This window comes from Denticeps clupeoides, chromosome 2, assembly GCF_900700375.1.
Source record: "Denticeps clupeoides chromosome 2, fDenClu1.1, whole genome shotgun sequence".
In the NCBI taxonomy this organism is placed as follows: Eukaryota; Metazoa; Chordata; class Actinopteri; order Clupeiformes; family Denticipitidae; genus Denticeps; species Denticeps clupeoides.
The window spans coordinates 7037650-7098597 of NC_041708.1; the positions used below are offsets into that span (position 1 = coordinate 7037650).

A 60948-nucleotide genomic window follows, 5' to 3' on the forward strand; every position below is an offset into this window, starting at 1 on the left:
ACTCTTCATGATAAGCCCTGTAGCATTACCACAAAAAGCATATATACAAAAGCCCGGACATTTATAAATTCAAGAGATTCAAGATTAAAGAGAGGTTCATTGTCAGTACAACAGTATACACAGTACACAATTTACTGAAATTGTCATGTGACCGGGAGCACCATAGAAACCATAGAAACCATGTAACTCCCATAAATTGGCAAGATGGCCACTGCCAGCTACTCAGTCATTGATTGCCCTGAACAGCAAACTGACTAGGTCGACTTATTGTCAACCAGCCATTGTCTACGTTGAAAATAAGACCTTGTCCCTCATCTCCTCCTCTCATCATATATACAATATATAAATGTATATACACACTAAACTAAACTACACTAAACTACTAACTTAAATACTGATTTACAGACTATAAACGAAATGCAAAGCTTTTCTGTACAACGAACAAGGACAACATCATCTAGGATCCTTGTAAGTGAATATTAGTGCTGCACGATTAATCTAATCGCGATGTCAGTCTGTGCGATTACATGAACGCAAAAAGCTGCGATTTAAATCATTAGTACATGGATGGGATCGGCAACATATCCGATCCATTCTCTCATTCTCTAAAAGTTTGCGAGCTGACTAAAGTCTCACTTCAGTCGGATGTGACGTGTTTGGTCACATGACTTTCGATTCGGAGACATATGGGTCGACGCTGCATGACGAGCTGCATCGTACGTCAACGTCGTCGCCATATTGTCGTTCGACAGTAATGTAAAAGAGTTTTTTGTGATTTATTGTAGAATATTGTATTTTGAAAGCACTTGGCATTTCAGGTTGTTATAAGTAGTTTGTATGTTTCACTTTGAAATTAAACATTTAACTATTAGTATGCGACTTTTCATTGATATACAAGCAAGTGTCCTTTATCATATCATATTGCTGTTAAATTAACCAATAGAAATTAAAGAGACTGGAAGTTCCGCCTTATGCTTTTCTGAACATAACTGGCAGTAGCCGTTTTTCTGTCTTTTCTGTGGCACTGCGTACTTGCTTGCAGTTCTCAAAAATAGATCTGCATCCCTTGTTGATAGCTCCATAAATGAGCTAAACGTACGTGCACCCGATCTCACTTCCGTTTGTTGAGTGTTTTTTCATGTTTTCAAAGTAGCACTAATAGCGTTAGCTATTAGAATAGAATAGAAAAGAGAGTCCAGACGTTCTGCCATGCTTGTATTTACTAAACACTGAACAGCGGTATGCACTCACATCAGATCACAGTACAACCCACTTCTAAACACCCCCTATCCAGAACATGAACTCACTAATCCCACTAGCATTCACCCAGACCGTGTGTCAACCTCTCCCGGAACGCCTTGGAGGCTGGCAAATGCAAATGAACCCAGCGCTATTAGCTGTCAACGCTACATTACCCCCCCTCATAACAGAACACAGCGCCCTCGCTGTCACCAGTCCCCCACACTACCCTGTCACCTGTCCACATACTACCCTGGTGCCCGCCGTCTTCTCATCGAATGCTGGCCAGTAGTCACTTTTGGGGTCGCCTCGGCCAGACGCCCTGCTCCCGGCTCTCCTTCTTCTGCCGTCACAGCCCCCTTGTCTAGTCCACTGTCCCTTGGACTTGACCGATGAACCACATCCTCCAGGTATGGTGCCAGCCGGTCGCAGTGAAGCACCATCTGTTTGTTTGCCATTGTCTTCACACGATACAGTAGTAATAATGGCACATGCTCATCCCAATCCTGTTGGTGCTGGCTGGTGAGCATGGCCAACTGAGTAGCCAGGGTCCTGTTGAACCTCTTGACCAACCCGTCGCTCTGAGGGTGGAGTGGAGTTGTCCTTGTTTTGGAAATCCCCAAGTGGCCACACAGCTCTGACACCAGGCTGGACTTGAAGTTACGTCCTTGGTCACTGTGTAGCTCCTGTGGGATGCCGAATTGACAAAACATCCCCTCCATCAGGCAATCAATCACTGTGGCCGCTTCCTGATTGGGATGGCGTAACCAACATGTATCTATTTCCTCGCCTAGTTGTCGGAAAGGGCCCCAGCACGGGCCACACTCTCCATTGGTGCCCCCCGCCTGCATGTCTGTGTAGACCTGCAGGCCCCACTACATGTCCCAGGAATTCTGTTTCCCGGCAGAGCAGTTTACACTTCTTGAGGTTTAGCAAGAGTTGTGCCTGCTGGAACACCAACTTCAAGTTCGCCAGTGCCATCCCATAGTCTGTCGCATGCCCCAAGAGGTCATCCAGGTGCACAATGCAGGTGAAGGCCGTCTTCTGGTGCGCCTCCAGGGCCAATGGCACCTGCCAGTAGCCAGACCTTAGGTCAAGCGAGCTGAACCAGGTGGAAGGCTGTCCAGGGCCTCATCAATGCGGGGAAGCGGGTATCAGTCCTTCATCGTCACCGCATTCAGCCGCCTGTAGTCTACACAGAAGCGCACTGCCCAATCTTTTTTCTTTACTAGTACCACCGGTGAAGCCCAAGGGCTCTGGGATGGCTGAGTGATGCCCGCAGCCAACATCTCCTTAATCTTGTTGTCTACCTCATCCCTCAGTGACAGTGGGAGGTGCCGCACTCTCTGCCGGATGGGTACGGCATCCCCCGTATTGATCCCATGCTCCGCCAAGCTTGTACGGCTGCAGCCTCTTATTGTTTACCGCAAACAGATGACCCAACCTGTGTTCTTGTGGTCCTGTTAGCTGGACAGGCCTCTTCATGCCCCAGTGTGGAGTCAGGGCCAATGTACCCCCCCCCCCCCCCCCCCCCCCCCACACACACACACACACACACACGTAACTAGGGCACGGCCGGGCACACTTCCATCCCCAGTCTGGCCAAAGCATTAAACCCCAGGATACAGTCATCAGTAATGTCAGCCCCAAAGAAACACTGTTCACATGTGGCAGTCCCCACTCGAAGCTCTACCACCTGCTGGCCTTGCATGTCCACCACCTGACCCGTCACCGTCTCCAGCCGGGTGGAGGTGGACCGCTACTGATTCCTGTGCAGTATAAGATTTGGTTTGACTAGACTGATGGTAGAGCCAGTGTCAACCAAGGCCACCACTTCAGAAACGCATCAAGTTCTAAGCTGGCCCTGGCCACCTCTTGGAGCTCTTTATAAGCTGTACTTACCAGCCACTCAACATCCGCCACCAAGGGTCCTAGCTTCTCTCCAGGCTGTCTATCCCGATGATGCAGCTACTCCTTGACCCGCATTGGCCACTCCCACTCATCAAAGCACCATTTCAACGAGGCCACCAGTCTTGCCCAGGTCACCTCACCCTTGGCCAGGTCTACTAGTACCTGGAGGGCAGATCCCTCTAGTACCGTGGTGAGCTGCACTGTTTTACGCTCTCGCTCCAGCCCGTAAACTCAAACTGCCGCTTGTATGCTATCCAGGAGCTCTTTCCATCGCATCGCTGCACCTTTGGCAGTGTCAATATTCCAGCGGAGGTGCCCCACGATGAGGAGTCTGCTCTTGGCTAACAACGTGGGAAGGCGGAGACAAATCCAAAGGCTCGCGTAACAGGCTATCTATCCTGCGAACCAGGCGGGGGTGCCGCTCCCCCTCACTTCGGGAGAGTGACTTCTTCCCCAGGGCCATGAGCCGGACAGCTCCCATGGACACACGTTCTTTGTGGTGAATAGCAAACCTGTGAAGGGATCTTCGGGAGAGAAAACTCTTCCGGTCTGTAGGTCTCCATGACCACCTGAGCACCCGTGCTGCACAGCTCCTTCTCGCCCTTGGTTGCCTCCGCCGTTCCTGGTCGTAGCTTTGTCCTGTCGCGTCTTAGCTGCATTTCTTCTGCCAGCATCGGAAATGTCGGATGCGCCTTGTGATGGCTGGAAAATCGTTTTTTGGAAGCAAGCTCACGTCTTATCCACTCTTTATTTAATTCTCCCCATCCCACTTCTGACACCATCGTAGCGAGGGGTGTGGATGGGGAGTAAAGAGAGTCGAGACGCTCTGCCATGCTTGTATTTATTAAACACTGAACAGCGGTATGCACTCACATCAGATGTTGTGGTTTCCAAGCATTGGATTCGTACAGTTTCCTCTCTCTTTACTTGGATATTAAATACCTCTGAACTTGAACCCGGAACTGAAGAAACAGAACAAGATCAATAAGACTTAACTTTCACCTTTATTTTACAAGTATTGTGGAAATTGTTTATTGCTTAATGTTATGTACTGTGTGTTGAGATTGAAATTCTTTATCGGTTAGCTAAATTCTCAGAGTGCACTCAGTAGTTAGAGAAACGTGAATTCATATATCTGTTTTTATTTCAGAATGTGATAGGTGCTTTTCACATAGCTCAAGTCGTAAAAAACACAAGTTAGTGCACACAGGTGAGGTGCCATATCAGTGCCATGAATGTGACAGGTGTTTTTCACGAAGAGCAAATCTCAGAAAACATTAGTTGAGGCCAAAATGTCATAAGTGTTTGCTAGTGCACACTGGTGAAAAGTCATATCAGTTCCCAAAAAATGAGGCTCCAGCAAACATGCCAATGGAGGTTATACGACAAAAACAACAGTAACTTCTCTACCACAAAGACTCCGTAGAGCAGTGCAAGCAGCAGCTGCACACACTGCCCACAGTCCCAATAGATGTGCCGGAAGAGAATATCACATCAACAACAAATGCTGCACTAGAGCAAAGAGTCCTTACAGCGAGACATGCAGCAGGACCATGCCACAGTAACCACCGCTCTGCACAATGGGCATAACTCAGGTGAATTTGTCATAGATCCAGTGAATATGCCAAGAGACATCATATCCCAATAACCACTGCTGTTCTACCACAATTCTGTCTCATAGTTCTGTTTTCCTGAACATGACATGAACCTTGGCTGGAGGACAGCGCTGCCATTGGCTTTGATCGTTTAATTATATGGAAAACATTCCAGAATGTTGTCAATTAAATGAATTAAAAACTATGTAAAAATTTATAATGAACTTAATTTGGACAGAATTGATTTCTCATGTGTGATTAACATCATTTGTTGATTAACCTTTGGAAGCACAGACTTCCGACTGTGTTCCTTGAAACATTGACTCCTGAAGAGGCCAGGTCAACAACAATTATCGTGGCAGAGGTTCGGGGGTCCTCTGACTATTTTCCTCTCCAAAGTTCTTGAAATCCTGCGCTTACAGCCAGGTTTGTTTCTTACAGAATATTTCTCCATGTCTCTTGCTGTACTTTGCATAATTGCCAAGTACAAACTTCTATATAGATACGGGGAATCAATTGGAGATGGCAGTGTAGCATGAGCCTCTAATATCTTCTTTCTGAGGTCCAGACTGATTTCCTTATGTCTTTGACATGGGGAGTGTTGGATATAAAATATTGTTTTAAAGTTGATTTCATGCCTTATGATGATGAAATCAACTTTAAAATCATATTTTTTTTATCCATCATAGTAGAAAAGGAATTATAATTAAGCCTCAGATCAGTAAGATTCTACTTTCTTAAAAATAATGAAGAATTTAAAAACTTCTATATTCAATTTCACTATTCTTGATTCTTTTCTTTTTTTTCATTTTCTAATAATCTTATTTAAGAACAAAAAAAACAGACAATTCATTAGCAAGATTATTATTACTAGGGAATGTATGCATTTACAGATAATGTTATAAAGCCACCACCATACACAAACCATACACAGGTTGCCACACAGAAGATAAATAGTTTAAAAGAAGACATCCCCACACTCTTCTCAGAACCTGAAAAACTATAGCCATGTCCCGAGTGTGGTAAGCTATTCAGTCAACGATCTTCGCTTAAAATCCATTTGAGAGTTCACACTGGTGAAAAGCCATTTCATTGTCCAGAATGTAATAAGTATTTTTCACAAAGGCCAAATCTTATAAGACACCAGTTAGTGCACACTGGTGAAAAGCCATTTAAGTGTGAAAATTGTGATAAAGTTTTTTCACAAAGCTCAAATCTCAAGACCCACCAGAAGATTCACACAGGAGAGAAGTCCTACCAATGCAAAATGTGTGATAAGAGTTTTGCCCATAAAGCCACTCTGATATTTCATGAGAGGAAGCATACTGGTGAACGGCCATACCAGTGTGCTGAATGCGGGAAGACCTTTGTTCACGCATCCACCCTGAAAGAGCATGAGAGAAATCACAATAAGAAGCTGCTCATAAACAAAAAGAAAGGAGGCGTGCTCAAAAAAGCAAAACAGCCAATGAGTTGCAACACGGCAGAGACCCTACAGCAGCAGGAGTCGCAGGGTCATACACAGGCTCCATTAAACATGCCAATGGAGGATACACCACAAAAACAACAATCGCTGCTTATCAACAAAGACACTGTACAGCACCACAAGCAGCAGCTGCACAGACTGCCCAGTGGATGTCGTTGCAGTGGATGCGGCGGAAAAAAATACATCATACCAACTCCAATCGTACCGGTATTTTGGGACGAGGCAGATCTCCTTTTAAATGAATGAATGTCGATCAAGCCCAAAGTTGAATACAAAATTACAGGACCATAAATTGGACAATTTCATATGTCAGACATATATTTACAACCAAGATGCAAATAAATAGATTTTTGAAAATAATCTCAAAAGGTATAAATCTGCATAAAGGTTTTTTTTTTTTAAATATACTAAAACTTCACTCCAACTACATGCAGAACAATGCAAATACAAACCCCACAAAAGCCAGCAATGTTAGCTGAAAGACCCTGGCAGTCTTCATGATAAGCCCTGTAGCATTACCACAAAAAGCATATATACAAAAGCACAGAGTCAAGAGATTCAAGGCCCTAAACGAGAACATTAGTATTAGAGGGGTGCTGTGGCTAAAGCCGGCATTTGTTCGTATAATAAACCAGTGGAAACTTACTTGCGTCCTTGCACTCAGTCATACCGGGTTTCTCGTTCCCACCAACACGCACTCTCTTTCTGTTCCGCGTCAGAACCGTGACAGAAATACTGTTTCATACAGACCCTCAATAGTGCAATCGTAAAAGAAAGAAAAATATAAATGTATATGCTAGTGGTGGGCCGTTAATGGCGTTAACGTGCTGCGTTAACGTGAGACTCTTATCGGGCGATAAAAAAAATATCGCCGTTAATCTATTCACAAAGTTGGGTTGGGAGCTGGGTCTATACTACACAAGCTATTGTGCTGGAGTTAAATGGTTACACTAGATTTATAAGTATATTTCTTCTTCTTGTGTCTTTTAATTTCTTATTTCCTAAAGACTTTTATTTTGTTTTTGAGACCCGGTTCATGTCTCTTGGACACATGGCGTGAGCTGTGAGGTGCGTGGGGTTTGTGTGCAAAAAGTTATTTCTTTCATTTTAATTTATGTACATATTAGGAATATTTTGCATGTGTGTTATTTTGTGAATATTTTTTATGTTCTTTTAATACTGTATATTGTAGAGAGAGGTGCAGAAAGACGCGATGTTCTGACGCGACCTTGCTTTTTGTACAGGAATACAGTATTGTAAATTGTGAATGCTTTATGTTAATGTTCAATTCTCTTGGACACATGGCGTGAGTTGTGAGAGAGAGAGGTGCAGAAAGACGCGATGTTCTGACTGACCTTGCTTTTTGTACAGAATACACTTTGCACAGAAAATCTCTTGGGTGTCAGCTCATCATTTGTGGTTCAAGAAACGAAATCAAAAAGTTACACAACGCAGAAGAAGAACCGCTACACTATGATGACTTTCACCTTGATATTTTAGCGCGGATGTATACCTAGCCGAATTGCACTGTAGGGGGCGAGAACGAGTCTTCAAACTGTGAAATTACCACATCAAACGTGACGTGGTAACATGGATGCTGCTATTTAACTGAATAAACAGTTGGTAAAAACAAGTACATCTTATTGAACATAATTTATTTTCATCACCAATTATCATAGTAGAACAGCTTTCTCAAGCAGTTTGTGATGCATTTTGGAAACAGGAGATGAGCCCCTGGTCTAATGCACCACCTGGTTTGAGAAACCAGTTCTCAAAGACTTACTTTTAGTCATTATTTGGGTAGCACACATATTCTGAATGGCTTCGGCAGAATTCAAATGAGCCATTTTAATCTAGATTAATCTATATTAATGTAGATTGATCTAGAATCTAGATTATTCTAGATTAATTGTGCTTACTTTAGATTAATCTAGATTAATTTTGTTTACTCTAGATTAGTCTAGATTAATTCCAAAATTACAGTGAGATTAATCTAGATTAAGAAAATTAATCTATGCCCACCTCTAGTATATACACACTAAACTAAACTACACTAAACTACTATCTTAAATACTGATTTACAGACTATAAAAGAAATGCAAAACATTTCTGTACAATGAACAAGGACAACATCATGTAGGATTTTTGTAAGTGGATATGTTGGATATTTCAAACAGGACACACAAGGCAAGACAAACATGCAAAATAAGCATAAGAATGTCCGGGAGTCCTTGCTGAAACCTCTGACTATTTTCCTCTCCAAAGTTCTCGAAACCCTGCGCTTACAGCCAGGTTTGTTTCTTACAGAATATTTCTCCATGTCTCCTGCTTTACTTTGCATAATTACCAAGTACAAACTTCTATATAAATACAGGGAGATGACAGTGTAGCATGACCCTCTAATATCTTCTTTCTGAGGTCCAGACTGATTTCCTTATGTCTTTGACATGACAAGTGTTGGATATAAAATATTGTTTTAAAGATGATTTCTTGTCTTATGATGTTGATTAATGATGTTGACTAATCAATATCATAAGACATGAAATCAACTTTAAAATCATATTTTTAGCCAACATAGTAGAAAAGGAATTATGGTGTAGAAAAAGCCTCAGCTCAGTCAGATTCTACTTTCTTAAAAATAATGAAGAATTAAAAAACTTCTCTATTCAATTTCACTATTCTTCATTCTTTTTTTTTTCATTTTCTAATAATCTTATTTAAGAACCAAAAAAATAGACAATTCATTAGCAAGATTATTATTACTAAAGAATGTTTGCATTTACAGATAATGTTATAAAGCCACCACGAGGCCCAAGTCTGGTACTGGCTGAGAGCCATACACAGGTTGCCACACAGGAGATAAATAGTTTAAAAGAAGACATCCCCACACCCTTCTCAGGACATAAAAAACTATAGCCATGTCCCGAGTGTGGTAAGCTATTCAGTCATCGATCTTCACTTAAAATCCATTTGAGAGTTCACACTGGTGAAAAGCCATTTCATTGTCCAGAATGTAATAAGTATTTTTCACAAAGGCCAAATCTTATAAGACACCAGTTAGTGCACACTGGTGAAAAGCCATTTAAGTGTGAAAATTGTGATAAAGTTTTTTCACAAAGCTCAAATCTCAAGACCCACCAGAAGATTCACACAGGAGAGAAGTCCTACCAATGCAAAATGTGTGATAAGAGTTTTGCCCATAAAATCACTCTGATATTTCATGAGAGGAAGCATACTGGTGAACGGCCATACCAGTGTGCTGAATGCGGGAAGACTTTTTTGTACGCATGCACCCTGAAAGAGCATGAGAGAAATCACAATAAGAAGCTGCTCATAAACAAAAAGAAAAGAGGCGTGCTCAAAAAAGCAAAACAGCCAATGAGTTGCAACACGGCAGAGACCCTACAGCAGCAGGAGTCGCAGGGTCATACACAGGCTCCATTAAACATGCCAATGGAGGATACACCACAAAAACAACAATCGCTGCTTATCAACAAAGACACTGTACAGCACCACAAGCAGCAGCTGCACAGACTGCCCAGTGGATGTCGTTGCAGTGGATGCGGCGGAAAAAAATACATCATACCAACTCCAATCGTACCGGTATTTTGGGACGAGGCAGATCTCCTTTTAAATGAATGAACGTCGATCAAGCCCAAAGTGGAATACAAATTTACAGGACCATAAATTGGACAATTTCATATGTCAGACATATACAAACAAGATGCAAATAAATAGATTTTTGAAAATAAACTCAAAATGTATAAATCTGCATAAAGGTATTTTTTTATTTATATAAATTTATTTAAATATACTTAAACATCACTCCAACTACATGCAGAACAATGCAAATACAAACCCCACAAAAGGCCAGCAATGTTAGCTGAAAGACGCTGGCACTCTTCATGATAACCGGGAGCACCATAGAAACCATAGAAACGTGACTCTCATAAATTGGCAAGATGGCCACTGCCAGCTACTCAGTCATTGATTGCCCTGAACAGCAAACCGACTAGGTTGACTTAATGTCAACCAGCCATTGTCTACGTTGAAAGTAAGACCTTCTCCCTCATCTCCTCCTCTCATCATCTCCTGCTCTCGATCCGGCCCTAAACGCGAACGTTAGTTTCACTCCACCAGGCTGGTAGGAGTGTTACGGTTTCCAAGCATTTTCACTGCATAATCTTGCATTGTCTGCTTAATGGCCCATGACAGGTTGGCTCTGGCTGTAGAATAAGCCTCTTTCTCTTTGGACTGTAAGGCAGAGTCCCTGATTTTCACCAGGTTGCTGAGCTTAGTAGAGAACCAGGGTTTGTGGTTTAGTCGGGTGATGACAGTCTTGGAGATGGTGACATCCTCAACACACTTGCTGATGTAGCTGGTGACTGAGGTTGTGTACTCCTCCAAGTCCACAGAGTGGTCATAGGTGGCTGCATCTCTAAACATTTCTCAGTCTGTGCAGTCAAATCAGTCCTGGAGTTCGGAGATGGCCCCCTGAAACCACATTCCTACCTCTCTGATGGCTGGTCTGAACTGCTTGATGGATCTGTAGGCTGGGATGAGAAGTATGGAGATGTGGTCTGATTGTCCGAGGTGGGGGGAGGGGTGTAGCATTGTATGCACACTAGATGAAGCCGTCCGGGTAGACTGTCTGCAGGTTGCTGATGATGTCGTAGAGAACTATAGACAACAAACTGTACACAATACAATACACAGTACACAGACATGGAAAATATATATTTTTTATATTTAATATATGAGGGTGGTAGTAGCCTAGTGGGTAACACACTCGTCTATGAACCAGAAGACCCAGGTTCAAATCCCACTTACTACCATTGTGTCCCTGAGCAAGACACTTGACCCTAAGTTGCTCCAGGGGGGACTGTCCCTGTAACTACTGATTGGAAGTCGCTCTGGATAAGAGCGTCTGATAAATGCTGTAAATGTAAATATATACAGGGGTCCGTACACAGAGGCATTTTTAACAGATTTGTCAAAACTACAAACAACGAATTAACAATACAATTTATACAGGTGTCAGTAAGGAAGCTGTGCATTTACAATGGGGTTGGAGTGGGAAGACAAATGCTCTGGTCTGTAACATGAATAATGATATTTGTCAAACACAAAATTTTGTAAAAATAATATCTTACTTATGAAATGTTATGCCTTGATCCTTCATTATTAATGCCGTACGCGGTACAAATTTCCATGTAACTACAATAGTAATGTAACTGTTAATAAATTAGAAACTGTTTAATGCTCAAAATTTGGTAGCTAAAAAAACAGCAAAATACTGATTATATTATTATATATTATCAACATTGATGGTAATTATTGTGTACACAATTCATGCAGCGGTGAAACTGACTTTTTTTATTTGTTAAAGCCAGAGAGACTCTGGAAGCCCAGCGCGAGAGGATTCATCCAATCCCTGCATTAGTGAAGCTCCTGGCAGCCCTTTCCTTCCTGGCTTCTGGTTCCCTCCAGCTCAGTTTACTTTAAGCTTCTTGAACATCACAGACCAGGGCTTTTTTTTTTTCAGCGAGTTAGTGTGATCATTAGCATATATTATATAACCTTCAAGAATGGCCACATCCACCAATACAGACGTTCTTTAAACGTGTCTGTAATTAATACTTCTCTTGTACTAGAGTGAGTAGTAAAAACACGAAGCGAAGAGTCAGACGTTTGGGGTTTGCGTCTTCACTTTTGCTATTGAACAACTACCGGAAGTTATGCAAGACATTTACAGAGAAGGAAACTAATCAAGTTAACTTTTTGAGGCAGTTCATTAAATACACAGAAAGACATGCTGAAATATTGTTTTAGTTCATTTTCTAATAAATGTATTTAATCAATCTTCAACTGTGACACAATAAATTCATAAGCCTCACATCCCCAACACAATACTTGTAGAAATGTTGATTTTGTTCATTTAAATACATTAAAATCTCTTCAGGCATGTGATCAGATGGTGTCAGTTATATTATAGACATGTTAATGGAACCAGGCGTGGTTTTATGTAGGGCCCTCCATGTAGAATAGGGTGCCTCTTGCTCAGGAAACATAAGCTGCCTTGAAATTGCCCTCTTGTCACGTCTTTTCAGTTCTTCATAAATGCATGATCTTCAAATTAATAGGGCACAAAATATCTTCAAACCACTTTTTTCCGCTGGGTACAGTGGTCAGGCCCATTTCCAGCTTCCCATTCAGCGCAAAGACATCTTCGGGGGTAAAGGTTGAATTAAACCAGCCAATCTCCTCTCTCAGCCAGCTGGAAGTGCTCAGAGATAAGGAAAAGGAATTGGTAGGGTGCCAACGAACATATCACAGGAGGTATGGACTAATCTTTACTTTCCTACCCTGCAAAGGCTAAACTGTCCATGCATAAGGCCCTGGAGTTAATATGGAGAAAGTTTGCCTTAACTCAGCCTCTGCTTGAATTCTGTTATTTCACCTCAAGCCATCAGAGGGGCCACCTTTTTTATATTTAATTCCTGATATTGGCTTTCTGCCAAAATGGAAAGAGTAAATTCGTAGAAGGTAATTTACAACATACATTAAATTTTAAATTCAGGTAGGTGAAGAACATTCATTAATACAAAATTCAGAGCAAGTGTCCCAGCAGGCATTCTCTTTTTTCATTTTTTTCTGACATCAGCTATCTTCTGGGCTAAAAGAGAAGTCAGAAATATTGGACAAGCAAAACTGCCTGAGGGGTCATCATTGAACAGCTGGAGCATGTAGCCGGAACAAATTGTGACCATTTGCAGTAGCAGGACAACTTTAACACATGGCTATGGAAAAGTGGGAAATCATTCTTTTAAATACACATCTTTCAGACGTCACACCAAGCTGGGAAGTGAGGGAGGCACAGAAGGTTGACATCTTGCAAATACATGATTTTTAATAAACCGAAACAAACAAAATGAAACCGAAACACTCAACATAAACACAGGTAAAGGCACGACAGGGATCTGGTGACAGAGGTTGACCAGATAAAAGGGGACCTGATCACCCAGAGCTCAAACTGTGGGTGATGAAGACGCTTCATGTGAAATGGCTACCAAGACATCATATCAGAGCAGCTAAAAATCATAACATTTCTGTAAAGTTTGCCTCTATTTTCATCGAGTCTTCTGAAATTTTATATAATTAAGATTTTTGGTTTGGGACACTTCCATTATGTATCACTTCCATTATGTTCCAGTATGTGGGGACGGTGCTTTACTCATTGGCACCTTGGTGGATCGGGATTCGAACCAGCAACCTTCTGATTACGGGGCCGCTTCCTTAACCACTAGGCCACCAATGCCCTCTATTAGTTGGTCATGATTAGTTGATCATAGTTGGTTATGATTATGATTAGTTGATCATAAATTAGTTGGTAATTCTATTCCATGATAAACTAGTAATAAAAACAAGGGTTCAGAACTGCTTTGGTAAGCCAAACCAAAAAGAGGCATTTCAGAAGATGAGTGATTGCTGTTTGTGTTTGTCTGAGCTCTGTTTGTAGGAGGCTTTCATCATTATCTAAGGCAGCTCAAGCGCTTGCTGGGAGAGGTACAGTGCTAACAGGCAGGTCTTAATTTCACCCCAGGCAAGGGAGAAAAAAAACACACGAATAACATAATATTTGATATATGATTGCTTAACAGTGCACTTTCCTAATGGCAGTGCTGGTGATTCACACTGCATCATCTACCATCATGCCCCCCCAAGAGGATCCCTCTCTGTGCTAATGAGAGCCCCATTTAGAGTTTGGGAGCTGAGAGCAGGACATGCACAGCACATATGCACATGCCCGTTCCTTCCCACAAGGGACCCTCTCTGTGATAATGAGAGTCCCATTTAATTCAGAAGGAACGTCCCCCAGAGCCTCTTTTCCATCCCACTGCTTTTGTGATGACTGTTTCTCTTGCCCCTTTGGCACAGGATGTTCAAGGCGGGAAAGTTGTGTATTTATTTTGCCTCGCTGTACGTTATAAAACACACAGAGACAGAAGAGGGGGGTCATACCTCGAATTCAGCAGTAGCGGCAATCACTTGTACAATGGAGAATTCAAGAGTAGTCGGCCTGGACTTTGGCATTTTTTATGACGTAGTAGGTGTGCATCGTGGCACCAGGGGATTTTTGAAATCTCTGGGGGAAAAAAAAGGTTGTTATTCTGACAACCTAGGCTGGTGGTATAAATGTGCATGGCCATAATAATATAATAAACAAATAAATATTGCAAATATGGACACCTGAACCCAAAGCTATAAATCTTAGCCAAGATCATGTTGCGCTCACACGGTAAATGAAGAGTCAGCAAACATGAACTTCGATTTGCAAATCCCGGCCACTGTTGTCAGGTGATGCATTCTAATTATCCCGAAAGAGATGTGAGGCCAAGGAGGTGAAACAGACGCTAACCTGTGCCAATTATGTTTTGGATAAACCTTGAAGTCTGCTGAGGCTTTTGTTTGCGTTCTGAGATGTAACAATACTAACAGAGGACTTTTTTTTTCTTGTTCCAAATTCCAAGATTAGCTTGTATCTGACTTTTCAGCAAACCTAAATAAAAAATAATAACTACACTTCACTAGGTTAGAGTACCAGGTTCAAGAGACAGTTTTATGTTTTTACACTTCTGATGAAAGTTCAGCCGCCCTCCAGTCAGTCCTCTTAGGGTTAAGTGTCTTGCTAAGGGACACAATGGTAGTAAGTGGGATTTGAACCTGGGTCTTCTGGTTCACAGGCGAGTGTGTTGCCCACTAGGCTACTACTACCCTACATCAATAGTGTTGCTCCCTGAAATAAGTAGACAGAATCAAACAATGCAAATGTTCTTCTAAATTACAATTGAATACAGATGTTACATCCAGATCAATGTACTTTTTTTCTGCTACATTTGTAAAGCCACAGCTGAGCATGAGCATGAGGCCAGCACGTAGCTAGCATTTCAAAACTAATCGCTATCTGGCCAGTGAAAAGCTAGCCTAGCATTTAAATGGCCAACATAACACGTGGATATGTGCAGCTCAAATTATCCATGCTAATTTATTTTCCAGAATAAAGGCTTCTGTTTTAGCATTGTTACCATTTACAATGAACAATTACAAATGTGGTCTGTGGTCCCTTTATTATTTAATTTTACATAAAATGACATAAAAGCAGTAATTTTAGGTCTCCATCTCATGTACGAACGGTTACCGACATTTCCCAGGGGTGGAGGAACTGAGGTACTGTAAGTATGCTAAATAGTGAGTGTAATGGAATCCCCAAAAGTGGCGTAAGATTCTCTTCCTTCCGTCACAGTTCTGACGTGGAACAGAAAGAGAGTGTGTGTTGGTGGGAACAAGAACCCCGGTGCGGCTGAATGCAAAGGAGGTAGGGCAATGGAGGCCTTGGGGCAGTGGTGGCCTAGTGTAATCATAAGGTTGCTGGTTCGAATCCTGAACCGCCAAGGTGCCACTGAGTAAAGCATCGTCCCCACACACTGCTCAATGGGGTGGCATTCATGGCTGTCTACTGCTCACTAAGGGTGATGGGCTGAAAGCAGAGAACACATTTTGTTGTGTGCACCATGTTCTGTGCTACAGTGGTTTACAATGACAATCACTTCACTTTCGACCACATTAATCTGCAAACCCGCGTAACATTCACATGAAGGACAGGATCAGGGAGGGGACAGGACAAAAGGATGTCAACAAATGAGGAGACAAATAAAGACAGTCTTACTTTTGCAGACTTGAGTTCGGTTGGTAGAAAAGACAATCAGTGACTGAGCAGCTGGCAGTGGCCATCTTGCCAGTTTATGGGAGTTGTGATACCTGGTTTCCACGGTGCTCCGAGTCGCGTAAACAGAGTCAGACAGTAACCCCACCCACCCTCCCCCGGCGTCAGTATGCCGCCCCGTACTCATCAATGATTCCAGCCATTGGGTGAAGAGGAAAGGTGATGTAGGGTGACTGATGAGTGGCCCAGTGTACAGAGGGGACAGCTTGTGCGACTCAGTTTTTAGACAAGGATGGCAGGCGTTTCGGCAGCCGCGGATCATCTGGCGGGCCGAGGGGACCGCACCTGCGGGTAACTGGTGGGAAAAGATGGCCGGTTGGTACCCATTACAGGCCTCAAAAGGACTGTATTCGGTGGAGGATGAGACATGCCTACTTTGCCTACAGGTGATGTGGCCATGTGTGTTGTTGGTCTGAAGTGAAACACCGCAGCTGTTGGTTTGTTCTCTTCACCTGGTCGTTGGCTTGTGGGTGCCGACAGAAAGCCTTCTACACACCTGAGATGAACTGGGGTCCCCGATCTGAGATGATGTCCTGGGGGAACCCATGGAGGTGAACCACGTGTTGGAGCACAAGGTCGGCACTTGTGGCAGAGGAAGGAAAGGCGGACAGGGCGACCAAGTGGACCACTTTGCAGAAGCAATCCACTATAGTTGGGATGGTGGTCATACCGTCGGCTTCTGGAAGACTGGTGATTAAGTCCAAGGCAAGGTGGGTCAATGGACGATGAGGAATAGGCAGGGGACTAACAGCCGGAGCGTTGGAGATGTTGCAGGCGTCCACGTAGGCCAGCACGTCCCTTGCCTACGACGGCCACCAGAACACCTGACGTATGAATGAGATGGTCCATTGATGTCCTGGATGGCCAGAATGGGCAGAGGAGTGGCCCCAGTGAAGGACCTAGGAGTGGCAGGTCTCTGGGATATACAGGCACCCTGGTGCTACTTTGGCTGGGCCAGTGTGTGACATCTGGGTGGCCCAGACCTGAGTCTCCAAGGACCACCGAAGAGGGCCTAGAATCCGATGGGACAGAACAATGGGTTTGTGCTCGGCAGAGTCAGGGGCTTGCTGTCGGGATAGGCCATTAGCTTTGATATGCCGGGAGCCTGGACAGTAGGGCAGGTGGAAGTTGAATTGTTCGAAGAACACTGCCCACCTCGCCTGGGGTGGATTGGGCTGTTTGGATGATTTGATTGAGGTGAGATTCGGTCCAGACTAGAAAGGGGGTGTCACAGCTGTGCAGCCAGTGCTGCCACTCTTTGAGCGCCCACTTGACTGCAAGCAACACAGTCCTGCACCCCATAATGCTGCTGCATCGGGGTGAATTTGCATGAGAAGAAGCAGCATGGGTGTAGTTTCTGGTAGCGATGTACGGATACCGGTATCTGGTATCGGCCTCAATACCACATTTTCTAAAGTACTCGTACTCGTTTAAAGTCCCCCGATACCGGGGACCAATACCACGGTCTGAGAAATGTCTATGTTTGAGCGGCGTGTAAGGGGTTAATCACAGGCCAAATCAGGATATTTGGACAAGCAGTGTTAACCCCATGTCGCTAATTAGCCTAACCTTCCTTTTTTAATACGCATGCAATCATTAATTCATGTAACAATTATTTGAAGCTTAATACAATTATACATTTCACATACAGTTTTGAAATTATTTAGCCTTTCATTTGCACGGAAAACTGAATAGAGGTATTCTGTAAGAAAAGATGTGAAAATAATTCAACTCTTATAAATGTAGATCAGATACTCGTTTATTTTCATGATGTTAAACCTTTAAAATTGTCTATTTTTGTTCATGTTATTTCATGTGAACGAAATTCACGTGTGCCGTCATAATGTACCCTGGGAGCATCTCCATAAAACGGATTTTCGATTCATATCATCAGGGTCATTATTCCGTCCTATTCAAATTTAATATTTTATGCGGCGGGGCACGAGGACAGACGAGTCATATGCAATGCTGGATAGATGGTCAACTTTTTGTGTTTGCAACTTTTTGTGTGTGTGTTTAATGCACAGACAGAATGTTTGGCTCGGTGACGTCAGCGGCTGCGCTCCTCTGACCGCGGCGGCGCGCATTTGTCCGCCGGCAGCGCGCAGCGGCGCTTCTCCGGCGCGCGGTCTCTGAAACTTCCCAAGAAAAAAAAAAAAAAAAAAAAACGGAGCACGGAGCTACAACGGGAGAAGCCGCCGGTTTCGCTGGACCCAGCCGGCGCGATGGAGCCCAACGCGTCCGCGCAACTCCGCGCCTCGCCCCGCGCCCGCCTGTCCGGATCCGGGGACGAGCTGATCATCACGTCGACCTTCGGGACTCTGCTGTCCGTGGTGTACGTCGTCGGGGTGTCGGGGAACGTTTACACCCTGGTGGTGATGTGCCACTCCATCCGCCTCGCCACCTCCATGTACATCTCCATCATAAACCTGGCGCTGGCCGACCTGCTCTACCTCTCCACCATCCCGTTCGTGGTGTGCACCTACTTTTTGAAGGACTGGTACTTCGGGGACGTGGGCTGTCGCATCCTTCTGAGTCTGGACCTCCTCACAATGCACGCCAGCATCTTCACCCTGACCGTCATGTGCACCGAGCGCTACCTGGCCGTCACAAAGCCCCTGGACACCGTCCACCGCTCCAAGAGCTACCGCAAGGCTCTGGCGTGGGGAGTTTGGATCCTGTCCGTGGTCCTGACTCTGCCCATGATGATCATGGTGAACCAGACTACCAAACCTGCAGAAGGAGGGGTGAAAAGGATCTGTGCACCCTCCTGGGGACCTCTGGCATATAAGATCTATTTAACTGTGCTTTTTGGGACCAGCATCATGGCTCCAGGACTCATCATAGGCTACCTGTACATGAGACTGGCGCGCACGTACTTGGAGTCGCAGAGGACCCCGGTAATTCGGGGGAGCAAGCGCAGCCCGAAGCAAAAGGTCCTCATCATGATCTTCACCATCGTGCTGGTGTTCTGGGCGTGCTTTCTGCCCTTCTGGATCTGGCAGCTGCTGCCCCTGTACCACAAGCCCTTGACGCTGGCGTCCAACACGCACACGTGCATCAACTACCTGGTGGCCAGCCTGACCTACAGCAACAGCTGCATCAACCCGTTCCTCTACACGCTGCTCACCAAGAACTACCGCGAGTACCTCAAGAACCGGCACAGAAGCTTCTACAGGTACACGTCGTCCTTCAAGAAGCGGCCGCCGAGCCTGTACTCGTGCGGGAAGTCGGCCTCGTCCAGCAACCAGTTCGAGTTCAACTCGGACACCCTGGTGATGGCTCAGCTCAGGGGTCAGTGATGAACAAAGTGCCGGCATCGTTCCAGGTAACCATCGGTTCATCTGGCCCTCCCGTTCTACCTAGGTTTGGCTTTTAAAGTAACTTTACTTTAAATTTTAATGTTTTTTTTGGGTTGAAAAAAAAAAGAATTTTGAAATTAGAAATGTTTATCAAATTTACCAAGACATAAATGTGATGTAATTAATTGTTAAGTGCAATTTAATTATGCAATGCTTGAAATGATTTCATTATGAAGATCCAATGTACATATTTTTCATGTAAATCCATCAGGCTTTTGGGGTGTTAGAGCTGTGTGCATCTGCATATGTTGTGGCTGTGAGGAATGCATGTTGCATGCCGTTTACCCCACCCCTGCCTTCCAACCCCATCCCAGACACATTATTCTGCTATTTATAGCCCAGATACATTATGCAAATGTTGTAAAAAAAAAAAAAATTATATTGAGATAGATAGATAGATAGATAGATAGATAGATAGATAGATAGATAGATAGATAGATAGATAGATAGATAGATAGATAGATAGATAGATAGTGTATTATTTAGTCATTCCCATCATGCACTTTTTCAGATGGTTGGTATGGATATTTTTAGACTACATGTGCGAGGAGATAAAAATAATACAAAGAGTGACAAAGTGTGAAGAAGCTACAGAAATCACATCCAGGCATTGAGAATTGGGATTTTGGTGTCATTCATCACAGCCACTATTCAACTGCGCTTGTCTCTGCCCCTCCCAATCCAGGTAACGTCTCATCGATGCCAAAGCTGCCATTCCCCACAAGGGCCGACTCGCCACCTGTCTCAGCTGGCCAACAATCACACATATCAACACCATGTTCTGTAACTGTGACATTTGTCAGCAGCAGCTCCGGTCGGATTGCACCATTTTTCTTTTTTCTTTTTCTCGCTACATGAAAGTAAGTCGCTGGAATCTACCTCATGCATTAATGCATAGCTCAGAAAGAAAAAAAAAATCGATGAGTCACAATGTCAAAAAGATTCCCAGAGATCATGCCAATGGGTCCAACTGTTGGGTCCCTGGTAACTTTAATAGTTCTGTGATGCAAAAGCCCCTCAGGGCCACCCCTACACCTTCTTACTTCTGGGTAAAATGGGTTTTATGGCAGGTCAGCGTCATGCAGTACATTTAAGTTTCCAGAATTTGTCAGACACCCTTATTCAGAATGATTTACAGTCAGTAGTTACAGGGACAGTCACCCCAGAGCAACTCAGGGTTAAGTGCCTTGCTGAGTGGGGTATTAATTGGGGCTTCAAGTGAGTTGCCCCCTAGGCTATGACCACCCTAGACTCCGTAGTACAATGCAGGTTTAGGCAGTTTTTCCTTGGAACTGCAAACATGCATTATGGCTCTAATTTTACTATTCTTAATGGTGAACTGGTGTAAGTGACATTAGTGGACACTCCTCTTATGTAGCAAAAATATAACCCTTCTGAAAATGAAAACTGCCCTCACCCTACAGTGGGGTGCCATTTTAAACCTGCAAGTCAATGGTTTGCATTTTAATCAGTTCTCTAATCAGTGCTTCAGAAGTCACTAATCATATTCATGTAAAGATTGCATCATCGTGCTTTTGGGAGAAAGTGGAGCATCTGGTCATCAGGTTATGGAACAAATACTTGGACCCATGCAGCTGGGGGGATGGCGCCATTGATTCAAATCTGGATCAAACCACAATAAGGATTCCCTGGACAAAACGGGAGTTTAGAACTAATCAAATGAAGAAAAGAGAAAACAGTTCTCTATTCATAACGTAAAGGAGCTGAAATTCTGTTGCCTCAGACCTGAGAATTCCGCCCGGTAATCCAAGATACAAAGTGCATTTCAGGACGCCCCGTTCTCCATGCCGCGAGACACAGACACTCCCATTTCATTAAGTCGGATTAGGCCGAAAAAAACTGGAAGATTTGATTCAGATCTCTAGAAGGAGTATTGCTTTACCCCGTTGTAAAAAAAAAAAAATAGATATATAAAAAATCAAATAACGTTGCACAACTGAGGGGTAAGGGGGGGGGGGTTGGTCCAGCAAAAACCATTCTCCCCGTCTCCTGTTTATCGGCTTCTTGAATGTCTGTGGAATGGAGTGATTCATACCCCTGGTGTGTGTTTGTTATCGTTGGGCACTGCAAATAGGCAGTTTAAGGAAATTCTAACAAACTCAATGACTTCAGTGTAAACACACTGCTGCTCTTTATCGCCGGCGGGGGAGGCTTGTGTTACGTGAGTTTAGTCCAGACTGGCCGTTTACATATGAGCCCCTGGAATGAAGAGACAGGATGGGGTTCGGAAAGCTGCAAAAAAAAAAAAAAAAACTTTTTCCATTCCTCAGTCATATTAATTACCAGCTCACAGCGACGTTTTTTTTTTTTCTTAAATTGGTTTGGTAAATGAGATTCCCAATTAGCGGATGGTAGCCGTTCCATTAAACAGCAATAGCCTGACATTTATCATACAGAGAATGGTACAGATTACACTACTATGGAGCGACAAAGGTCCTTGCTATTTTGTTCCGCCCTCATTAGGGAACAGTCACTCACATTTTTGGTATCTAGCCGTTTGCCAGTGTTCTCCCGTATCAGCCGTTATAGAGAAAATTAAAGGCGTTTCTGTTGGGCGACATCTTGATTAATCGAAAGCGACGGCATGTTGCAGTCAATGATGAAGATTTATTAGCGCGCCAGCCGTCCAACGTGCCTGTGTTGTGGCTGAAGGTGGTGGCAGACAGCCACGTTTTGTCTTCGCTCCTTAGACATAAACACAGAAGGAGCCCCACTGAGGCCTTGGGTTCAATTTCAAGCCTGTTTTATTGCTCGGTGAAGATCTGTGATCCGTATACACTTGTGATTGTACCTTGGAATAAAGGATTCAGTAGATGTTTCGAATTATTTAATAGGATTTCATAGATGAAAAATGACACCAGAATGTTTAACAGATTTGCTCAATGTTGTTGGTGTTACTTTATTTTTTGTACTGCTTCGTCCTTTTTTTTTACATAAATGTCAAGAGAACATTTCAGCACCATAGACTTTATAATTCATCAACTCTGCTTAATTAATTGTGTAACACACATGAAAAAAATCCTGCGCGTCAGTAAATTAGTACAGTGGAGACTACGATTATCTACTGAATGACCTACACCGAGGACAGTAGACTCAGAAACTAGCTTTCAGTGATCCTGCACTGGAATCTTACTGCTGGATCAGTTCAAAGCTAATTTCACCAGGCACTGCAATGGACGGGTGTCTCAGGCAGCTGGGCCTACATATTCATGAGCACTGGAAATCTTAATCCAGGCATAATGAATGTACGGTTGTCGGTGCTAATTAGTCGCATTAATGTCAACAAAACTGTAGGAAGCAATCAAGGAGAGGCTGCAAATCCCAGTGAAAGTACCATTTTCTCTTTTCTGAAAGCGGGTTGTTAGTGAAGCCATCTCGCTCTTTGGGCTGTGACATGGAAAGATACTTGAAATGCCCATCCTGGGCTTTGTGTAGATCTGTCCCTGTACTGTCCCTGTAACTACTTTTCTAAATCTTTTCAAAAATTCTTTGCCACGGTCACCTGAATATTGCAAAGAGGATTTGTGACAGTGGTCACCGTTAAAATGTAATGTGATGAACTGAACTTGAACAGAATGAAATAAAAGAGAACTCGTCTGTAATTGAATGGAATCCATTTGAAACTGAGCTTAATTGAACTGAACTGAAATACACTCAGCTAAACTGAACTAGATTCAAATGAACTGAATGAATTGATTGGAGTTTAACTGCACTGAATACTTACAATCTCTGTTGTTCGTTTTGTCATTGTTTTTCCTGTGTGATTGTAGCTACCAGATTTCTCAACTGCGGCCTGCAGGTCCCCACATTGAAGGTCAAGTTCAGGCACCACCAAGGTTAAGGACACATGGCATTAGTACATGACAGCCGGTTCCATCTTCACCACACATGGCGAGCTGGCGGACGAGAACGCGACTCACAAGACCAGGGGAGGAAATGGACTATTATGAAGCATCTGAAGCAGCATTTCTTGCCACTATAACATGTCATGTAGAATAAAATAGTGTTCGTTTTTTTTTCAAAATCTCTGGTAATCTTTTGTTACGTAAGAAAACTGTGAATGGGACACGGAGGCTGTCCACGTCAATGAGGCTAATTCAATATTTATGTAAATTACCCGATGCACAGCGGTTCAATTTGCAGACCGTGCTGTACAGGGAAAGTTGTTATGCAGCCTTAAAAAAAAAAAAAAACTCTCTAAGACTGTATGGCTTGAAAACAGCAGTTGATGCGATTATGAATGATGCTGAATGAAAACCTATTTCTGCTGTGCGTTGTGGGAAATCCAGAGAGCTAAGCCCATCCTCCCTACAGAGACTGCGCTGTGGGAAATTAGCATAAGATTGATTTACCATTCAAGTAATGATTCATTTAAAAAATAAGAAAAATACAGAGAAATGTTCTTTTGCAAAAGAAAATAAATAAGAAGGAGCCGTGAATAAATACCTGCCCCAACAACACATAACAGAATTTATAATCAGGGAGGCAGCATGCAGGCAGTACACAATGTGCTTTGTTCAAAAGAAAATGAAAGAGACTCTGGCTGCACACCAGACCACGTCTTCATTAATTCACTTGAATGCTGAGCAGCAGCCCAGTCATGTCCTCAGTTCATTCACATTTCATTTTTTTGTGTAGGATACTATTTAAAAAAAAATTTAATAGGTTAGATTGATAAATTGGAATTTTGAAAGAATGTTAAAAAAAAAAAAAAGCTAAACTATCAAACCTAATGTTGACAGTATAAAAAAATCAAACATTAATTTTGAATCCTTTTTTGATCATATGTAATATTATATAATAATAATCACCTCAGCATAAAGTTTTTTTTTTAATGGAACTCAATTTTAACTTTAACAAGGAAGAGGGCACAGGTAAATTATCTGAAAGGTGTGAGCCCACACCAAACTAATCAAGTGAAAAAGTTCTCTCTGTCTGATTAAAAGTCCAGAGAAGGTAGGAGTTCAGGAGTGGGTGAGAAAAGGCAAGGGGATGATGGCTCAGAAGGCAATAGACAGCTCCTGGCTCTGAAGTGAGAAGGAAGGTCATCCTTCAGGTTCACGGCTGAAGAAGTGATCCCAAAGGGAACCCGGGCGAACACAAAAGATGCTGGTTTTATTCTCTTCGCACATTTTTTTTTCGTGCATTCACTATATCTTCAATTTCCACAACGCTGCCCCTCTGGCTTCTTCGGAGCGTGTGAGCTTTCATTTCAGCCTGATATCCCCTGTTCACCTCTCCCATGCATGCTTTCATACTCACCTCTGCCAAGGCTATGCAGATCAGGCGAATGTGGGATGCTGACTGACAGTCTCATGTGCATTCTAATTACTGTGGTTATCTCCATGAACAGCAATTACCTCTGTGAAAGATCATTTTGCTGTGCATGATGGGTAATCAACACAACAGCACATGCACCTCATTGTGAAGTGCTGCCTGAACCTGCTACATAAAGCATTTCTGAAATAAGTTTCTCAAACATTCTAGTTCTCTCATGAGAGGGAAAAAAACCTGACTTCAGGGGGAAAAATCAAATATTGGGGGTCGGAAGATGAATTATGCATCTGGTAACTCCTGCATGAAATACCACAACCTGTCCTCCCTTTACATATGTCACTAGATGAAAAAATATTTGGATGACATGACTAGAAAGTGGAGAGAAAGGTACCAGTTGGCTCTCAAGGAAGTGGTGCCACACAACAAATCAGGTTCTTTTTTTTCCTTACATGAATCATATCGGGGGCGACTTATTATAAAGCATCGTCTTTTGTTGCAGCAGTCCTTGATATAAATGGAAAAATGGCAGCTATTATCCACTCTGGAGTGGCTTTCCTAAAAGCTGAATAAACTGTTCTCTCTATATATATATATATAGAGAGAGAGAGAGAGATACATATATATATATACATATATATATGTGTGTGTGTGTGTGTGTGTGTGTATGTATGTATATATATATATATATATATATATATATATATATATATATATTTTTTTTTTTTTTTTTTACACACACACATACTATTACGAATAATGGCAGGGGAAAAAAGTTTTATTCAGCATGCTTCAACTGGAGGTCAGCCCACGTGGATTAAATGATGGACTATTTTAGCTCGTCAGAGGAGGCCATTATTGACCTCACAGGGCCTGGGTTATGCGTGCTAATGCATCTGTAGGTATCTAGTGTTCAGCCAGGCGCTTATATGTGATCAGCAGGCCGCTGAACCGACTGATTTGTTGACGTACAGTCTGGAGACGGGAATGCTTTAAGTGCTTTCACACCTAGCGACACCTGCGAACCCAACTATAATGGAATTCTAATGGTGGTCTCAGGATGGTTCCTCGACCTTATAAATAGTGTCTTTATGTACCAGCAGTGCTCTCTGGGTCAAATTGTCCCGGAGGAAACATTACAACATATGGAAGAACGTGCAGACCTCCTGCAGCACTAACCGTTGTACATCAAGCTGATAAACTGAAATGAAGAGCCAGACTGAGACAGAATGAGAGCACGGTCATTTCAGCCATTACTTTCTGATGTGTGGCTTGGCTAAAGCTTTTTTTTTTTTCAGTTTAATTCAGTTTAATTTATTCTGACAGCAACTGCCAACAGAATTGCTTGCTAATGGTGCCCTGGGTCTCTCTCACGGCCAGAGCCAGTGGTGATCCAGCTTGAACTGGGCGTCTGGGCACGCCCTGTTGAAGTACTGTGATCATCTCTCTCTTGTCATCCCTCCACCGATTACTTGACATTGTGCATGTGTTTCCCAGCATATGTAAGCCCGCTTCATGTGTGTGTGTGAGGGAGAGACAGAGACAGAGTGAAAGTGAATGTGTGTCTTGGTCCTTGTGTATTTTTCCTTTGTTTATTGCATGTGGAAGTGAACACCATGCAATTGTGCCTCTTGCATCTGAGGCACGTTACACCATGACAAAATGATCTTGGTTCCCTAAGTTTCTGCAAGTTCCCTCAAGCTACCTGCCTGTATGGTTCCTTACAGGAAATTTGATGTGGTCAACGAAGCTTTTCCTTCTTCAAAACATTCAAAAATGTACCTTGTTCTCATTTACAACACATTGTGCAGTCAGGTGTTCTCCTTAAAAGAGCAATTTTTTTTGGAAATGAGGCAAGAAGGCTGGCGGCTGATGGATGGGGAGACAAGCTGCAAAGGGACACGCTGAACTAACACACACACAGATCACCACACAGTACATGCACACACACATCCTGGTGGGATTTGCCAAGATGAAAACAGTCCAACTGCAAAGAGCAAACAGAAAGTTGTGTTTTATTGATTACACACAAGTTGACGGCGAACTTCCATATCCCACAAGAGCCTTCAGACTGATCACCCCGCGACTTATCCTGTGGCTCAGGTGTGCCTGGGAGCCTCTTGTGACATTTTGTTTCTTCTCCTGTGGCACCTGTTGCCTCTGTTTGCTTCATAGCGCTTCTCCTAGAATGATAGAGGTGCTAACAGGTGTTACTTTCAAGAGGAAAATTGAACATTCGGTTTGATATAATCAGTTGAAAACGATGATTTGCAACAAACTGCAATGCAACTACTAAATTGGCAGGCTTTTACATCCACAATGTGGGAAGGATAAATTCCGAAAGTCCTTGCAGCTGACCACACAAACGCAGGCATCCAATATACCACAGTGTGTTTTCTAATGTGCAATATTTGTGCACATAAGACACTCTCTCTCTCATTCATTGCTGTAAATGATCTGGACTTAAGCTCGCCATACACATAAAAATCCAGTTATTTAGAATATTTGAGTTCAGTTACATTAAAGCCAATCTGGAAAGACAACTCATTTAAATGAAAGCCGCTTCTACAGTTATAGAGTTGATGACCTAGATAAGATAATGATTTAGACCTGGGCGTGACCCTGGGCTTTACAGGGGGTGCTAATTCCACCGGTGTGACCGGGGCCCAATATCACCAGGCTGTGCCATGGATGGGCAGAGATGTAGCCCAAGGGTCCTGTGTATCCTGTTTCCCCATCGGCCGGGAGGATTGTATTGTCTGTCTTTGTGGCATACAGGAGTGTGCATAGTCACAGGGCGACTTGTCTGCCCATGATAAAGGTGGAGGGGATCAATTCTTCCAAAGCGTAGGACTGGGGGCTGGGGGGTTGTCACAAGAGGGCAGCAGGGAGCTGCAGAGGCATGTACCTCAGTACATCGCGTGCATCGCGTGGTGGCTTCTTTGATTTTGATTTAACATTCTGAAAAAAGCTCTTATTGTCAGTAAGTCATTATAAGTTCATCATTCAAACAGCCATGAACACACAACATCTCAAAATGTCATCAGCAGACTTGCATCAAGACACAGAACAACTGGAAGAGTTAATGACAGACCCAGGAGTGGAGCCCCACGAGTGACAGACCACAATGATGACCAGTACCTAGGGACCTAAGGTCCATATAGGTCGTATATTGAAATATATTTACCAATGTATTGCAATACAAATTCTAGTATATAGCAACATACGTTTGTTTCGTAAGAGTCCTGATGAACTGTTCCTTTTCCCTATCCTTGGTATGCATCGTTGCATTCCCCTCTCCGTCCTGACACTGTGCTTTCTGGACTTGTATTTGAGAACCGATACAGGGCAAAATCTGCTATTTGCATTGGTACAGAAATGTATGGAAATATTTCTTGCTGGCTGTGCCAACGCACATGACAAGCGAAACACAGAACAAAGCAAAAACATTCCTCAATTTCGGTCTAGGAAGGTTTCAAGGGACAGAAGTCAGTCCTCTGTGCTTCTGTCAATGGACGTTAACCAAGAGCTTTTCTTGGTTCACATTATAAATTACATTAAGCCTATGTCTTGAGAATGTGCTGGATACAGGGTAATTTATTCATTACTCTTGAAACATTTTCTTTTGCATTAACATTTATGATGTTTGGCACAGAGACGTATGTAAGTGCTTTGAAGCTGTTCCAACATCTAGTGGAATTCCACCATGTCAGAGCCAGAGAGAGGACTCTGGATGTATGTCTTCCTATTTCCACAAGACATGGTGGGAGCTGTCGGTCAGTGTTGGAGGATCAGAGGGATGGCGGTGCAGTGAGGGGCATGATAAGAGTTGAGGTATGTGGCCACTGGTCTGTCTGGTTTTCTAGCTCATGAAAGCTGTGTTTTATAATCTGAAGGCTTCTGCTGAGCCAGCAATCGTCGGGCCCTTTTGAACTTTACTCATTCAGAAACATAGCAGCTTGTTTAACAGTCTCTTTATTTATTTAGTTTAAATAGCCCTGCAATCAATTGAAATCATGGCCAGCTTGGATAATTTGAAGATCTCGGATGTCTAGCCAGACGAACTCCAGAAGCAGCAGAAGGGGCAAAAGTTTAAAAAGTTGGCGTTCTCTTCAAATTTTTTCCAAGTCATTTTAATGACCTCTGACACATTAATAAAAGACTAAATTTGACTGGACGTTTGGGGTCAAAAGACCCTGTCCCCACAGTCGAGGTGCAGACTATGAGAAGCGTGCAAGAGATAATTAACCCAGGCGATTAACCCAGAGCTGACAACAAAGCTGCTGAACTTCATAAACTTTGTTTGAACCCAGAGACATCAACTCACACTTTTTATATTGAGAGGATTACAGAAACCTTTTTTTTAACTATTTTATTTTATCTACAGGGCAGTGGTGGCCTAGCGGTTAAGAGAGTGGCCCCATAATCAGAAGGTTGCCGGTGCCACTGAGCAAAGCACCGACCCAACACACTTCCCCCCCGGGCACCTTTCATGGTCGCCCACTGCTCACTAAGGGTGATGGGTCAAAATCAGAAGACACATTTCGTTGTGTCACCATGTACTTTGCGGTGTATCACTTTCACTTACTTTTATTTAAATCTTTCTCATTAATTAACACTTTAAATCACTGCAGCAGAACGTGGCTATGATTCTGCCAGTCTGATGTTGGGTGGTTTGATCTGGAGAAAATGTCCCGGATTTCCAACCAGCCACGTTGGTCCAACTGAAAACAAGCCACTGTGTAAAAACAGGGCCTATTGGGTTTCATTTTGGATTGTTTTATGTAAGAGTCACGTTTTTATGAGCCTGGTTCTGACTGGGGTCAATACTATCTAAATAATGTCAAAATGAAATTCCTATTTTATTATGATGATCTAATTTGAAGTGATATTTGCATTCAATAAATGTCAATTTTGGTTTTAATCCCTGTCAGCAAACGCTGGACGGCCCTCGGCACATCTGGATACCCGTTGCAGTCTCACATTTCTGCACAAAGATGTTTTGGAGAGTGGATTTTCCGCTACTGCCTTGGTGAGCCGGGCTGGAAGGAGGGGGGACTGAGAAGAAGAGGATGATGTATGCTGTCCTGTCATGACTGACCCTGGAGAAAGAAGGTTCAAATTAGGCCTGTACACTGAACAGGAGAGACTCTTGCAAACAGTGGACTTCCCCCAGATATTTACTGATGTTCTGTAGGACGTTTCTGGAACATCATTTTGTATGTCAAATACAGGCCATAACATTATAATGGGAACACTGGAAAGACTTCATGAGGGAACAGCAATGACCTGACCCTGGTTGACCATTTGATAGTCTTGAGTTGTCCTGAATAACACCCGGGGTCGAAGATGAAACACGCTGAAATATAAGCATCATTGAGAAGGGACATTTAGGCAACATCAAGGGGGCTTTATTTGTTTTGTTGGGACAGGACAATGACGATATTGTAGTCACCAGTCAGGGGCACTGAGCCGAAGGGCTTTATATTTGTGTGGATTAGAGACAGTCTCCTTTGTCAACTCTCCAGGGTTTATTTTTTGCGCCATTACTTCAATTACCGCCACACTTCAGAAAGTGAAAAGATTTCAAATGATGAAAGAAGTTTCTGCAAATTATCTTGCAGTGTTTGGACTAATCAGGTTACAGAGCGATCAAAGTAGCATCATTAGCTGCACATATTGTGCCTCCTGTGCCAATCTGAAGTAGAGGCCGTTTAAAATGAACAGCAAATGAAATGAAGTGGCATGCTGAGCACATGAGAATGGGAGAAGAAAATGCATGAAAGAAAGCAACAAAAAAATGAAGGGATAAATAAGACACACTGGAAGCTGACCTGTCTTTGATGTTGAGATGAAACACAACTCCGGGGAACCTCTAGACTCGGGAGAGGCGAACTCGGGTCCACCTGATGATTTTAGAATATTCTTCCTTTCTTTTTCTCTCTCCTTTTTTGACAACAGACCCTGTCTGGCGGAGTACCCCGGTCAAGAAAGGGAGCCTAGACGAATGACAAGAAGAGGAGATGAGTGGACAGTGCTTGTCAAGCTAGTAAATCCTCGCTATATAAAGCCCAGAACCAAAACAGCAGCAATCATTTTCTGGAAACAAGTGAGATTCTGACAGGTGTGGGACCTTTTTTCGTCTTGGTCTTGAAGAAAAGGCCATTTCGCCCTCCGTTGTGGTTTTGCACAGGCGCTTGTCAACATGTCAACGGATGGAGGCCGTTCAGCGATACGAGCCCCCGAGTCAGTCGGCAGTTCTACGTTGCGACAACCTCCGGGAGCCCTGTCATCTCCATTATCCCACCATGCCTCATCTTCCTAGCCACAGGCCATCACACAGTGTAATCAAGACACAGCTTTGAACTGTTTTTTTTCATTCACAAAGGCCACAACTAAAGACCTTAAGCAGAACTTTTCTCAGAGAGCAAAAACAAGTCATTAAAAACATTTTGGTGAGTCAATGTGCAGACAAAAAAATTTGCCTGTTGTTGCTAAGATCCAGATTTGCATGCAGACAAAAGCCCAACTTCCTGATTTCCTTAATGCATTTGACTAGAACTAAAGCTGGAATAGTATAATTGTTTTTTCCATTATTGTACAAATGCGCATACTAGTTTCTTACAGCATTTAAACAAAATATATTGGCTGTCCACTTATATATTGTAGTGACATTCCAATATAATTAATTAAGATGGAATCATTTGACATACCACACTTTAAGTATGGTTGTCTACAGAAAGGTATATCATATATTATATTATATTATATTATATTATATTATATTATATTATATTATATTATATTATGCATCACACATTGTCAGACTCAGATATTAGACTCAATTTGAGACTTTTATAACATTACTGGGGTAAATGCACATGATAAGTGCAAATTTGGACACATTTTCCATCTTTCACTGGCTTTCTTCAGGGTGCTATCACTCCAGGTGTTTGTATCATGTATATTTTACCTGATTCCTGAAAACATCTCTATAATACATTACATTATGTGTTAATAATACATACATGTACAATATGTTGAGAATACAATGAATACGTAACAAGTCCCTGGTGAAAAGCGTGCATTTTATTGCAGCACATGAGGGGATGCTGGGGGACAGGATTATCCACAAATGAGACTTTGCAAAGTTGATACTTTGGACACTTGTGCTGATACTGATAGAAAATGCAATTATCATTCAACTTCACTGAAGAAAAAACCCGTTGGAGTGATGCATATACATTCAAAAGTGAATCTTAATCAAAATGGGTCCCAGATGGGCATCTTATAATAAGAAATTATGCTGTTTCATCATTGTTTATCGCCCTGAGAATATTAATCGTTTGTTTGTTTCAGTCACTATAATGAAAAATTACATTTGACACTCCTGATTAAAAATGTGCAGGGGAAAAATATATTTTTATAAAACCGTAAATGAAGGACGTGCATAATTTTAGTAACTGCAGAAGTGCAGGAAAGTAGAGGCTGTTGTGTGCTGCCCCCTAACGTTCATTTAAGGAATCTTTATAAAGAACAATTGGTGAGAATTCATTTACATTTACATTTACATTTACATTTACGGCATTTGGCAGACGCCCTTATCCAGAGCGACTTACAACATGCTTAAGTTACCATCCTTTAATTATTCCTTTAATAAAAGGTAGAAAATGCTGCAAATTCATTTTATGAAATGTGAACTAAATTAAATTATAATTAAAATCTGAGTAATGTTCATAAATTTGTATTGTATTGTGTATACATCATCAAGTATTCAGCATGCCTTCTCATCTAAGGGTTTCTCAATTTCTGAAGCTGCTTACTCATGAAGCTGCTTACTATAATGACAACAGCACATGAAAGCAGTCCGGAAGATAAATATAGGTGAATTTGATAAATCAAACATATGCCAAATAAATAAGTATGTTTCAGATGTTTATGCCATCTTATGTAACAAAAACCTCTGTTTGATCCAACGTTGATCCAAATATTGATTTACCTAAACTCCTAAACCGTCAATTACTGAATTTCTTTATTTTTATGAAACAATGGTATTATGTGTGTAGAGAAAGAGACTCCGTTGTCCTATAGTTCTCTGAGCAGCAACAAAATAGATAGATAGATAGATAGATAGATAGATAGATAGATAGATAGATAGATAGATAGATAGATAGATAGATAGATAGATAGATAGATAGATAGATAGATAGATAGATAGATAGATAGATAGATAGATAGATAGATAGATAGATAGATAGATAGATAGAACAACATCAAAACACCAGTTGTGTCTAATGGGCTCTGCAGCTAAAGAGGAAAAATAACATCTTATAATTCTGCATAGGTTTAATCAACCAATCTTATTCTTTCACCATCATTAAATAGCAGAAGCGTAACGTACAAAAAGTGCCTTTAAAAGCATAAAAGCATTTCAGCCGCTTTCTCTCCTCACACCATCTTTGCCTTCTGTAAGATTAATGGGAAGTGGAAAATGTGTGGGCTGAAGTAAAGCCAGATTATTCTACTGCATGTGTGTGTGTGTGTGTGTGTGTGTGTGTGTGTGCAATACTTCCAGAAAAGTGAGATGATTCCAGGAGTGTGTCAGTGAAGCTGTGTCCCCTGTCCAGCAGCGGTATGTGACACCGTACACACCACTTTGTTTACACCTCAGTCACACAAGAACAGGTTGTATCGTGCATGTGACAGTGACATGTAATTCCAAGGTTTTAAACAGAGACGAGACAGATTGTGGAATGTATTTTGTGGATGCAGATTTTTTAATGCCTGAAGTTAAAAGCATGCAAAAATCAACCACAGTGCAATTAATTGCCATGTTGTGCTGATCAAACAATATGCCAGGAAATCACAGAACTGAGCCAGCATTTGCTTTCATGGTGTACTGTCTGCAGGCAGGCTGACAATAACAAATTAGTTCAATTTCACAAAATAAATTATGAAAGAATAATGCAATTGCATTAAATATTTTGAATAGCTGCTTGCATATGCCTAAAGAAATTTCATTTCACTAAAACCTCTGCTGATTCAAATAACAGAACACTTTGAGGCTCATAAATAATAACAGGAATGAAACGATAAAAACATAAATTGTGCACTGGCCTTTGCAGGCTTGTACGTTCACAAATAATCAGGAAAACCATAAATTGTCCACCGGCCTTTGAAGGTTTGTACTCTGTACTTGGGCCAACAGAATGCACAGAAGCCAGAAAAAGACATAAACATTATTTTGAAGGGTGAGACATGTTGTTGGACAAAATTCTGAAAAGTATATCTGTAGTTATGACTATAGATGTCTCAGATATTCAGAAGATTAATAGTGATTTGGTGCATTTAATCACTTCTTAGTCACAAAACTCATCATGCAGGTTATATTTCTACAAGTAAGTTATTTCTACAATTTACTCCTCATTGTCTTTTATTTTATTTTTTTTATCCGACGTGTTATTGGTTGGGGACTTTTATTTTAACACAATGCTAATGGGAAGTGCTAACGCGTTGCCAAGCAACGTTACCAAACAGATCACTTCGGAAACCACGTCACGTCAGAGGTAAGCAGCTTTTGACGTAATCTGGAAAATAAATGCATTTTGGTTCACTTTATGAAACACGTTGTTTAATTGTAGAAGAGACTTTTAAAGCTTTACCAACACTTAAGTCAGCTCTAATGTTAATGGAATACTACCACAACACACATACACTGAATTTGATCTGTCCACCTGGTCTTGTTGGATGCCATCAATGCACCTGTAATACTGCTTTTAGAAATCTGCTTTTGTGTGAGTGTAGAATGTGTGCCGGGCGGACAAGTGAAGGGCTGGGCTGTGTGACCTGGTGGGGTTTCAGCCCAGCTAGAGATCTTCTCAACGCTGGTGAGACTCTTTTAACCGATCAGACCTTTTTTTCTCGGAACAATTTGTCGGCATGACTCTGCTTTCTTTATTGAACACCCCCAGCAGAACCAGTGAGATGGGAGGGGGAGGTGAATGTTCTGCTGATTGGCAGTTCTGACCCCAGGCACATCCTGAAGACCATTGCTGACCTGAAGAGCAAAAACACTCTGCATGTGAGTGACCACAACAACGGCGTTTATTTCACTTTGTACTTATACAGCTTTCTGAGCTATTTCAGAGGCAAAAATTAAAGTCATGCCTTCTGTATGCATAAATGTGTTCTGCTGACCTCTGGTGTTGAACATTGGAGATCAGGGGACACATGAAAATATCACAGTGAATGGAGTGCTATAAATAAACTCACAATTAAGAGAGAAGTTGAATTCGGTACAGAGAACACAGTCATTCTGGACTTCTGTGCCTTCGATGCCAGTCAGTTTCAGGACACAAGTTTGTTTGATCCATAACCTCTAATATTAATCGTAGATGCACGACCCTGCACATTTGCATCTGAAAATGAAAAGAAACTGCACTGAAGCCATTGGAGGCAATTAATTTCAGATTGTCTACAGACAGTGTCGGTATAGTTTGATTCATGGCATCATTAGGCACACTTTCAGTCACCAGTGATTTCGATTGGCTCAAGATTCATTGTTTTATTTCATCAAGTGAAAGTGTTTCTGCCCTTCTTTTTATATTCACATGCATAGATTTATGCTTGTCTTGGGCATGTAAATGTTCCGCAGATCCATGCTTTTTATCTCTCTATCTCCTCCCCGCAGGTGTGGGTTATTGAAAACAGTATGGAGGTCATAGCACGACAACTACTTCTGCTCTTTCTGTCTCTTACTCCACCCGGCACCATGGGGCTGCACGGTCAGTACGTACATCACAATCCAATGCAAATCCACCACGTTCCTTAAGATGCCAGCTTAAGGACGTAACAAAAACCTCTGTTTGATCCAACGTTGATCAAATATTGATTTACCTGAACTGCCAGAATTTCCTTGTTTTAATGAAACAATGGTATTATGTGTGTAGAGACAGAGAGAGAGACTCCGTTGTCCTATAGTTCTCTGAGCAGCAACACAATATTGTTCTCCATCTGTTGCTTTTAGGAGATCATTCAATAGTTTACAGAATTGGGGGAGACCAACACCCAGTTCTTGTAATTCATCTCTGCAAACATCAAAATCTTAATGGATTAGGGGAAATTCAGCATTTATTCCTTGTTTATGTTTAATAAAACATTTATGCAGTTTTTCGCCCTGTATGGTCTCATGGTATGTGTGTGTGTGTGCGTGGTCATACAGAAAAAGTCGAAGTCTTCCTGGAGGTGTTCGGGAACTCAGAAATCCGCTGCCAGACAGAGGAATGCATTAAGCTCGCAGCCTCACATCTCACCCTGTCTGTCACAGACTCGCTGGACACACACATTCACCCCTGCCTCGACACAAGCCTCCTCAAGGTGAAACACTTTGTGTTTGTCATGCAACCTGATGTGTCAATCATGTGCCGCTCTGTGAATGGTGCGGCAGTGGCAGTGAGATTTAACCGAGTTTCTCTCAGTTTAAGGAGAGGGATCAGCTGGTGTGGATTTTCCAGCAGTGGCTGCATCCACCTTCTAACAGCCCGTCTATGAACAAGGCGTGGGACAGCCGTGTGCGGCAGTACCTGGGCACTCGCTATGACTCCAGACATGGCTGCTACAACTGGGACCTTGCCATGAAGCTTCACCAAAAAGGGGTTTGTCTGTTCTTCTAGCAATAGTGGAAAACCGTTTCATGACAAGTGGAAAAACTTCCAAATTCCATCGAGAATTTTATCAAGAAAACAAATATATTGCATTTAGACTGGACAAAGTTCTGTGGACACAGAATGAAACGTGTCTACATTAAAGTCCAGTTGCCGTGACTCAACCTTCAGACATTTAGACTGGACATTGTCCAGTCTTCACCCTTTTGGCAATGAAGTTATTCCTAGTACAAATCGAATACAATTATAAAATAAAAAAATTTCTTGTGACTCAGTATTGGGGATGTTTTGGAAATCACCATCTGCAAACTTCATCAATCTGGTCTGGAGCAAACTGCCTAGAAAAATGGGCCAAACCACATTGGAAAACAATGTGATCCTGAATAAATCGATTACAGCCTTTTTCGGAATTGCAATTTTGCAATTTAAGGCGGAATGAGGTTTTTGTTCCACTGCATGTGGTTTGTTCTAACAAACCTCTTGGCATTTCAAACCATAACAATGGAAAACGGTGGCTCCTGTTTTCACAGAGATCAAGTTCACTTGCCCAGACTAGTTAGTCTGTGTAGTTTTCATGGAGTCTATGGTTGTCACTCACATTTCAGTGAAATATTTGGTGCTGGCTCATTGTAAGTTGTGTATAAAAAGATGTTTTCCACTGCCAATTCTTTTAAATTCAGTGTGGAGTTATAAACAAGCACCAGTATGACAAATGGAGGGATGGAGGCGTGGCTTTTGAGATGAGGGAGGGGCTCTATCAAAAAGCAAATCCGAGTTTGCTCTCCAGCCGCGCAATTTTCCATGTAAGTGATTTTATGTTATACTTTCTGTTAGCGATGTATGTGTATCACAACCCAGCTCAAGTATTCAAGCTCTCGTCACTGCCATTTGGTAGGACTGCATCCTGCAAAACAGGAAACAGGCCAAAGCCTCTTGCTTTTATTTAAACATTTACTGCACTCTTTCCAGCAATTTTTGGAAATAACTTGTGTTCCAAGTCTGCCAGCACCTTTTCAAGCATGCATAGACAATTACATTAACTAGTAGTAAATAACGTGTTATTATATACTATAAAATATTGAATTAAGTTAGTTGCATTTTCTTTTTTTTCAATCTGAGGGTTGGTCTAAATTTACATTTACATTTACGGCATTTATCCAGAGCGACTTACAATCAGTAGTTACAGGGACAGTCCCCCAAGACACTCAGGGTTAAGTGTCTTGCTCAGGGACACAATGGTAGTAAGTGGGATTTGGCGAGTGTGTTACCCTCTAGGCTACTACCACCCACACTTCAGGCCCGTATTGTGGTTTTAAAGTTTGAAAGAGCTGAGAGTGGAACACAGACAATGGTTAAGCAGGCTCCTACTGAACAAGTTTGTCTGTGTGTCAGAGAGGTGACAGGATGGCATTGAAGGGGTACTGGGGTGACATTGTCACTGGGCCATACATCTGTTTTGGTATTGAGACAGATGACAAAGAGCTACGGAAAAAGCAGAATGGCATCCATGTAAAGGTAAGGGGTGGGGGGTAAAGAGTAAAAGGTTGTACCATTTGGACAGTTGTCTAACCATGTTCCCCCCTGTCCCACTGTCAGACAGCCCAGGACATCTCCTTTGCCAACATACAGGGACTCTTCCAGTCTCTTACCTGCAGATGGAGCTCTAGGCCAGGTTCTCCACAGGAAAGTGATGAAAGTGCTTCATCGAAACAATCCAATCAGACGTCTGGCTGTCTGTCACTTTTAGACTCTTCAGCCAATAGTGAAACACAAGAAACAGATTCACATGAGGACATCAGGACTGCTAACGAGAGTCCAGAGTCCCAGTCCAAATCAGAGAAATTACTTCACCAAGGTAAATGAATACACAAGTTCAGATTTACGGTCATATAAAATGTTGAAACCATACTCCTCTTCACACCCCTCTCCTTTTGCAGAGCTCATGAATGTGAGTGGAGTGCAAGTTTCCTTTCTGCCTATGGACTCGCTGTCCAAACTTTCAGAAAAGGAGAAATATTCTGGGTTCTTCCACATCATATACTGCTCAGCCAGGTGCTGGACACAGACTGCACACAAATGCCTTTAAGATGTTACTTTTTTGGAACTGAATTGTCTTCCTGTGTCCTTTGCATAGTAAATCTAATGCAGCATTTATGTTTCCGTTCTTAGCATGGTGGCTCACTTACAGCCCACACTGAAGCAGATTGCTGCACCAGAGGCTGTGCTTGTTGTGGAATTGGCCAAGTGAGTCCTGCTGAAGCAAATCCACACTGACACACATAGTCAGAAATATAAATTTGGCATGTGAAACACTCCACTCATATTTCAACATTGCATTGTATTTAAAAATAATCATGTTTATGTATCAGGTACCTTCTGGACTTGTCAAAAGAGCAGGAAGCAGGCTTCGCAGAGAGGGTTACAGAAATTGCAAAGGAGGCTGGATTTATACTGGCGCAGGAAGACCAAAATAATGTGCATGCCATCTTCAATCTGCAGAAGCAGTGAACACATTTCATCCCAGGACAGTCAGCCGTCACTCAACATCAGTTACATGCATACAAATGCACAGACAAATGCACATAGTCTTGTAGTCTGGTTTACTGGTTGTATAAAATATATGGTCTGTTTCTGGACATTCTGCAATTCACTGGGATACACGACATGTTAATTATGCATAATAAACTAAATACATATGTACACAGGACATTTTGTTGACTTATTTTGTGGCCCATTTACAAATCTGTTCTGAAGGTCTGTGCTTGTTTTTCTTGTAAAATTACCCAGTATTCGGCCATATTGTATGTTTATTTGTAGTACGTAGAGTAATAATAATGAGTTTATATTTCATTTCCACTTATAATTGTTTTCCAGTTTCCCCCAGTTTTATCTTTGCTGATGTATCGAAGCTTTGTGTTTTTGTACTGCAGCAAGTGTATGATGATGTATGTCACAATAAAAATAACTATATTTAATCATATGAAATAGGAAAATTACAAATCACTGCACTACATGTTGTTTTCTGGTGTTAAAAGGAATGTGTAAGAGTAAAAAGACTCCACTAATATCAATACAATAAATTTGATTGAATAATACGTTCAACCAAATCTCATCAAGTAAAGAAATGTTTAAGTGAAAAGTGAAAGAAAGTGATTGTCATTGTGGAACACTGCAGCACAGCACACGGTGACACAACGAAATGCATCCTCTGCTTTTAACCCATGACCCTTAGTGAGCAGTGGGCAGCCATTGAAAGGCGCTCCTAGGCCGTTCGGTATTTGAACCGGCAAATTTTGATTCAGTGTTGTGACGTTTTTTGATCTTCTTTTCGATCACGAAAAACTGAATTCACTTACATCAAGCGGACCTGGCAACCGTGGCGCGCTTCCAAAGTGAGTGGGCGCGGCGCCCCCTGCTGGACGGAAGCGGCTTCCGGAAGGAAGGAAGGAAGGAGGAGTCCGGGCTCAGACCGATTCCGAGTCCGTGTTGTGCCCAGCTCGAACGCCGAACTCAACTTGCTTTAACCCCCCGTGGGACACAGAGAGGCTGGAGGAGTGGATGCGAAGCGCGGTACGTTTAGGGGGGGACGGGAGGTGTATGTATGTCCTTGTTTTTTTCTCTTCTTGGCAATATTTCGTGAAGTTCGGACGCCGGGTATCTTTCTCCTTCTTCTGGAGGACCAGTAGCTGACTGGTTGTGGACAGCTGGGACAGGTGAGTTTACTGGCGGCCTCCACAGGTGTCGTGCTAAACTCGACCGGGGCCTTTACTCACGCTCGCCGTGTCTGGGTTTGCGCGCAGGCACCAAAATGCAGCGAAACTCCGCTTTAGAGATCACGCTAAGCCGCTAGGCGTCTGAAGGAAACTCGCTATTTCAATCAAACGCGTTAGCTTTGTTGCTAACTTGCAATTGAGCTCTTGAATTAAAAAAAGCCGAAAATGTCTAAAAACTGGGCTTGTTTGCGCTAAACGTAACATTATCACGTCCACTAAATGTTGCCCTTAAATGCCAGTTTTATTTTTCTTTTTTTTTAAGCCTCGGATAGAAATGAAAGCGTTTTTTTTATTGGTTCTTGTGGGCGCTGGGAAACGGCGAGTCTCGGTTGTGGCTGGTGCCAGACAGGTGTGTCGCTTTCCCAGGTAAGACCCGGATCCGTGGGGAGGGGGCAGCCGCCGCTCCGCCGAACCGGTTTGTCGGGTAGAGTGAGCTCCGCGGGCACCGAATGAATGGCGCAGTGTGTTAATGTGTCCCTGTAATGACTTGTGAGTATCGACTGACCCTCGATGCGGTCACCGCCCACCGGGGCGTTCGGAGGTTTTGGGGTCGTTCAGAAGCGGGGTTCCTACGGTCATTGGAAACCTGGGAATTTGGGGGATTTTTTTTTAAGAGAACTTTCCAGGCCTTGAAAAGTTTTTGAATACGAAAAGTCATTGAAATTGGACTGACCCACAACGTTTAAAACTTCAGAGAACATGCATACGGTCATGACAAATTTGCCTTGCACTAATTGAAAGGTCATGACAATTTCAAACAATCTTCAAGAACCCTGTAGAAATGTCTTTGTTTTTCCATGAAACGTAAATGACAGTTTAAACCCACATCTGATGATGCACTAGTGTGAATTTGGCCAGACTAATAGTTGCTGATGAAGTTACATTTATCAGACGCCCTTATCCAGGGCCACTTTCAATCAGTGGTTACAGGGACAGTCCCCCCCTGGAGCAACTTAGGGTTAAGTTTCTCGCTCAGGGACACAATTGTGGTAAGTGGGATTTGAACCTGGGTCTTCTGGTTCATAGGCGAGCAAGTGTGTTACTCACTAGGCTACTACCACCACACAGGTTCCCCTACATGTATGCGGAGGGTCATTAACAGACATTTCCAGCGACCAGAGTCATTTAACAACATCAGCGACGACTGGACTTCAACCATTTTTAATGCACCAAACAACTGTATCCCATTCAAAATAAGACCACAATGACACTAAACTGTAGCGTCTAATTTCGAAGAAAACTTTATTTATGCATTTATAATGTTCCAATACAAATGACCATCCAATAGGGTTCTTTGCAATAAAACCATGCATAGATGCATGAATGTGCCATTCAATGCACCCACCTCCATCAGGGTGTCATATTTTCAGTGCATTGAGAGCTGAAGTTTTTACATTGATTTTCTCCAATGTATCTCAATCATGGCTTTTTACTGTTTATAAAACGTGTCCGTCTCCAGTGAACACAGGAAAGGGTTGAGACACAGGACGACATCCTGTGGACCACGCCCAGCAGCGCTGACAAGATCTTACGCTGTCTGAAAGGAAGACTGCAGAGAACAGTTGTGGGGTGAGGATGCGGCCAGTTATAATTGATCTGGTGCTCAAGTAATATAACCTGTGCCGTGATCCTCCTCATTAAGCCAAGATATGAAGCACTTTCAGGACATGGTATTGCGTTCCTACCGATAATTTGTCTGCTCATTAAGCGATGTCAGAGTGGTAGTAGCCCAGTGGGTAACACACTCGCCTATGAACCAGAAGACCCAGGTTCAAATCCCACCTACCACCATTGTGTCCTTGAGCGAGACACTTAACCCTAAGTTGCTCCAGGGGGGGACTGTCCCTGTAACTACTGATTGTAAGTCTGATAAATGCTGTAAATGTAAATGTAAGTCAGGTAAGATCAGCGAAGTACATTTTATTATGCAAAGATTTCAGCAGTCTTCCCCCCGCGGGTACTTTGTCAGCAGTCCGACTGGTTTGTTTGCGTGTTTTGTGTGCAAACACACAGCGAGAGCCTTGTAAAGGTGACTCCTCTCGTTGACGGGCTGTATTTCACGACCCGCGCGCTGTCTTAGTGCGACCTTAATGGCCACGGAGTGTGTCCCAAGTACTCCCTTTTCCATAGAGCTTTGGAATTCATAGGATGCCTCAGATGCCATGCATTGCTTAACAGAGGTTGGGTTTGGGTCCTGCAGAGAGCCATGGCTCATTTTTTACTTGTGCAGTGTATTACACTACACTTAGGTAGAACTTATGTAGAAATTCCTCCAAAATTGTCCTGATCACGAATTTAGTTGTTAGCAAATTTCTACAAACAGGAATGCAACGTTTTTATTCCTCCTCCAATACTTGTCCGCAGTTTTCTTTGCACCGCTGCTTCATTTTGACTGAATAAATGGTGCTTACCACAGCATTTTGGTTTTATGCCAGATGGGAAAGGAGAGCCTTATATTTGAGAGGAAGCCATCTGTTGAATTTGTGGAAGAAGGGTGCCGGTCTTAAAGTTCTAATACAACAAAATATACAAAAAGCACCCCACCCAACATGACCAAATTGCCTAGACAGCCACCGTTCTACCCAGGCCGTTGGCTACTGTTGAAGAGTGTGTGAGGCAGTAATGTAATTTGTAATAATTTCATTTTTTTATCCAATATTTGGTCATATGTTCTTGGGTCTATTGCAACAAAATTTTAGTTACAGCCCTTCTGTCCACTAAATGTCGCCCAGATCATTTTTTTTGGCACGGGTTTGTTGTTTTTCCTTAAATCACATGTATATGTTATGCATGGACGTATGACCAGCCAGTTTACAACATTTGCTTCAATCATGCTCGACATGCAAGTTCCTCACTGGGTGGGAGTGGACCTAGTTTTTCCTTCCTGCCCACCACTTTATCCATATTGCAGGCCACTTCCCAAATACCTCTCTGTCACCTCCATCAGATTCATGGGGCAGTGGTGGCCTAGCGGGTAAGGAAGCGGAAGGTCTGTAATCAGAAGGTTGCGGGTTCAGTGCCACTGCTCCCGGGGAACCTTTCATGGCTGCCCACTTAAACACAGAGTGCACCGTGTGTACAAGATGCTTCTGCAAATGACATGTCTAAAGCTAGTGTGTCATTAGTGTCTGATCAATTAGAACAGTAACCAAATTAGATGTTGTGCGTTAAATTGATACAGGGCAGCACTTACGGTTGCGCTGCCATTTAGATGTGACGCCAGCATGGCTCAGATCAGCAGCAGGGATTCGATGTGGAAGAGGAAGTCAATTAGTGATTCCCTAAGGTCAATATTTTTTTTTATTATTATTATTTATTTATGTCCGCGACCATGCTGACAATTTGATGGTGTCTGAATTAAATCATGTCCTCACACTTTTTTTTTTCTTTCAGTTTTTGGCATATAGGTCTAGTAGTTCTCAGAAGTGCAAACTTGGCACTCATGCAGAAGCGGTTATGTCACCTTTGCAGACCGTGTTCATGCAACTGGGGAGTAGTAGCCCAGTAGGCTCTGAGCCAGAAGACCAGAAAGTCTCAGGTTCAAGCCCATTACTACCATTGTGTCCCTGAGCAAGACATTTAACCCTGAGTGTCTCCAGGGGGGACTGTCCCTGTAACATATGATAAATGTCTCTGCTGACTTGTAGGCTTAGTTGGTACGTGGTAGGGTTGCAACTAACCAATTAAGATTTTTTTTTTTTCTCAATTATTTGGTGGTTTTGAAATAAAGAAGAAGAAATGCATGAAAGATCTGCATGAAAATGGGATTAAAATACCCTTTGTTTATGTAATGATGAGGTAGTCTATGGGGTAGCGAATCTCACTCAAAACCCAAACCGCCAATGTGCCACCAAGTGCCCACTGCTCACTGAGGGTGTTGGGTTAAATGCATGTGCAGGGGTAGGATGTTGGCTGGATGTTTGGGCCAACATTGCAGTAATGTAGTGACCGCAGTACGGCTTTGGTCAGAATCTGACCCCTGATAAATGGTGCGGTGGTTGTCTGACCGACCGCAGTCTATAACTTGTAAATTGGAGACATAGTCAGAAGAAGATGGATGTGGAGGTGTAAGACATCTCACAAACTGATATATCACATCTCTAAATATACCACAGTGTGTTCTGCTGCATTGTAATAAGTACGCATATAGCAGTGCAATTAATACACCGGGCTGAGTCACACGAAGTTTGTGGTCAAAAGTGCGCACTTTCAAAGCTTAATCACATAACATGTAGAAAATCCGTTTAGTGACCCGAGTGTGATGGACATTGGACAGAAGGAAATTGTTCAAACATGGCCGCTGTGTCAGAGTTCTGTCTACCAGCGCTGGTCCCGAAACCGCAAACTGAGAGACTGAATCGGCAGGCTCTTTCGAAACTTCTCAACCACTGTAAGACTTCCAGGGTGACTTTACACAGCAACCGCTTCCATGTTTATCTATTGGTGAAGCAAGGTCGTTGTGGACGAGGTTAAAGTGGTTTCCTCCCCCTTGATTATTAACTTGTTTCCAGACAGCAGTCTTCTCCTCGAGGTTTGTTCGCTGTACTTGTGTAGACGGAGAGTATGTACAGTCATTGTGTTACCTAGGCTCACCCACACATCCAGACTCCTCAGTATCGATTATCAAATAACTGAGTTTTCAATCACTGATTAATGTACTATGGATTGCTGATATTGATTGGTAAAAGATGTTAATAAAGGTAGAATCTGAAGTACAAAGCATAGTGTATTCTTTCTTAATAGAGACTTAATTTGTATGAGTATACAATACCATATTCTTAAATCTTTATTCTGTATCCTTTTTCTTTTGCCTTTGTTTTTGGAGTCATGTTTGGCAGTTTCTTCTCCCTGGAATACTTCAACAGACGAGATCAGCCTTTACGTTTTTAACCTATATCTCTTTTTGGCTGAAAGGGAAGTTCTCTATCTATTTTTTTTTTTTCTTCCTCCTACCTCATAAAAGCCCAGCCTGGCTTTTGAGAAAGGAGACCTCCCACTCTGCCGTTGTCCATGGACCAATCTGGGCCCCCCAATGCTCTCGTTTTTGCTCTCCTGGAGCCACCAAAAGTCCCCAGCCCTCTCCTTCCAGCAAAGGAACCTAAGCGCCTGACAGTTTTTCTTTTCATTTTTATTTTTAAAAGCATGGATGACTGCCACGTGTGTGCTGACAGATGTCTCGGCTAGTGGTGGACATAAGAGTAGAAATATTCCGTCTGGTGAGTCAGGCTGTGACTCAAAAGTGTGTGGAAAACACTCAGTACGTATTGTACTGAAACACTGCCGCGATTGGAAGACGTTGCCGGTACGGGCCTTCAGGCTTTATTTTCCCCCCCCGTTTGTTCATTTGTTATCGGTTCCTCTGATCCATTGACCTCAATGCAGTCGTTTTGTTTCATTCTGCCCGGAGCAACGTTCCATGGATTGGCTTGCGGAGCTGCTGATGAATTATTTCTGTGTGCCCTTTAAACCTAATGATCGGCGAGTAAAAAGCAGAGCGCCCCGCCCCCCCCTTCGCCCACTCTTCCCCTTTTTCCCTGTTCCTGAACCAGTGTGGTGCGGCAACGGTCTTCTGCGTAACAGGTGTTCTCCTCAGCTGCTGCGATAGCAGCGCAACTCGCAGCCACGGAGAACAATAGGTGCTTCAGTTGTGCCTGTGGCGACCTTCGACCCTCAGCTCTCGTCTCCTATGTGATGGAGAGCGCTGGGGGCGGGGAGATTTGTCCACGTCCTGGGCCGATCTCCTCCCCTCCCCCCAGACATTCCAGATTCCTTCTTTTTTTTTTTTTTTTTTTTTTTTTTTCCTTTCCCCCCTTCTCCCCCCCTTCCCCTCCACCACCACTCGTTGGTCTGCTGACACAGATCTGAGTAAGACTTTCTCATGGTTTTGTTGTGTGTCGCCTGCGATCACGTGACCATTCGTTTCCCCCAGTGACACTGACAGAGGTGATATTGGATCCTTCCTCTATCCCCCACACAACAATGCAGAAGTTTAGAGACCCGCCCAACCTGAAATTCTTTCACTCTTTCTTCCTTCTCTCTCCCTATCCCTCTCTCTCTCTTGGGCAGTTGAGAAAGGGCACAGCGAGGTGAGGGGTCTCGCTCCGCGAGGATGAAGCGGTTCCGCCGACACGGTCACGACTCGCAGCGGGACAAGCTTAAACAGGAGCTCTTCCAGTTCAACAAGGTACGCTGCCTCTCTTAATCAGTACAATCTGCTTCTTAACATCGATGTTAAATCTAGTTTATAGCAGTTTATTATAGTGCTTAGTCATTGTCACCCTGCCATAAATCATTTTCAGTGATTCATCAGTAATTTTGGCTAATAAAGTTCGGTTTCCTACGGTTGCCGCCATCCCTCACACCTCATTCATATGACCACTTCCTTTAAGGCTTTTACCACTACCCGCATAACCACACCCACTGACGGTTAATCACAACCGCCTCATCGACAGCATTACATCTGCTTTTGGCCAGCAAATCCCAATGATAATCATATACTTTGATCCAATAGCCGATAATATTCTTGTATTCTAATCCAGTTATGTTGCAACATAGCATACCAGGCAAGCGCCTGATGTCACATGAACATTTTTTCTTTGAGTAAAATGAAAAAAAATTCTCAATAAAATAGAGATTTTCCATTCGCCATAGTTTAATATTTGGTTTTGCATTTGCATCTTAAAGCTAATAAATTCGTTAATTTTAATATGACTCCATATATAATTAAAAAGATTACAGTAGCTCAACAATGCCATTATTTTTGCCACACTTTTTTTCTTTTCTTTCTTTGTGCAGACATGTATAATAAAATTTTTTAGACGTAAATGCATTCATTCCTTGATTGAATAGACTAACCGCACTCTTTCTGCAGACAGTGGAACATGGCTTCCCTCACCAGCCTAGCGCTTTGGGCTACAGCCCCAGTCTGGACCTTTTGGCCATCGGCACTCGATCAGGAGCAATCAAGCTGTATCCTTACCTGCTGCTCAGTTACAGGCATGGTCAGTAAACAGTTAAAATGTGGGGAGGAATGGGGAACACTGCGAAAGCGAAACTTACTCACGGACTGCAAACAGTCTTTTAGGCACGTCATTCTTACTCGCACATGCTCGCACACCCATACACTCATCTCACACACTCATTTTTAGGCATTATTGACCGGTTTATTTGTTTCATAATTCTGGCAGGGCATGCATTATTCATCCCCATGCTGTTGCACCACTACAGGGTCTGGTGCTTTCACTTCATCGCTGTACAGAAGTAATGACTGCACTGTAGGGCAACAGATTCCACGTACATTACTGTAGGCAATCGGGGTTCCTGCGGTCATTAAAAACCTGAAATTTGAAAAGAGAATTTTCCAGGCCATAAAGCTTTGGAATACAAAAAAAACATATGAAGTTATTGACATCGGATTGACACATGAAAGTATGTCGTTCCTGTAAGACTACAACGTTTGAAACTAGAGCAGGTCTGTAGTTGGCTTCACATCTTTGCTGGCTTCACATAGTGAACCACGTCACGTTGCTTCCATATTCCAGCACTTCCGTTTCCGCGTTTCTCCTTTTAAAAAGTCACGTAAATTACTGCTGATCTATGCTGGACCATGATTGGGTCCATTTTTTGATCAGGCTTGCGCAAACTCTGAGGAAGTAACGCTGTCTTTTAAGGGTTGTCATTTTTTGAATGTGAAAGTGAAGTGATTGTCATGTGTGGGGACGGTGCTTTGCTCAGTGGCACCTTGGCGGCTCAGGATTCGAACAGACAACCTTCTGATTTCAAGGCCGCTTCCTTCACTGCTAGGAGACCACTGCCCCAGGTTGTCGTCAGGGTTGTCATAAGTTTATCCCACATTTGTACAGGAATTTCAGAGAATATGGTCGGGGAAAATGTGCCTGTACAGTCCAATTTCAATTTATTTTGAAGCACAATCGAGCAACTCAAAAAGTCAACCGGTAACAGGGTCTATTTAGAATGTTAGTATTGATAAATGTCATTGTTTTATCTGTGGGAATTCTTTCATGTGCCATTATTGCCAATGGAATTGCAGTAATTACAGTTAACACTGTTTTGTATGTGATGTTCATGGTTCCTTAACCGCCAATAAATGAAAACACATAATTTGGATGTGTAGCCAAGGCTTTAAAACCCTGGCTAAATTAGCCCTTTATTCTTCTAGATCTTCAGACATGCCCTAGCAACAAGAAAAAGGAAGTATAAGCATGAGCTTATGTCAGTAAAAATATCGATAAAATCAGTATCCCTCCCCCAGGTAATATTGATTTGTTCATTTTGAACACTTTTATGTTGTGCCAGAATTGCTTTAAGACTACTTTAGAAATTAAATTTCATTATCGGTAGGTGTGTGTTTGATTTCCTTAATGTCTTGATGTAAGCTACGGGGCTCCTGGTGTGGAGTTTATGGGTCTGCATGATGAAAACGCAGCAGTGACTCAAGTGCATTTCCTTCCAAATGAGGTAAGTGGAAACAATTATTGCTTATCATCTGGTTTGAACCTGTATATCTGCTTTTGTATTGTGTTAAATCTCAATATCTGCTTTGTGTGTGTGTTCATTTAGCTGGAATTGGTTACCTTGCTGGATGATAACAGTCTCCACATGTGGACCCTGAGGGCCCACAACAGTGTGTCTGAGCTGCTGGAAGTCGGCCGCTTCACTCTTACCGGTCCCCCAGGGTGAGGGAAGGGACTGGAGAAATGTGCTCAGGGCAGATTTATGTACTCCTGAAGCACACCTTTAACTGCAAATGTGTATGCGTACGACAGGGCACCACCCAGCGTGACGAGGGTGACGTCTGTGTTGGCGCTTTCTTCAGGCGAGCTGCTACTGGGTACAGAAGGAGGCCATGTGTTTGTGGTGGAGGTGCCTGGCTTCAGGGAACTGGAAGAGAGGAATATCAGTGTAGAGGATATTCAGAAGAGGTAGAGTTAAAAAAAAAAAAAGAATGGTACTCATTTTTCTTCTTCCCCCTCCCCTTCCTAGGCTATATTAACAACTCTTAGCCAGCCGTTTTTGCTTACGAGGTGTCACATGCTTTATGATTAATAACAAGCTGTGAACACAGATGCTAAACGTTGTATTCTAAAAGAGTAGTGCTGTGAGACTTTAAAATAATAGAAATTTCTGGAACAGGCAGTACACTAATCTGGTACACTGACTGGTTTTCCCCTCACTAAGTTGAGCCTGTGCTGTAGATCTAATTGTTGAATTTATTGGGTTGGAAACAAATCTGCTTCTTCTTAAGTGTGAAACACACCCTCGAGGAAGTTTTTTCCCCCACATTTGAAATTTCTGTTAACACTTTCATTTAATCTTAAAATGTTGTTTTTCTGGCAGTTTTTAGATGCTCAGGGTCTTTTTCTCTCACTCTACCCAGAATTCCTGAGGAGTATGGCCCACGGCGGAACTTGGAGTGTGTCGAAGCTCTGCAAGAGAACCCACGGAACCCACAGCAGGTCCTGATTGGATATGGCCGTGGCCTGATGGTGCTGTGGGACCTGCAGAAAAAGTGTGCTGTCCAGCATTTTTTGGGAACACAGGTACTGAGTTTTTTTTTTTTTTTTATCATTTAAATGTTGTTTTTGTAGACTTTAAAATGGATCCCGATTGACTACTCATACACAATGCTTTCTCATTTGAAATGTTTTTGAAAGTTTTGTGGCCGTTTATTTTCTTGTTTTATTTTTGTATGTAAATGCCTTGTGCACACTAACGAAGAAGCCCCACACTTAACTCATAGTGCTGTGTAAGCACCAGTTTGAAAATAGTTCCCTCTCTTTGTTTTAATAAAGCAGGATTGAATAGAACACTGTATTGTGAAATTTTGTATATATAGGAAGTAACATTTTAAATTTAAGAGCTCTCTTTCTTCTATAGCAACTGGAGAGTGTATGGTGGATGGAGGATGGAATAACCATAATCAGTTCCCATAGCGACGGAAGCTACTGCCACTGGTCTGTGAGCGAAGAAGATGTCCAGTCGCAGCCCAATAAGCAGGAAACGCCTTACGGTGAGATTAAACGTTGACTACTCAGACACACACAATCCATATCAAACTTGATCAACATTTTTTAATTATGAATTGTTTTTCAAACAAATTTCAGCAAACCTGTATAAAAAAAACCTGTATAACAATGCAATATTGTTATACAGGTTGTAAAAAGGTGACCAGCCTTTTGTAATATTCAAATTGTAGCATTTGTCAATTTTTCATCTTTTTTTTCCCCCAGGAAAATCATAAGTATTCAGGCTAATTTCACCATCTCTCATTTGACTTTTGTGTTGAGATTATGAAAAGTGTGAGAATAGTGTGATCTCATGTGTTTGGTATGTGATTGCATAACTGAGCCAAGTCTTCTCCACTGATCTCAATCAGGTTCCTTTCCCTGCAAAGCCATTTCCAAAATTCTTCAGCTGCCAACAAAACAAGGGTAGGTGTGTTTTGTGTGTGTGTGTGTGTGTGTGTGTGTGTGTGTGTGAGAGAGAGAGAGAGAGAGAGAGAGCACACACGCGAGTGAGGGAAATAGGTATGTTTGCTTGCTATGTCATTGATCCAGGAAGTACTCCGTGTGACTCACCACTTCTAGATAATGTTTAACTACGCAGGGCAAACTCACGCTTTTCTGTTCTATGGTTATGGCCATCCTTTTCCCTCCACATTATTTTCCTTCTGATTATGACTATATATAGTTTTGAGACACTAAGCCTTCAGGTGTTATCTAAAGCAGGATTCTCCCACCTTTATCCTGAATGCCACTTGTTTTTAAGACCGGGAAAGTACTAATCTGTGCTGAGCTGGAAAGCCCTCAGCCAAAACAACTGTGAGGCAGCTTTCAATTTAACGCTTCAGAAATAACCATATAAATATAAAGTTTTAGCTTAAAAACGCTAGTCGTTTTTTCATTTATGAATTCATCACATGCATCTAAAGAGATTTTTGTGGATTGATACACATTATAGCAGGTAAGGAAACAGACCCGCAATCGGAAGGTTGCCAGTTTGAATCCCGAATCTGCCACTGAGCAAATCACCGTCCCCACACACTGCACCTTTCATGGCTGCCCATTGCTCACTAAGGATGATTGGTTAAATGCAGAGGACACACAGTTTGCTGTGCTTCACAATGACAATCACTTCACTTTCATGAAGGGTTATGAAGATTTTTTTTTAGATTATTCCCCCTCTTTCATAACTAATTAAAACACATACTACAAAGTATCACATTTGGTGCCATGTGGTTATCTAGACCCTGGAAAACATATCTGATAAGGCCAATATTCTATTTAAAATGTAAATTTTTCTCTCTTGCAGTCCCCCATATCTCATCTTCAGTGGTGGGATGCCCAGGGCCAGCTATGGAGACAGACACTGCATCTCAGTCATCCACAGCAAGACCCACATAGCCCTGGACTTCACTTCACGCATCATCGACTTTTTTGTCATCAGGGAAGGAAAGCAGCTCAACAAAGGTAAACTGTCAGCCTGGTGCTAGGAATCATGCTTTGTTTCACTAAATGCATGTGTGTATGTCCAACTCGGTCTGACCTCAAGGCCTTGGTCCACTTTTCCAGGTGAGCCTAGTGCTCTGGTGGTGCTGGTGGAGGAGGAGTTGGTAGTGGTCGACCTGCAGTCGGAGGGCTGGCCTGTCATCCAGACGCCCTACCTAGTGCCTCTGCACTGCTCTGCCATCACCTGCTCACATCATGTTTCCAGCATCCCCCTCAAACTGTGGGAGAGGGTTCTTGCCACTGGGGAGCTGCAGAACACACACTACTCACGCAAGGTGGGCTTTTTTTTTTTTTTTTTATATATATATATAACTATTTCCTTGCATTATGTAGATACAACCATGCTTAAGAACATGATCACTGTACAAAACTCATCAAATACAGTTGGTGTTTAGGCTTGTCAATGGGCAATTCTCTGGAAAATGAAACCAAAATGCACAGATTTTGTTATATTTGCACTTTTACTTGTTCTAGTATTTAAGATGTGTACTCAGAAAATGTGAAACATTATTTAATTTCAATGTATTTAAAACTGAAAATTGTGCAGACATTTGAAACACTGTTACCTCTTGCAATGTACATTTTTTATTAATTTCAATGAAATTGACCCAGGCATTGAAAGTTCAGGTTATATATGTTATATTGAATGGTACATCAGGCTTAATTAATATTCATACAATGAACCACATTGTAACTGGCTATCATGTGTTAAACTTAACAGCACCCGTGTAGCTTTTAAACTTGTGACATACCATCTTGTTCGTTTTAGTTGCATATATCGGTATTGCATAAACATTATTTTATTAAAGTATTGTGCAGTTTTGACACCCATTAAACACTAAAGTAATTGGTGCAATATTTTTGTCTGAATGCTTATAGAGTTCACAGAATTTTATTCACAGAAGTTTTCAAAATGCTTGAATGGCTTTTGTCATAACTTTATATTGAACTAGCCAGTTGTAACGCACAACAATTACTACATACATGTCAAACTTCATAGTTCTGATTACTAGTTATAGGGCTAAAGTAACTTTCCTGTGCATCACGTACAGAAGTTAAGTATTTTCTACAGAAGTAGTGTAATTGAAGTGTCATGGAAATTCTTTTATAAAAATGTGTAAGAACCCAGAACATAGCAACTGAGACAAGCATGTTTTCTGACTGTAGCCGTGGCCTATTAACGGTGGTAAGAATCTGGCTCCAGACCCCCCACAGCGAGACCTGCTTCTCACAGGGTGAGTGTAACTTGCAAAATGCGCCGAAGCATTAGATATGCAAGAATAAGATAATGATTCATGCCCACACCAGGATCACAAAAGCGATCTGGTAAAACCACTGTAATGCTAGACATCTTATATCAGAAGTTTAATTCACAGAACCCACAGATTTGTAATGCCATTAGTTCTGATTTCATCTGCATGATTCTACTGGTCTGACTTGTTTTAACCCAACTCCTCTACAGACATGAGGACGGGACTGTACGATTTTGGGACGCATCAGGGGTTTGTCTGTATCCCATGTACAAACTAAGCACAGCTGGTGTCTTCCACACGGACGCTGACCCCAATGACAACATGAACCAAGGCGCAGAGGGGGAGTGGCCGCCCTTCCGCAAGGTCAGTAGCCTCAAGCATCCTTTTCTTACCAGACATCAGAACAGGTTTTGTGGTGAGATTACTCAGGTTTCGCATTACGTAACCTGTGTGATCTGTTTTGTAATGATAACTATTTCTAGTTTTCTTTGTGTTCCAGGTCGGATGTTTTGACCCTTACAGCGATGACCCTCGGCTGGGCGTGCAGAAGATCCACCTCTGTAAATACAGCGGCTACCTGACCGTGGCAGGCACTGCAGGGCAGGTGAGTTCACCTCTGTTAAGGACTGCATTTTGGGGTCAAAATTCAAACGTCCACCTTGTGTGTTTTTAAGTTAGGGACTTTCAGTTGTTTCCTGTTCATTGATATCACAGATTAGTGTCAGGACATCGTGCCATGTCTGCAGACATCAATAACAGGAATACTGAAGTGTCAACGGCGATTGAGGCCAAAGCAGCGTTGCTGGCAAATCTTATGAGTTGTATAGAGTACTGGGTTGTAGGCTCTTTAGTCTCTTTGCGGATGGATTAGGGTTAAATAAACTTGGGTAACCAGATGGCTGCCCTCTATAACTTTCAGCTGAGGCTGCATCTGGTTTGTGGCAATTTTACCAATTTAACTTTTCTGTCTTATACAGACCTTCTAGGTGAATGGTTAACGGGATCAGTACTTTTTTTTTTTTTTTTTTTTTAAATTAGGTCCTAGTGATGGAGTTAAATGATGAGGCTGCAGAGCAGACTGTGGAGGCCACTGTAGTGGACCTTCTACAGGGCCAGGAGGGCTTTCGCTGGAAGGGCCAGGCCCGGCTGGATGTGCGCCATGAACCAGTCACCTTTCCACCCGGCTTCCAACCCTTCGCATTGGTGCAGTGTCTGCCTCCAGCGGTAGTGACTGCCATCGCGCTGCACTCCGAGTGGAAACTGGTGGCTTTTGGCACCAGTCACGGCTTTGGCCTTTACGACTATCAGCAGAGAACCAACATCATGGTCAGGTGAGGTGCCTTTTAATTGGATCTGTTTGGATTTTTTTTTTCTTTCTTTCTAATTCATAGTAAGAAAATGTAAATTGTGTTTGTGTGTATCCGGTCACAGGTGCACTCTGAATCCCAGTGACCAGTTGGCTTTGGAGGGCCCGCTGTCTCGTGTGAAGTCCATTAAGAAGTCTCTGCGCCAGTCCTTCCGACGGATCCGCCGTAGCAGAGTGTCCATGCGCAAGCACCACGGCAACAATGCAGCCAAGGTGCAGATCCTCTGCCTGCATTGTCAGCATCCAGCAACTCACTTGGAGTATAATTGGAACTCCAGTCTTTCATGATTCTGGCACTTGATGAGCTTGGACTTATTATTATAATTTTTTTTTATTCATAACCTTCCATTTAATCACCAATTCTTTCAATTCACATGAATACTCTACATTTTAGCTTCAAATGTTTTTGCTCAATCTGTCCTGCAATTGTTTTGGTGGTTGAGGAGCCTGTATTCCTCCTAATGAATTTTGGGGCAGCGGTTAAGGAAGCGGCCCCGTAATCAGAAGGTTGCTGGTTCGTATCCAGGTCCGCCAAGGTGCCGCTGAGCAAAGCACCGTCCCCACACACTGCTCCCCGGGCGCCTGTCATGGCTGCCCACTGCTCACCAAGGCTGATGGGTTAAATGCAGAGAAACAATTTCCTTCAAGATTAATAAAGTATAACCAAAAAAAGAATTAATTATTTTCTGACTGAAGTTTCCATTGAACCCTTCTTCTGTGTGTTTGTCTAGCTGCAAGAGATTAACGCACGCCTGGATGCTGAAAACTTGCAGGACATGGAGCTAGCTCCGGTGCAGAGGAAGATTGAAGCCCGTTCGTCTGACGACTCCTTCACCGGACTAGTGCGAACACTTTACTTCGCTGACTCCTTCATGTCTGATGGTGATTCAACCTGAACCCTTTTCAACACCGTTCTGAGAACACACACCCACCCATATATTCTATTTATGTTAATCCCCATTAACATAAAAACTCTTTACCTAGGTGGCCATAGCACACCCTCTCTATGGGCGGGAACCAATGGTGGAGCAGTTTTTGCCTACGTGATTCGTCTCCCCCCAGTGGAACGTAGGATGGAGGACAAAGTGACTGCACACCCAGGTAAAATCACCTCCCATTCATTCAAATAAAGCACAAAATTTTTTCTTCTCCTTTCTTTTCTTCCCCCCACTCGCACATGCACATATCTCTTTGTGATCTCATTGCCTTTTGGTGCTATCTAGTGGGCAGAAGTGGTTTTGCTGTTTTGGTAGAGGGGACTATAAAAGTAAATTGGAATGGAATTTTTAGCTTTTCCCCTTGTTTCCAAGCCAAATTTAAAGCAGTGGTGTTTGTTAAGGGGCTTGTTTGCTATAAAATGGCACTTTTCACTGAGCAATTGTGCCTTGTGAAATGTGGTAATGAGTTGCAGACAGTCACACCTACATTGCCTGTTGCACAAGATATTAAAGTTTTGCCAGTAATTTGGCTCTTACATGTCGAGTCAAGAGTCTCACCTGCTTTCGTTTCTACCTGTATCTGCAGCCAAGGAGATCCAGTTAATGCACCGCGCCCCTGTAGTAGGCTTGGCGATTTTAGACGGACGTGGAGCACCGCTCCCTGAACCCCTGGAGGTCGCCCATGACCTGGCCCGAAGCCCTGATATGCTGGGGTCCCACCACCTGCTTGTTGTCTCAGAGGAGCAGATCAAGGTCAGGATCTCTCTTGTCCAAATCCCTTTTCAGTTGGCCTTTCTTGGGAATTAGTGACATTTTCTGCTAATCTTCTGATTGGCTGATTGGTTAATTGCATTATGAATTGATTGTGCATATAATGTCATAATCACAAAGGTCTCCTATTTTGTGAGATTATTTAACATTAATAATAGTTCACCTTGCCTGTCTAGCCTGGTGGCTAGAAATGGTCATGTGTGTAAAGAGTGCTTTGATCATCCTGCTACACCATTCAGAGCGCGGCAGCGCAGTTGGTCTGATCTGGAATGTGTCCTCTTATGTTGGGATAAGGGGAAAGGTTACCTCCCCTCTCTTATGCTTTTCCCACCCTGAGAAATTCCCACCACTCCCCTAAAAAAGTAACTCCACTGACCATTATTGTTTCCAAACATGCAAAGAAATGCTTTCCATGCAAAGCTGTAAAAAAAAAAAAAAAAATTATTTTTTTTGTTCTATCACACAGAAGAACCAGTGGGTTAATTTTACTCTTTCGGGAAAAACGCAGACATGACTTAATGTCTGTGCCAAACACTGTGGTTGGTGAATGGTGTTGTCGACGCCATTTCCGCGAATTCTCCACTCAACCTCCTCCTTGTCCCGCCTCTCTTTTCCTCATTAGCATTTAAAGCTAGATACACCAAAACGGCGCATCCTGACTAAATCTTATTGTGTGACTGGATAAGAGTGGCTGTAATTCAGTATTAGGGGATCACTAAGACCAATATAAAAGCAGAAAAATTCACGTCTGGGGACCTTTTAATTTTTGTGCTATAACTTATTTTTTTATTGTTTTGTATTAGTATTTATTAGTATTGTTATGTCCGCAGTTGTTCACGCTACCCAAGGTAAGCGCAAAGACGAAGCTCAAGTTGACAGCGACAGACGGATCCCGTGTGCGTCGTGTGGGTGTGGCCTCATTTGGCAGCAGCCGAGTGGAAGACTACAGCGAGAGTGGGCTGGTGGTGCTCACTAATCTTGGAGACCTGCATGTGGTCTCCCTCCCTGCCATCAAGATGCAGGTGCACTACCCCTGCATCCGCCGCGAAGATGTCAGTGGCATCGCCTCCTGTGTTTTTACCAAGCATGGCCAGGGTATGATACTCTTCATTTTTAATGAGAACTCAACTATTTAACAGTCTGGCACACAAGGAGTGCTTTTTAAATAACACTATGTCATGAAAAATGTTGATTATTTCTCCACTCTGCCCCATTGGAAAATCAAATGAAATGGAAAATTTCATTTGACAATAGGTTTCTATCTCATCTCCCCATCGGAGTTTGAGCGATTCTCCCTCTCTGCACGCTGTCTGGTTGAACCTCGAAGCCTCGTGGAGTCGTCCAACTCGAAGGCTCCAATCAGCACTTCAAATACAAACCAGACGCAACAGGACGGGAGGCTCACAGAAGACTCAAGGTCAGTGTGGTCCTGCCTGACCAAAAGACACGGTTGCAGTTTACAGTTGAGCTTTTAGTCTGCATCTAACACACCTAATTAGCTCAGTAATTAAGCAGGGGATCTTGTGACCGGTGTAAGCCTTAGCATACAGGGCAGATGTCCCTGTAATTGCTGTGAAATCTGATACCCGTCTGTCAGCTAAATCCACCTTCATCCCTGGTTTCTATTGTACCAAGTAGATAATTGAACGATTAGTCAAGTGTTTGTTAGAAAAAAAAACACTGAACTTCCAAAGCACCCTGACAGAAGCTGACTTAATGTTCATTTCAAAAGAGTCTGTTTAATATCCGATCAGCAGTGCTGTATTGATTAATAGATTTGTTGGATTCAGATAAACAAAATGCTAATTTCTGTAACAAAACATATTTTAAAACGTGTACAGATTAATACAGATTTCTTAGAATACAAAATGTAAAAAATTTGTACATTTCTGAAATTCAGTTATGTTTGCTTTAATGTGTGTCGTATGTGTGTTGCAGGAAGCTGAAGAAAGACAGCGGAGATGCTGGTGAGACCCCAGATCCTTTCTGTCACCTTAAGGCCTCAAATAACAAAATGGCCCATTCAGATCACATGATTCGCTCAACATTAGAAATGCATTTTGCTCTTTCTGAGCCGTACAGTACGCCACGTCTCTGTTGTCACGTTTTGTCATCCTCCGCTTTTATGTTTTGCCATACCACAGTTCCCTTATCAGCACTTTGCACTCCAGGAAACTAAACTAAATGTGTCAGTCAGTGCAGTTGCATGCCTAACAACAAATCCTTTGTTTTATGCCGAAAGTAACCAGAATTTAAAGTTGGTTTTTTTTGTTTGTTTTTTTGTTTTTTTTTTTACTCTTCTCCTTCATGCATGTGAACCCCAAGCATGGGTCACACTGTTGGCTAAATGACCCGCCTTCCTGTTGTGTCTGCATCTGTGTTTGTGTATGCTTTCAGACGTCTCTGCTAAACAAGTAATGGAGCATGCTTTGCTGAATGACGAGAGTGAGTACACCAGAGTCCTATAGGCATTTGGCACTTGAAAATATAGAAAATATAGAATATCTCCACAGAATGCCATCTGCTTGTTACATGTGCTTAATTAATATGTCTGAAATGCTCATATCACTCCTATCATGTCTGCAAGATGAACTGTTGACTTGACATTCGCAGCCTGTAAAGTCACTGAGCTCTTTGCATGAGACTGGGGGGAGGGTTGTTTCAATTATTATTTAACTGCATTTTAATTGTCAAATTGAAAATGACAATTCCACTAGAGATCAGTATACAGTGGGGGAAATAATTATTTGATCCCTCGCTGATTTTGTACGTTAACAAGTCAATCATTAAAGTTGTAGGTTTCAGTTGTAGGTTTATTTGAACAGCAAGAGGCAGAAATTAAAAAAAAAAAAAAAAGTTATGAAATAATTTACATTTTCTTGATCTTTTTGAGCAAAGTACCATCCCCACACACTGCTCCCCAGGTGCCTTTCATGGCTGCCCATCGATCACTTAAGGGTGAATGTTAAAAGCAGAGGACACATTTCGTTGGATCACCATGTCCTGTGCTGCAGTGTTTCACAGTGACAATCACTTTTCACTTCATGTACTTTCTCTCTTCAGAGGTACTCCAGGAGATACAGAAGTCTCTGGAAGGAGATCAGATGTAAGTCAAACTTTTGTATGATTTGCTCTATAGTGTTTTTTTTAAGGGGCTTTATGCTTGGAGTCCCCTAAATATTACTACTGCTCTGGATACAATGGTGTGTAAAATGTGTGTGTGGGTTCTGTGTCTTGTTTTCATTACATTGTGTTTCAGGGCCTACCTGGATAACAGTGTGAATCCTACAGTGGGAAGGGTACTGAACACTCGGGGTGAGATTCTCTTGAAGTTCAGCTTCATTTCAAATGGCCCTGGATTAATTCCTACATACAGTACATGTATTAGCATTAAAATGCAGGTATAACCAGTAGTCGAGTTCTAAAAGCAAATCGGGGGGGGGGGGGGGTGAATTTCACTGTTTCAGGCATAGTTTGTGTTTATTATAGTGCACATGGTGGGAGATGAACTGTGCACTATTTTTTGTTATTGTTTAAGCAAAATTTTCTCCAGTAGTTAGAGGCTAAGGGACCATCTGCTGTGGTTCAGTCAATATCTGGTAATCCAGATCAGATTATGGTCTATTTCTGCACACTACATTTTCATTATGGTCAGAGAGTGCTACTTCTATAAAAAAAAAAAAAAACATGCATCTGATGAAGCATCTTCTGTCCACAGACTGAATGGCCGTGGCCCTGTGCCTATAGATCAAGTTCTCCAGTTTGCCATCCACGCTAGCGAAATCTGAAGAACACTACTGCAACTGTCACTACTGAGTCCCTGTAAGTGAGTGGAAGATGGGGACTCCTCCGGCCTGTGAGAGGACGAGTGGGCGGAGGGACCACCAACTGTGCCTGACACGACCCACCACTGTATAGCCACTAACTCCCATTTTGCCTGCTGTATGCCTACAAAGAAACCCCAGCGCCTGACTCCCTGGCCTCCTGAGCGGCTCGAGTTTGCACAATCGCCCGACCCCCGATCCTCTGTATACAAAAGAGCTTGGACCCCAAAGGGAGAGGCATTGGGCTTGTGTTTTAATTATTTTTTTTTAAAATATTGTCATAATTTAAAGGAGGGAAAAGATTTTAAACATTTTATAACTGTTAGCTAAAGACCCTGATTTTGTGAAATAAGCAAACCTGAGGGTATGAAGTTGCTGTTGAACCACATGTATAGCTCAGCTGTATATCGGGCGTAGCGCACGTAAAGCATTAGTGATGCTACCTCTCCGTCCAGACGTGCGAGAGTACAGTGAGACCGATCAGACTTGTTCTAGGTACTTTTCACTATTTTGTAGCACGTGTTTGCTGTACTTTTTAAGGGGAACACCTTTTTACCAGGGGCCTTTTTTTTTTTTTTTTTTTTTTTTCATTTTTGTATGTATTTTTTTAATTGCTACCTAAGACGATGTAATTTAGGAATGTAATTTTTAAATATTGTAGCGAAATGTTTAATATATATGTATATGAATATCTGTACCAGTTTTAATGGTCAATTTGTTTTATGGGGGACTGGCTTATACATTTTCTGATTCGACAAGGAAATAATTTGGTACTATTTCCTAACAAACCCAGTTTTGTTTCTTTCTTATTGAGTCTAGAATGTCTACTTTTTTGGTGGAAATAAGAAATGAACGCTAATTACCATTTGTAACGACACTACAGTGTACTCTTTAGAGTAAAACGTTTTCACAAACCCCTCTTTTGCCTTGTGGTCTTTAACACATGATGTGTATCCTGGGAGATTTTTTTTTGGCTTCATACTACATGAGAAGGTGAAATGAAGATTACACTCTTTCCAGCAGAGTCTGAAGGTTGCTATTTGTATTGTTATTAAACACATTGCAAGCAAAAATAAAGAGACAGAATGATTACTGTCTGATTAAAATTAACTTTTATTGCCACATCACTTGTCACAAATACACCAAGTACACTAAATGTG

The 60948-nt window shown here is 42.4% G+C and overlaps 4 protein-coding genes across 8 annotated transcripts in view; all 4 read left to right on the forward strand.

The window, feature by feature from the left end:
* The window catches only part of LOC114768145 (zinc finger protein 879-like), a 7233-nt gene extending 756 nt beyond the window's left edge, over positions 1-6477 (forward strand). Inside the window, exons 3-5 of the mRNA XM_028960286.1 lie at positions 1043-1095; positions 5752-5855; positions 5955-6477. Coding sequence (XP_028816119.1) covers positions 1043-1095; positions 5752-5855; positions 5955-6477 — 680 coding nt within the window. The remainder of the gene's footprint in view (positions 1-1042; positions 1096-5751; positions 5856-5954) is intronic.
* Positions 6478-18190: 11713 nt separating this feature from the next.
* Positions 18191-23422, forward strand: LOC114784372 (urotensin-2 receptor). 2 transcript variants are annotated; one of them, XM_028969716.1, is made up of 3 exons: positions 18191-19381; positions 20063-20237; positions 23169-23422. In XM_028969716.1, the coding sequence occupies exon 1, from the start codon at positions 18241-18243 to the stop codon at positions 19315-19317; it is 1077 nt and encodes a 358-aa protein (XP_028825549.1). In that variant the 5' UTR covers positions 18191-18240; the 3' UTR covers positions 19318-19381; positions 20063-20237; positions 23169-23422. The 2 variants fall into 2 exon arrangements, with proteins under 2 accessions (XP_028825549.1, XP_028825548.1); XM_028969715.1 differs by having other exon boundaries at positions 18191-19343.
* Positions 23423-34197: 10775 nt separating this feature from the next.
* dnaaf3l (dynein axonemal assembly factor 3 like) lies at positions 34198-39302 on the forward strand. 2 transcript variants are annotated; one of them, XM_028969947.1, is made up of 12 exons: positions 34198-34238; positions 34477-34559; positions 34644-34753; positions 35363-35456; positions 35894-36048; positions 36150-36326; positions 37016-37138; positions 37728-37850; positions 37932-38190; positions 38273-38387; positions 38505-38579; positions 38705-39302. In XM_028969947.1, exons 2-12 carry the CDS (start codon positions 34478-34480, stop codon positions 38841-38843), a joined length of 1452 nt encoding a protein of 483 aa, XP_028825780.1. In that variant the 5' UTR covers positions 34198-34238; position 34477; the 3' UTR covers positions 38844-39302. The 2 variants fall into 2 exon arrangements, with proteins under 2 accessions (XP_028825780.1, XP_028825779.1); XM_028969946.1 differs by lacking the exon at positions 34198-34238 and having other exon boundaries at positions 34250-34559.
* Positions 39303-39769: 467 nt separating this feature from the next.
* Positions 39770-60702, forward strand: llgl2 (LLGL scribble cell polarity complex component 2). 3 transcript variants are annotated; one of them, XM_028970258.1, is made up of 26 exons: positions 39770-39905; positions 46175-46292; positions 46980-47077; positions 48505-48586; positions 48689-48804; positions 48895-49050; positions 49506-49668; positions 50006-50138; positions 50505-50559; positions 51440-51597; positions 51700-51911; positions 52804-52871; positions 53099-53252; positions 53389-53493; positions 53928-54220; positions 54321-54468; positions 54987-55137; positions 55240-55356; positions 55780-55946; positions 56795-57059; positions 57219-57381; positions 57903-57931; positions 58362-58409; positions 59028-59070; positions 59224-59279; positions 59683-60702. In XM_028970258.1, exons 2-26 carry the CDS (start codon positions 46218-46220, stop codon positions 59685-59687), a joined length of 3060 nt encoding a protein of 1019 aa, XP_028826091.1. In that variant the 5' UTR covers positions 39770-39905; positions 46175-46217; the 3' UTR covers positions 59688-60702. The 3 variants fall into 3 exon arrangements, with proteins under 3 accessions (XP_028826091.1, XP_028826093.1, XP_028826092.1); XM_028970259.1 differs by having other exon boundaries at positions 39780-40048; XM_028970260.1 differs by lacking the exon at positions 58362-58409.
* Positions 60703-60948: the final 246 nt, after the last annotated feature.

Bases quoted from the DNA above. Each gene is read 5' to 3' on its own strand.
- llgl2 (XM_028970258.1), top strand. From the start codon at position 46,218: ATGAAGCGGTTCCGCCGACACGGTCACGACTCGCAGCGGGACAAGCTT. The intron at 52,872-53,098 runs GTGAGTGTAACT...ACTCCTCTACAG, and splicing joins CGAGACCTGCTTCTCACAGG to ACATGAGGACGGGACTGTAC. The intron at 55,357-55,779 runs GTAAAATCACCT...CTGTATCTGCAG, and splicing joins CAAAGTGACTGCACACCCAG to CCAAGGAGATCCAGTTAATG.
- LOC114784372 (XM_028969716.1), top strand. From the start codon at position 18,241: ATGGAGCCCAACGCGTCCGCGCAACTCCGCGCCTCGCCCCGCGCCCGC.
- dnaaf3l (XM_028969946.1), top strand. From the start codon at position 34,271: ATGCATTTTGGTTCACTTTATGAAACACGTTGTTTAATTGTAGAAGAG. The intron at 34,754-35,362 runs GTGAGTGACCAC...TCCTCCCCGCAG, and splicing joins AGAGCAAAAACACTCTGCAT to GTGTGGGTTATTGAAAACAG. The intron at 36,049-36,149 runs GTGAAACACTTT...AGTTTCTCTCAG, and splicing joins TCGACACAAGCCTCCTCAAG to TTTAAGGAGAGGGATCAGCT.